This window comes from Ornithorhynchus anatinus, chromosome 11 (assembly GCF_004115215.2).
Source record: "Ornithorhynchus anatinus isolate Pmale09 chromosome 11, mOrnAna1.pri.v4, whole genome shotgun sequence".
NCBI classification, from domain to species: domain Eukaryota; kingdom Metazoa; phylum Chordata; class Mammalia; order Monotremata; family Ornithorhynchidae; genus Ornithorhynchus; species Ornithorhynchus anatinus.
Genome location: NC_041738.1, coordinates 2,162,224 through 2,226,462, shown reverse-complemented (window position 1 = coordinate 2,226,462; position 64,239 = coordinate 2,162,224). Strand labels below are relative to the sequence as shown.

The 64,239-nt window shown below is 60.0% G+C and overlaps 5 protein-coding genes across 10 annotated transcripts; 3 read left to right on the top strand and 2 right to left on the bottom strand.

Annotated features, from left to right (window-relative positions):
- The first annotated feature begins 1,783 nt into the window (after positions 1 to 1,783).
- On the top strand, positions 1,784 to 11,334 carry POLD2 (DNA polymerase delta 2, accessory subunit). The gene is made up of 11 exons (XM_029075345.2): positions 1,784 to 1,855; positions 3,357 to 3,611; positions 8,140 to 8,261; positions 8,423 to 8,546; positions 9,070 to 9,184; positions 9,462 to 9,660; positions 9,748 to 9,828; positions 9,924 to 10,081; positions 10,254 to 10,381; positions 10,588 to 10,689; positions 11,033 to 11,334. Exons 2-11 carry the CDS (start codon positions 3,392 to 3,394, stop codon positions 11,197 to 11,199), a joined length of 1,416 nt encoding a protein of 471 aa, XP_028931178.1. The 5' UTR covers positions 1,784 to 1,855; positions 3,357 to 3,391; the 3' UTR covers positions 11,200 to 11,334.
- Positions 11,335 to 11,760: 426 nt separating this feature from the next.
- On the bottom strand, positions 11,761 to 24,322 carry AEBP1 (AE binding protein 1). The gene is given in 21 exon segments (XM_029075344.2): positions 11,761 to 12,411; positions 12,413 to 12,740; positions 12,896 to 12,995; positions 13,331 to 13,470; positions 14,261 to 14,618; positions 14,794 to 14,973; positions 15,096 to 15,292; positions 15,456 to 15,579; positions 15,775 to 15,860; positions 16,745 to 16,889; positions 16,994 to 17,078; positions 17,326 to 17,465; positions 17,668 to 17,777; positions 18,100 to 18,150; positions 18,255 to 18,341; positions 18,479 to 18,556; positions 18,760 to 18,846; positions 18,990 to 19,106; positions 19,385 to 19,456; positions 20,114 to 20,476; positions 23,445 to 24,322. Coding segments are annotated over 21 exon segments (3,456 nt in total). The 5' UTR covers positions 23,767 to 24,322; the 3' UTR covers positions 11,761 to 12,125.
- Positions 24,323 to 37,552: 13,230 nt separating this feature from the next.
- On the top strand, positions 37,553 to 43,188 carry POLM (DNA polymerase mu). Of its 5 annotated transcripts, none has more exons than XM_029074437.2 (11): positions 37,553 to 37,864; positions 38,288 to 38,459; positions 38,587 to 38,682; positions 38,765 to 38,935; positions 39,030 to 39,101; positions 40,393 to 40,513; positions 40,845 to 40,977; positions 41,152 to 41,254; positions 41,914 to 42,162; positions 42,266 to 42,349; positions 42,829 to 43,188. In XM_029074437.2, exons 1-11 carry the CDS (start codon positions 37,668 to 37,670, stop codon positions 42,886 to 42,888), a joined length of 1,458 nt encoding a protein of 485 aa, XP_028930270.1. In that variant the 5' UTR covers positions 37,553 to 37,667; the 3' UTR covers positions 42,889 to 43,188. The 5 variants fall into 5 exon arrangements, with proteins under 5 accessions (XP_028930270.1, XP_028930269.1, XP_028930268.1 ...); XM_029074436.2 differs by having other exon boundaries at positions 42,826 to 43,188; XM_029074435.2 differs by having other exon boundaries at positions 42,657 to 43,188.
- Positions 43,189 to 44,154: 966 nt separating this feature from the next.
- PGAM2 (phosphoglycerate mutase 2) lies at positions 44,155 to 47,142 on the top strand. The gene is made up of 3 exons (XM_001516029.5): positions 44,155 to 44,661; positions 44,969 to 45,149; positions 46,939 to 47,142. The coding sequence occupies exons 1-3, from the start codon at positions 44,248 to 44,250 to the stop codon at positions 47,106 to 47,108; spliced, it is 765 nt and encodes a 254-aa protein (XP_001516079.1). The 5' UTR covers positions 44,155 to 44,247; the 3' UTR covers positions 47,109 to 47,142.
- A 1,101-nt stretch (positions 47,143 to 48,243) lies between these two features.
- On the bottom strand, positions 48,244 to 63,916 carry DBNL (drebrin like). Of its 2 annotated transcripts, XM_029075962.2 has the most exons (13): positions 63,774 to 63,916; positions 58,506 to 58,561; positions 55,086 to 55,198; positions 53,711 to 53,785; positions 53,011 to 53,157; positions 52,418 to 52,495; positions 51,867 to 52,018; positions 51,683 to 51,725; positions 51,427 to 51,520; positions 50,465 to 50,563; positions 50,208 to 50,320; positions 49,892 to 49,997; positions 48,244 to 49,355 (listed from the first exon to the last, which is right to left on the bottom strand). In XM_029075962.2, exons 1-13 carry the CDS (start codon positions 63,854 to 63,856, stop codon positions 49,216 to 49,218), a joined length of 1,299 nt encoding a protein of 432 aa, XP_028931795.1. In that variant the 5' UTR covers positions 63,857 to 63,916; the 3' UTR covers positions 48,244 to 49,215. The 2 variants fall into 2 exon arrangements, with proteins under 2 accessions (XP_028931795.1, XP_028931797.1); XM_029075964.2 differs by lacking the exon at positions 58,506 to 58,561 and having other exon boundaries at positions 63,774 to 63,853.
- Positions 63,917 to 64,239: the final 323 nt, after the last annotated feature.

The following is a 64,239-nucleotide window of genomic DNA, read 5'->3' as shown; positions in this document are numbered from 1 at the left end:
CTATGTAAAATGGGCATTAATACCCATTTAGGTCATGGGCCGTGTCCAACCTCTTTAGCTTAGTGCTCAGTACATTGCCTGGCACAAAGTAAATGCTTAACAAATACCATAAAAGCAAATAAAAATACAGCAGCAGGAGTAGGCCCTGTGCCCTCAGCATTTTCATTAGCGTGGCACTCTGACTGGATTGGGAGAGATTTTTTGCAAAAGCCAAGGGGTAAGGAAAGACAAATCCCTAAAACTGTCCTCTATATGGGAAAATGATGAATAAATCAATCAATGGCATTTATTGAGTGCTTACCATGTACAGAACACTGTACTAAATGATTGGGAGAGTACAACAGAATTAGCAGACGCATTCCCTGCCCTAAACCAACAAGGCATGCATACATATATTGTTCACACACTAACATACACACCCTTATAGAAACATTCCCACAGACTGTGAGCTGTGGGCAGGGATTGTCACTGTTCACTGTTGCATTGTACTTTCCCGAGCGCTTAATACAGTGCTCTGCACCCAGTAAGCACTCAGCGTGGCTTAGTGGAAAGATCCCGGGCTTGGGAGTCAGAGGTTGTGGGTTCTATTCCTGGCTCCGCCACCCATCAGCTGTGTGTCTTTGGGCAAGTCACTTCACTTCTCTGGGCCTCAGTTCCCTCATCTGTAAAATGGGGATGAAGAATGTGAGCCCCACATGGGAACACCTGATGACCTTGCATCTCCCCCGCTGCTTAGAACAGTGCTTGGCACATAGTAAGCGCTTAACAAATACCGTCATTATTATTATTATTCACGTCTCTGGGCCTCATTTCTCTCATCTGTAAAAAGAAGATGAAGACCTTGAGCCCTACGTGGGACCACCTGATGACCTTGTATCTCCCCTGGTGCTTAGAACAGTGCTTGGCACATAGTAAGTGCTTAACAAATACCGTCATTATTATTATTTAAAAATATGATTGAATGAATGAATACATGCACAGTTCTTCATTATTATTAATAAAAAATACGATTGAATGAATGACTGGATGGATGAATAATAATAATAATGTTGGCATTTGTTAAGCGCTCGCTTATTATGCACAGAGGACAGTTCTAAGCCCTGGGGGAGATCCAGGGTCATCAGATTGTCCCACGTGAGGCTCACAGTCTTCATCCCCATGTGCCAGATGAGGTCACTGAGGCCCAGAGAAGCAGCGTGGCTCAGTGGAAAGAGCCTGGGCCGCGGAGTCAGAGGTCATGGGTGCGACTCCCGGCTCTGCCACTTGTCAGCCGGGTGACTGTGGGCAAGTCACTTCACTTCTCTGGGCCTCAGTGACCTCATCTGTCAAATGGGGATTAACTGTGAGCCTCACGGGGGACAACCTAATGACCGTATATTTACCCCAGCGCTGAGAACAGTGCTCTGCACATAGGAAGCGCTTAACCAATACCAAAATGGTAAGTGGCAGAGTGGGGATTCGAACCTATGATCTCTGACTCCCAAGCCCGGGCTCTTTGCACTGAGCCACGCTGAACGAACGAACGAACGAACGAACGAACGAACGAACGAACGAACGAACGAACGAACGAACGAACGAACGAACGAATGAATGAATGAATGAATGAATGAATGAATGAATGAATGAATGAATGAATAGCTGCACAGTCCCCCCCGCCCCCAAACAGCGCATGGGCGGCTCGGGCTCCGCTAAGGAGGAGAGGGGGGTGGGGGCGGGGCCTCCTCTTCAGTCCCCGCCCCTTCCCTCCCCTCTCAGCCAATGGCTGGGCGGCGCGCGCCGGATGGGCGTGGCCAGGGCGCTCGCGACTCCGGCTTCCGGGGTGGGGCGAGCCGTCGGCGGCGCGCGCGTGCTTGGGGTGAGTTTTTTCCCGCGCTGAGGCGGGATGGGGGGGGGGCGGGGGAGAGGGGGAAGAAGGCCCCGGGCCTGAGGGGAGACCCCCGGCGCCATTTTGAAAAGCTGGGGCCCTGCCCAGACCCTTGTCTTAACAACCGTCAGGTGTGTCAGGCCCTCGCCCGGCACCATTCATTCGATAGGATTTATGGAGCGCTTACCATGCGCAGAGCACTGTGCTAAGCGCTTGGAATGGACAATTGGGCAACAGACACCAGCCCAGGACCGGCTCATGGTCTAATCAGGAAAGCCGCGCGGCCTTGTGGGTAGAACCGGGGCCTGCCAGTCAGGGGGACCTGGGTTCTAATCTGCGTTAATGAAGCAGCCTGGTTCAGTGGAAAGAGCCCGGGCTGGGGACTCAGAGGTCATGGGTTCGAATTCAGCTTTGCCACTTGGCAGCTGTGGGACTGTGGGCAAGTCACTTCTCTGGGCCTCAGTGACCTCATCTGTCCAATGGGGATTAACTGACAACCTGATGACCCTGTATCTCCCCCAGCACGTAGAACAGTGCTCTGCACGTAGTAAACGCTTAATAAATACCAACATCATTATTGTTATTAATCCCACCTCTGCCACGTGACTCCGGCCAACTCACTTCAGCGGGCCTCAGTTGCCTCATCTGGAAAATGGGGATTGAGACTGTTGAGCCCCTTGGGACAAGGTGTCCAACCTCAATAGCCTTTGTCAACCCCCGCACCCAGAATTCTACTTGACATGTAATAAAAGCATAGCAAGTACCATCATTATTATTATTGTTACCCAGCACTGTGCTAAGCGTTGGGGAAGACACCAGCTAAATCGAACACAGCCCCTGGCCCAGCCAAGTATTGATTCCCCCTTGAATAGATGAGAAAATAGGCCCAGAGACTCAATCAGTCGTATTTGTTGAGTGCTTATTGGGTGCAGAGCACTGCACTAAGCTCTTGGAAGAGTAAAAGGCAACAGAGTTGTAGACTTGTTCCCTACCCCTTCCCCTTAGAGAAGCAGCGTGGCTCAGTGGAAAGAGCCCGGGCTTGGGAGTCAGAGGTCATGGGTTCGAGTCCCGGCTCTGCCACCTGTCAGCTGTGTAACTGTGGGCAAGTCACTTCACTTCTCTGGGCCTCAGTGACCTCATCTGTAAAATGGGGATTGAGACTGTGAGCCTCATGTGGGGCCACCTGATGACCCTGTATCTCCCCCGGCGCTTAGAACAGTGCTCTGCACATAGTAAGCGCTTAACAAATACCAACGTTATTATCATTAAGCCATGGTGGTGTCCTGACTCCAGCCTTGTGCCCGTTCCTGTCCTGCCCCTCCATTTCCCAGGCCTGGCAGGGCAGAGTGCCTTCTCAAGTTAGACTTTGTGCTAGAGGTTGGGGACCACCTAGGGAGAGGGGGCCCTGAGTGTCCGGAGCCAGTCGGGCTGGGGGGGACAATAAGTGGTTTCCTCTGAGGGTGACAGTAACTACCCTTTCCTTGCTCCACAGTTATAGGGCAGCACCGTCCAGCCGACCCTGGAGCCATGTTTTCAGAGCAGGCGGCCCAGAGGGCCGGCACGCTGTTGGCTCCGCCGTCGACCAAGTCATCCACCTTTGCCCGCGAGCCCGTCACCACCTACACCAACTCCTCCCAGCCTTTCCGGCTGGGGGAGCGCAGCTTCAGCCGGCAGTATGCCCACATCTATGCCACCCGCCTCATCCACATGACACCCCTGTTGGTGAACCGGGCGCGGCAGCGCTGGGGTGAGTGCCCGCCCAGGATGACCCGCCTTGCGTGTCCGGAATCAGTTTCCTCCCCGGCAGGCGCATCACATCTCCTCGGCAATTCCGCTCGCCGGGGAGATGCCTAAGCCGTGGACCAAGTTTTACCTTGGCTGAACCTCGTTCGGTCCCTGCCTTCTCATTCTGAATGGGGAAGGGGGTGGGAGTAGGAGGTGGATCGCCCTGTAGAATGAGTGGGTTCCGAAGATCGAATTCGGATCTTTGCAGAAACTCCGGTCCGGTCGGAGAGGGAGGCGATCGATCAATCAGTGGCGTTTATTGAGCCCTTACTGTGTCCTGAGCACTCTAGTCAGCGCTTGAGTGAGTCCGATCCAACAGAGTTGGTAGACGTGTCCCTTGCCCATAATAATAATGTTGGTATTTGTTAAGCGCTTACTATGTGCAGAGCACTTTTCTAAGCGCTGGAGTAGATACAGGGTAGTCAGGTTGTCCCACGTGAGGCTCACAGTCTTCATCCCCATTTTACAGATGAGGTCACTGAGGCACAGAGAAGTTAAGTGACTTGCCCACAGGCACACAGCTGACAAGTGGCAGAGCCGGAATTAGAACCCACGACCTCTTTCCACTGAGCCACGCTGCTTCCTGTAAGTTCCATAAGGAAATTACAGTCTACAGACATTACTATGATTTATGGATGTGGACATAAGAGCTGTGGGAGAGAAGGTGGGGCGACTATCAAGTGCTCAAAGGGGACAGATCCAAGTGCAGAGATGACACAGAAGGGAGAGGGAGTGGGGGAGATAAGACACCAAGTGGGAAAGCACTAGATGTCTTTTCTAGACTGTAAATTCATTGTGGGCAGAGAATGTGTCTGTTTATTATGGTGGTGTACTCTCCTGAGCGCTTAGTACCGTGCTCTGCACACAGTAAGCGCTCAGTAAATACGATTGAATCAACTACCTGTTCCCACAGCTGGAAACAGGGGCGAGGGGGGCAATTGTCATCTTCAATCAATCAGTACTATTCATTCAGTGTTCACTGGGGGCAAAGCACAGTATTCATTTATTCATTCAGTAGTATTTATTGAGCGCTCACTATGTGCAGAACACTGTACTAAGCGCTTGGAATGTACAATTCGGCAACAGATAGAGACAATCCCTGCCCATTGACGGGTTTACAGTCTAATCGGGGGAGACAGACGGACAAAAACAAGACAACTTAATCACGATAAATAAAATCAAGGATTAGGTACGTGGAGAGGGTACAGTCGGGATGATAGATGTGGTCTTGTCCTCAGGGAGTTTACAGTCTAAAACGTCATCCTGAATATGTCTCCCCACTCATCAAAAACCTCCAAATGTTGCCCATTTTTTTCTGCAACACACAATGACTTCGGCCCGCCATTGGCTGTCTCCCTTCTATTTATCCACTCCTTTTCCCCGTTACATTCCAGTTCTTACTTTTAGTTTCCCTCAAGCAGCATGGCCCAGTGGATAAAGTACAGGCCTGGGAGTCAGAGAACCTGGATTCTAATCCTGGCTCCACCATTTGTCTGCCGTGTGACCTTGGACAAATCACTTAACTTCTCTGGGCCTCAGTACCCTCATCTGTAAAATGGGGATTAAGACTACGAACTCCACGTGAGACATGGATTGAGTCCAACCTGATTAGCTCCAATCTACCCCAACATGTAGTACAGTGCCTGGCACATAGTAAGTGCTGAGCAAATACCATGTTTAAAAAATGACCAGGGCAGCAGAGAGATGTATGGGTTGAACAGCTGACAGTGTTTATCAAGTGCTTACTATTTGCAGAGTGAGAGAATGGGAGGCATGGAGACTGGGAAAGAGATTTTGACAAACACCTGCCCAGATTGTTGGCTGTTTGGATGGAGACCAAGGGGTGGGTTCTGGAGATGTGGAGGCAAAACTGACAGAGGTTGAGCAGCAGATTAAGTACGGCATTTGCGAGAGGAGACCAGGATTATGCTGTGGTTGCGGGCTTCGGAGACAGAGTGGGGTGGTGTCACTTAGGTGGAGGAAAGGATGTGGGAGGGAAGATGAATTCAGTCGTTGACATAATGAGCTTGCCTTGTCGGCAGGCTGGCCATGTCTTGGACGCCGGAGGAAATACAAGATAGTGGAGATGAGAGGTCAGATTGTCAAGGTTAATAGTAATAATACTAGTGGTATTTGTTAAGAGCTTGCTATGTGCCAAGAACTCTTCTAAGCGCTGCGGTAGATACAAGGGAATCAGGTGGGACAGAGTCCCTGTCCCACTTGGGGCTCACAGTCTTAATCCCCATTTTACAGATGAGGTAACTGAGGCCCAGAGAAATGAAGTGACTTGCCCAAGATCACACAGCAGACGTGGCAGAGCCGGAATTAGAATCCGTGTTCTCTGACTCCCAGGCCCACGCTCCTTCCACTAAGCCATCCTGACCTGGGGGTCACCCTCATAGAGGTGGTAGTTGCAAGTGAAGGAGCGGATGGACTCCCCAAGGAAGTGAGCTAGAAGTCGAGGCAGAGGAAGAGCCGGACAAGAGACCCAGAAGGAGTGGCCAGAGAGGAGGAGAAGAACAAACAAGGGAAAACTGGGTCAGAGAAACCAAGGTTGAACTGTGTCTCTGGGAGAAGGAGGTGGTCCAAGCCAGCTGACAGGTCGAAGAGGGTTTGGGTAGAGTACAATTTTGGTTGGCGGGGTTTATGGTATTTGTTAAGTGCTTACTTTGTGCAAGGCATTGTTCCCAGTGCTGGCTAGATACAGTGTCATTCATATGTTTTTATTGAGTGCTAACTGTGTGTAGAGCACTGTACTAAGCACTTGGGGGAATACAATATAACAATAAGCAGACATTCCCTGCCCACAGTGAGCTCACAGTCTAGAGAGGAAGACACACCGATATAAATAAATTACAGATATGTACATAAGTGCTGTGGGGCTGGGAGGGGTGATGAATAAAGGAAGCAATTCAGGGCAGCGCAGAAGGGAGTGGGAAAAGAGGAAAGGAGAGCTTAGTCAAGGAAGGTCTTTTGGAGGAGATGTGCCTTCAGTAAGGCTTTGAATGCGTGGGGGAGTCTGTCGGATTTGAGGAGGGAGGGTGTTCCTGGCCAAAGGGAGGATGTGGGTGAAGGGTCGGAGGTGAGATAGAGGAGATGGGGGTACAGTGAGAAGATTAGCTTTAGAGGAACGAAGTATGTGGGCAGAGTTGTAGTAGGAGAGTAGCGGGGCAAGGTGTTTGAGTGCTTTAAAGCCGATGGAAAGGTGTTTCAGTTTCTGTTTTTATGCTGAGATGGATGGTCAACCCTTGGAGTTCCTAGAGGAATGGGGAAATGAGTCCCCAAGTTAATCAGCTTGGGCTGTCCCACATGGAGCCAAGAATCTTAATCCCCATTTTACAGGTGAGGTAACTGAGGCTCTGAGAAGTGAAGCGACTTACCCAAGATCACACAGCAGACAAGAGGCAGAGCCAGAATTAAAACCCAGGCCCTTCTGACTCTCAGGCCCGCAGTCTATCCACTAGGCCACGCTGCTTCCCAGAGTTGGTAGAGTTGGTTGGATAAGGCAAGGAACTAGTGTCGTCGGTGACCTGGGAGAGAGATGTCTTAGTGGCATGAAGGGAGCGGAAGCTGGACTGTAGGGGGCCAAGGAAGGAGTTGGAGGAGAGGAGGTAGAGGCAGCCGGGCGATGTAGCCCGTTCCAGGAGCTTAGACAACTAGGAACAGGGAGTCTGGTCCTTCCTCTCCGGGGCATAGCATTCCTCGGTGCTGCTAGAGGGCTCCAGAGGCTGCGGTTTCTCTATTCCTTCCCCTTCTAATAATAATAATAATGTTGGTATTTGTTAAGCGCTTACTATGTGCCGAGCACTGTTCTAAGCGCTGGGGTAGACATAGGGGAATCAGGTTGTCCCACGTGGGGCTCACAGTCTTAATCCCCATTTTACAGATGAGGGAACTGAGGCACGGAGAAGTTAAGTGACTTGCCCACAGTCACACAGCCGACAAGTGGCAGAGCTGGGATTCGAACTCATGAGCCCTGACTCCAAAGCCCGTGCTCTTTCCACTGAGCCACGCTGCTTCTGCTGCCCCAAACAGCCCTGGGCCAGGTCCTTTCCTCCAAAACTCAACCTGGGCATAGTTGCCTTCCCCCTCACCCCCACCTTCCCCACCCCACCCCTTCTTCTCTTCCCCTGCTATGGGGTGACCAGTCATCTGGTTTTCAACTGGCCGATCACTGCCTGGCTCCAAGTCAATATTGGACACCCTCAGTCGAGGTGTTTTTATTTTTAGCATCCGCCCTCCCTTTGCCGTGGTTTGGACCCTGTGCCAGGCTTGCTCTGGGCCTGAGAGGGGCAGATGGGAGGGTCAGAGTCCCCCGGGGCAAACATTCCCGCCTCGAGCAGACTACCACAGAATGGTGCCCCGATGTCATCGCCGTGCTGCCGGAGTAGCGTGTGTGAGGTCCCAGCACCTCAGGGGCCGGTTTGTTGAGGAAGCGGTCTCCGTTTCCCCCCGGACCTCGAGCGTTGACCTGTCTATTGTCCCCATAGGCAGCGGCGTGAACGTGAGGAAGCTGTGCGAGCTGCAGCCGGGGGAGGAGTGCTGCGTGGTGGGGACCCTCTACAAGGCCATGCAGCTGCAGCCGTCCATCCTGCGGGAGATCAGCGAGGAGGTAGGGGCCCCACCCGAGCTGCCCACCCTCTGGCAAGGCAGGGGCGGAGACTTGCAGAGCCTGGCTGCTTGGTGGCGGGGGTCTCCTCGGAAGCCCGTCCCCCCGTCCCCCCGTCCCTGCTTGTCCCCTGAAGCCCTCTCCCCGCTCCTGTCTTGTTCCAGCACAACCTGTTGCCCCAGCCTACCCGGACCAAGTACTTGCACCCGGACGACGAGCTGATCCTGGAGGATGAGCTGCAGCGCATCAAGCTGGAGGGCACCATCGATGTGTCTCGGCTGGTGACAGGTACCTGGACGAGCCGCCGGGAGGTGCCCACCGGGGTAGGGGTGGACAGCGGACTGGCCTCTCCTGCCAGTGTCTCTGAGCCGGGGTCCACTGGGATCCTGGCTCCGTTGACTTGGCGGAGGTTGGCGACTGCCCCCAGGGTGTGCTGGCCCTAGGGAGATAATCATAATGATTATTATGATGCTTGTTTAGCGCTTACTATGTGCCAAACTCTGTTCTAAGCTCCGGAGTAGATACAAGCTAATCAGGTTGGACACAGTCCCTGTCCCACAGGGGGATCTCAGTCTTAATTCCCATTTTACAGGTGAGGTAACTGAAGCCCAGAGAAGTGAAGGGACTTGCCCAAGATCACACAGCCGATAAGCAGGATTAGAACCCCAGTCCTTCTGACTCCCGGACCCTTGCTCTATCCTCTAAGCCATACTGCTTCTCACTGGGGAGTCAGTCGCGGGGTGGGGTCACCGGTGACTGGGTCTCCAATCTTCCTGACCTGATGCACCCCGCTCCCCTCTCCGCTCCCCAGGGACCGTTCTGGCCGTGCGGGGCTCGGTGAAGGATGACGGGAAGTTCCTGGTGGAGGAGCACTGCTTCGCGGACCTGCCACCCCAGAAGCCCCTGGCCCCCCCCGACACAGACAGGTGAGGGCCCGGGGGTCCGGCAGACCCGGTGGGCATCACCATCCCGGTTCTGGGCAGGAGACCCTGCCTCGCCCTGACTTGAGCTGCCGGAGGGAGGGAAGCAGGGAAGGAAGGAGCCCCTCCTATTCCCCTCCCACCGCCCCGCCTCCAGCAGGGCTGCTGCCTGGGCTGCCTGCCAAGGGCCCACCAGCATCCTGGTGCTCCTTGGCTGGCAGAGCCACGTCCGACCCAGGCACGGCTCAGTCTCAGTGGGCCTCCGGGCGTCTCGTCCTTGCAGGTTTGTGCTGCTGGTGTCCGGGCTGGGCCTGGGTGGGGGCGGCGGCGAGAGCCTGCTGGGCACCCAGCTGCTGGTGGATGTGGTGACCGGGCAGCTGGGGGACGAAGGGGAGCAGAGCTGTGCCGCCCACATCTCCCGCGTCATCCTCGCGGGCAACCTGCTCAGCCAGATCACCCAGAACCGAGACTCCATCACCAAGGTAACGGTGACGGGGGCCCCGGGTCCGCGGCTCGACCGGAGGGGGCTTTGGCTTCGGGGGACCTGAGGGGGCCTTCTTTCCCCCCAGGCCAAGTACCTGACGAAGAAGGCCCAGGCAGCCAGTGTGGAAGCCATCAAGATGCTGGATGAGATCCTGCTGCAGCTGAGTGTGAGGGTCCTTGGCGGGGGCCGGGGCCGGAGGCACCCCGTGAGGATGGTTGGGGGAGGGGCCTTGGATTCATGCTTCTGTCCCGCCCTCGCTAGGCCTCGGTGCCCGTGGACGTCATGCCAGGCGAGTTCGACCCAACCAACTTCACCCTGCCCCAGCAGCCGCTGCACCCGTGCATGTTCCCGCTGGCCAGTGCCTACTCCACCCTGCAGCTGGTCACCAACCCCTACCAGGCCACCATTGATGGAGTCAGGTAGCCCTGGCTCCCCCACCCCCCTCGGGCCCCGGGACCCAAGTCTGGGGAGCCGGGCGAGGTTGAAATGGGCGGTGGGGTAGGCGGGGACCCCTGCAGCAGGTTGGGTCGGCGGTCCAGGGAGCGGTACCCCCGCTGCACGCTGGGACCCAGCACGCCTTCTGCCTTACAGCTTCCTAGGGACGTCGGGTCAGAACGTGAGCGACATTTTCCGCTACAGCAGCATGGAGGACCACCTGGAGATCCTGGAGTGGACTCTGCGCGTCGGCCACATCAGCCCCACGGCCCCCGACACCCTCGGTAACGGCCCCCGTGGTCAGGGCAGGGGCGGGTGGGGACTCGTTCCCCTCTGGCGTCTCACAACGGCCCAGGCCAACAGCCCCAACTGAGCCCGGGGCCTCTCCGGGGGCAGACATCCTCCGGGCAGCAGGGGCACTCCGGGGCGGTCTGGAGCCTCTCGCTCCTGCCTTATCTGTGTTGTCACTACCCGTTGCCCCTCTTCCCAGGCTGCTACCCGTTCTACAAGTCAGATCCGTTCATCATCCCCACGTGCCCCCACGTCTATTTCTGCGGCAACACGCCCACCTTCCGCTGCAAGGAGGTCCAAGGTCAGTATCCCGCTCGGGCTGCCGCTGCAGGCAGGTTCAGGCTGTGGTCGGGGAAAAGGTGACCACACACACGCGCTCAAACATGCACACTCACCCACCCGGTGGGCTTGGTTTCCCTGCTTGGGCAGCCAGCCCCGAGCACCCACCCCTTCCCTGGGGGTGCTGGGGAATTGGAGGAGAGCAGCCCACGGGAGGGCTCTGAGGAAGTGAGCGTTGGCGGGTCAGAGGGGCTGGGACTGGCGGGGGCAGGGGCTGGGCTGGGTCCCTGCCTCGTTGTACCTGTTCCGGGCTGGACCGGGGCCAGGTGTCGGACCCTCCCAGATCCCCGCTGTGGTTTCTCCAGGCCCCGAGGGTCAGCGAGTGCTGCTGGTGGCTGTGCCCGACTTCAGCGCTACCCAGACCGCCTGCCTGGTGAACCTGCGCACTCTCGACTGCCAGCCCATCAGCTTCTCTGGCTTTGGGGCCGAGGACGATGACGCTCCGGGAGGAGCCCGGGACCCGGGGTCCTGAGCCGACCGCCGAGCGGAGCCCAGGGAGATGGGGGCACGGACCCGGGGCCCGAGGGTCGCTAGCACAGCGACGCAAGGTTTCGAGGACTTACAGCCGCTGGCGACGCTGCGAATAAAGATTGGAGGCACAGTCTGACCCGACTCACCCTTCTTAGCAGAGAAGGGAGCGCTGCCGCAGGTGCCAACTACCAGCATCTCCTCGCTCTGCCCTCCCGCCCTCCGTCGGCGTAGCCAGGTCCCCAGCTGCCCGTGGCCGTGGGCATGGCCACCAGCTCTTCCCTTTTTTCCCCTCCTCACCCCTTGAATCCACTCTGTGAGAAGGTGCAGGGGCTGGCTGGAGCTACTACTCGGGGAGGGGTCAGAGGTCATACAAAGGCTCTTTTTGGGTCAGAGAAACTTTGGATTTAGAACCGAACCGCCACTGCCCTCCTTCCCCCCAAGTCCTGCCCAGGAGCCCCCTTTCCTAACTACTGTAGGCGCAGAGGTGCCGGCCTTGTCGGCTTCTCGCCTCTCCGGTTTGAGCGTAAGCCCCCCGAGGCAAAACGGGGTCCGGAACAGAGGCTGCCACCAGAGCTTGGTTTATTGATCAGAATCGGCTGCGGGGGGGAGGGGGGAGGGAATGGCTCCCGCGGCCGGCGCGCTCTGGTCCCGCCTCCCCCGTCCGGGCTGGCCGGCTCGCGGGGGAACGGCCCGGGGTCAGCGGGGCCGGGCCTCGCCCCGCAGGGCGGCCAGCCGAGGGCCTCGGAGAGCCCGCGGGTCTCAATCACATTCATTCCGGTCGGGGGTGGTGACGGGGGCCGGCGGGGGCCGGCCGGGGGCGCGGGGTTCTGCAGGAGGAGCGGCCGGGGGCTGGTGCCTTCTGCTCGCTGGAGGCTGCGGCCCCAGGCCCCTAGCTGCGAGGGGGTTCGGGCGGTGGGCCACCGACCCTCAGAAGTCCCCAAAGTTCACGGTGTAGGTCTCGGCCGTGGTGAAGGGAGGCACGGTGCCCAGGGCCGGCTCCTCGCCCTCCGGCTCCTCGCCCTCGGGCTCCGGCTCCTCGCCCTCCGGCTCCGGCTCCTCGCCCTCCGGCTCCGGCTCAAACACCGTCCCCAGTTCAGTCACCACCTCGGTATAGGTCTCCGTCTCCCAGGTGGCCGCCGTGGGCGGGAGGAAGCTCCGGGGCTCCGGGGTGCTGGTGTGGAAGGTGAGGGGCGTGGGGGGGCTGGCCGTCCGGGGGCGCCGGGCTGGCGGTGGCGTTGAGGCGGCGCAGGCGCATCTGTTCGCGCAGGCGCAGGCGGTGGAGCATGCGGCGGCGCTGCAGGAAGCGCTGGCGGGGGGTCATGGGGCGCGAGGGGTCGATGCGGGGGATGGGCCGGTTGCCGTTCAGGGCCAGGATCTCGCGGATGCGCTTCCAGTTGGAGCGGGCCAGGATGAAGTTGCACTGGGTGGCCCCGATGTCGTAGTCCACGTTGCAGGTCTTGGAGCTGGGGGTGTAGCCCTCGGCCCGCGCCGACACCCGGTACTCTCCCGGGTTCAGGATGCGCCAGTAATCGCCGCCGCTGGCTGCGGGCGAGCAGAAGCCGAGGGGGAGAGTCTGGCCGCCACCGGGCCCCGCCCCTCCCTCCGCCTACCTCGCCCTGAGAGGTTCAGGGAGGGTGGCCAGCAGCGACCCCCGCCCAACCGCCCCACTTCCCACGGGTCCCGGGTGAGAGCTGTACCTGTCTTCACGCCGTGTTTGATGCCACTCACAGAAATGGTGGCATTGGCGATGGGGATCCCCTGCTCGTCCGACACGATCCCCTTAATGCCACGGTGCACCTGCCGCGAGCCCAGGAAGTTGGATCCCCCATCCCCAGCCCTCCGCCCTCCTACCCGCACCGCCCTGCTGCTTGCTGGTCTCGCCTCTAAGGGAGTTTGCCACCCCGCCCCGGCCCCAAAGAGACAAGGCACGATCAGTCAATCCATCTATGGTATTTACTGAGCGCTTCTCCGGTGCCCAGCCCCATACTCGGCGCTTGGGACTGGGCCCGACCTGATTAACTTGTATCTGCCCCGGCGCTTAGAACAGTGCTCAGCACATAGCACGCGCTTTCCAAATACCCTAATGAATCATTACACTCTACTAGAGTCGCTGCCGTCCCGGGGGGCCTCACCTGCTCCATGAAGGACAGCAGCGACTCCTTGTTGTTCTCCCACTCGCGGGCCAGCTCGCTCTCGTGAGGAAACTTGTCACAGCCCAGGTAGACGGAGAGCTCCAGGCAGTTGGTGTGCAGGTAGCTGAAGTCGTTCATGCCTGGGGGGCGGGGGATGTGAAGCGGGGAGACGGTCACCCCCACGGGGCCTCCGAGCACCCGACCCCGCCGCCGGCATCGAACGCCGGGCGGCAGCTGTCCTGTTTGCCCGTGGCAGGGGTGGGATTGAGGGAGATCTGAGAATCTTCGTAGGACACAGAGAAATGGAGAAGTGAATGGGTGAGCATCGGCGCTGGATCACAGAGGAACAGTCAGGGGTGTTGGATAGTCCATGCTGGGTCACCGAAGATAGACTCGGGGGTGTGGGATGGGCCATCCTGGGTGATGATGATGATGGTATTAAGTGCTTACTATGTATCAAGCACTGAAACATTGGGGTAGATAGATGTTGGACAAAGTCCCTGTTCCACATGGGGCTCGCAATCTTAATCCCCATTCAACAGATGAGGTCACTGAGGCACAGAGAAGTGAAGTGACCTGCTCAAGGTCACAGAGCAGACAAGTGGTGGAACTGGGATTAGAACCCAAGTCCTTCTGACCAGTGCTCTATCCACTTAGGTCACGCTGCTTCCCGTGCTGGGTCACCGGGAGAGAGTCAGGGATGTTAAATGGCCAAGGCTGGGTCACTTTGGGGAGGATCAGAAAGAGTGTGGGTTGTCGGGTAATCCGTCCCTAGCCAGGAGGGCCAATAGCCCGGGGTCCCCAAGTGCCCCGCTGCTGCTGGCGGAGACAGTCCAGGGATGGGGTCGCCGATGAGCCTACCTCAGGTGGGATCGGGCGGAAGGGGGAGGTGTGCCGAGCCCTCCCCCCCACCCCCCCAGCCATACTCACTGCCTGCTCTGGGGTGCCACTTGGCTCCATTGACGATGCCCATGCCGTTGGTGTGATCCTGGGCTTGGCAGCCCCCCCGGGAGGGTTCGGTCATGGTAAGGTGTGCGGAGGCGTAGGCGATGGCGAGCCAGCGGAAGATGGCGTGGTCGGGGGTCTCCTGGTCCTCGGAGGCCCCCTCGTCGTCGTCCTCTTCTCCCCGGGCGGCCGCCAGGGCCGCTGCCAAGAGCTGCTCCTGGCTGGGGGTGCGTGCCATGTCATAGGGGTAGGACACCAGCCGCTCCCCGCCGTGCAGGTTGGCCCCCAGCACGAAGGGGTTCTTGTCCATCCAGGCGATGATGGCGCGGACCTCCACGGCCACCTGGGGAGCGGAGGGTTGGGCCTAGTGCGGGGCAGGGGCCAAACCCCGTGGCCACCCCTCTCCCCCCAAATCCAGGGGCAGCCCTAGAAAGGCAGGCTCTGGGGCCCCCCGCTCAAAGGCAGCCACCTCTCCCTCCTGCCCCCCACCCGCCAAGGAAGGGGGCCAGGCCCCTCACCGTGGAGTCGTTGGCGAGGTAGTGGTCGGGGAGCGGCAAGTTGTTGTTGGGGACACGGTGGGGCACCCACTTCCTCTCCTCGGCTCCCCACAGCACCGTGTTGAGGTCGGGGAAGTTCTCGAACAGGTCATAGCCCTCCTCGCTCCACAACCCCAGGGCCCAGTTTCCAAACTCCGAACCCTGCAAGGAGGCGGGCCCCCGCTCAGCCCGGAGCTGCGGCTCCGTCCTCCGGAGCTCCCTCTTCCCCCCCGACCCCCGGTGCTCCCAGCCCCCTTTCCCCCCTAATCTCCCAGAGCCCGCACCATCTGGCTGGCGATCTCGTAGCCGTCGGGGTTGAGGGAGGGCACGAGGTGGATGCGGGTGTCGTGCACCAGGCTGCGCACTCGAGGGTTGCCGTCCCGGTACTCCCGGCACAGGTACTGCATCAGCAGCAGCAGCAGCTCCCGGCCCAGGGCCTCGTTGCCGTGGATCCCGGCCGTGTAGCGGAATTCGGGCTCCCCTGGGGTGGGCAGCCGTCGGCGGGGTCACGGGGGTGTTCCCCCCCTCGGGCCTCCTCTGGGAGCGGGTCTGGGGGGGAGTGGGCAGGGGATCTGCCTGGCCCTTCCGGGCTGCAGCACCCGCCCTTCTGGGCGGTCCCGGGGACCCCTACCCCCTGCACTCACCCAGCTCGTGGTCGCCGGGGTTGTCGGAGATCTCCATGGCGTACAGCTTCAGCCCCCGCGAGCTCTTGCCCAAGCTGTAGGTGCGGGTGATGGTGGGGCACTCCTCGTTCACCACCTTCATCAACTGGCAGCGGGCCCGGGAGAGGGGTTGGCAGGGTCACCCCCGCCTCTGCTCCCTGGACCTCTGCCCGCACCAGGTCCCTCTACCCCGACCCGGGGAATGAGCCCACTGGGGTGGGGGACGGGGGCGGTGGCCGGACAAGGGAGTCCGCTGGCTTGCTGGCCGGTGGGAAGTGATAGGGGAAGGGAAGGGGCGCACCTGCCGCATGTCCTTGTAGCTGTGGTGGCGAAAGTCCAGGCTGTCGGTGGCGAGGACCTCGTTCTGGCTGTAGTAGCTGTGGACGGCTGTGGGGAGGCGTGGCCTGAGGCCCCTAAGGTCCTCCACCCCGACCCCCGCAGCCTCGATCGGTCAATCGGTGGTATTTATTGAGCGCTTACTCTGTGCGGGGCATTGTGCTAAGCCCTTGGGAGGGTTGGTAGATGCTTTCCCTGCCCACGATGAGCTTACAGACTAGAGGGGGGGACAGACATTAATATAAACGGAAATGTACGGTAAGTCCTGAGGGGTGAATAAAGGGTGTAAAACTTAGTGCAAGGCAACTTAGAAGGGAGTGGGAGAAGAGGTAACAAGGGGTTAGTCAGGGAAGGCCTCTTGGAGGAGATAGGCTTTTAATAAGGCTTTGAAGGTGGGGAGAGTGGTCGTCTGTTGGATATAAAGAGGAAAGAAGCTCCAGGCCGGAGTCGGGATGCGGGCGAGGGGTCGGTGGTCAGGTCGAAGTACGGTGAGGAGGTTGGCGTTAGAGGAGCAGGGTGAGCGTGCTGGATTATAGTAGGAAATGAGGGAGGTAAGGTAAACCGGGGGTGTTTTAAAGGTCATTGAGAGCTCTAAAGCCGACAAGGAGTTTCTGTTCGACGCAGAGGTGAGTAGGCAACCACAGGAGGTTCCTGAGGAGGGGGAAGATGGGGACTGAACGGTTTAGAAAGACGATCCAGGCACGAGAGTGAAGTGTGGACTGGAGTGGGGAGAGATGGGAGGCAGGGAGGTCAGCAAGGAGGTCATGCAGTAAACGGGAAGCATGGGATAAGCGCTTGGATTAACGTGGTAGCAGCTGGATGGAGAGAGAAGGGCAGGTTTTTGTGACGTTGTTGAATACGTTGGGGTTGAACGAGAGAGATGAGTCGAGGACAACGCCAAGTTTCCGGGCTTGTGAGGCAGCGCCCGCACTGACCTGACAAGGGGCAGCCCAGCACCTCCAGGCGCAGGCACAGGCTGCCATTCCACGTGAGGGGGAACACACGGATGAAGCGGGCCACCACCGGCTCCGGGAACTCGCTCAGCACCGGCGTGTCCTTGTCCACGTTCCCGTGGAAGGTCTGTGGGGGGACGGGGATGTCAGGCGGGGGTCCGGCTCACAGATGGGATAGATGGACGGTCCCAACCGCCCCCCCGAGGGGCCGGGGCGGGGAACCACACCCACCATCTCCTCATAGCCATTGGTGTACATGACCCAGTTCTGGCTGTCGTTGCTGAAGCCCACGAAGAAGGTGGTGATGAAATCATCGCTGTGGGACAGAGGACAGTCTAGCTCCAAGGCGGTCTCCTCCCTCTTTTACATCACTACACTCCCCCCCCCCCCGCCCACCATACACGCACCTCCCAGTCCCATCCGTGCCTTCGGCTATCTCGAAGGGAAGCCCCACACCACCACCCGTCAGGGGTGGGTTTCCCCCAGGCCCCTTAATCTCTATTTCCACCTGGGAGGGCGCTTGGGCTGGCTGGCACCCCGCTCCCGCGTGACCAGGCACCTACTGGATCAGGGAATCGCGGCCCTGGGTGATGACGCCCGTGAACTTGGTGTTCCGCCTCGTGTCCACCTCGATCCACTGCACCTGGCTGTCATCCTCCGCGCACCAGGCCCCGTCGTAGTAATCGTCCTCATTGGGCCCGGCCTTTGGCGGTGGGGCGAGGGGCTCAGCCTCGGGGAGGGGCAGCCCGGGACCACCCACACCACCCATCCGGGGCCGGAGGTTGGGGGGAAGCCAGGTTACGACCTGGGGAGTCCCGGGGTGAAGGAGCGAGGGCAAGGTTAGCAGAAGGCAGGAGAGGGTCCCCGGGGGATGGGGCGGGAGGAGGCTGCCCCCCAGAGCCCACCTGCATGTTGAGCCGCCCACGCTGGGCCCCCAATCCGTGCCGCAGCATGGAGGAGGCACGGATCTGGTTGTCCTCGATGCGATGAGACTCCAGTCCGATGGGGGGGCACTCTGGTGGCGGGGGGCACCCCTCAGCTGCCAGCCCCGGGCCCCCACGACCCCCCTGGGCAAGGACATGATGAACCGCAGGTGCCCGGGAGACCACGGGTGCCCGGAACACCCCAGGGCCCTGGCCGCCCAGCTGATCACATGGGGCCAAACTCAACTCCTCCCCAAATATGAGGAGCTCCCCCGTCCCCTCAGGAGATACCTTCTCGCCCTTGGCAGGTTCCGTCTACCAGGACTACAGTCTGGGCCCGGCCCTCCCTCCAGCGTTCTGCCCCCTGCCCATCTCCTCCACACACACTCACCCACCTCTGCCACCATCACTCACTTTCTTTCTGCACAGGACCCCATTCTTCTTCCCATGGCTTCTTGGGTTTGCCTGCAGAAGAGTCAGAGCCCAGGGAAGGTGAAGGACTCTGGACTTGGACTGCCCCATGACCCAGCCCCCGGCCCCAAGCCCTCAGCCCCCCCAATCCCCAGCACCTTTCCGGTCTTTGCCCTTTTCCTCTGGCCACTTCTCTTCATCTGGCTCCTCCTTGCTGCTTCCCCCACTCTCCTTCTTGGGTTTCTCTGGGTGGGAGGAGAGTGAGGAGATGGGCCAGGGTCAGGTCCAGTCACGTTGGATCTCGGGTCTGGGGAGGCTGCGGCGGAGTTGGGGGGAAAGGGGCAGAGCGAGGGGGAGCGGGGGCAAAATGGGGCTCACTCACTCAGCCTCTCCTTCTCCTCGTCCGGCTCCAGCTCTCTGTCCGGCTTCCTAGGCTTGGTGGGTCGGATATAGTAGTCCACTGGGGAGTGAGGAAGAAAGGGCTGAAGGGGCAGCTTGTGGCTCTTGGGGAGGGACGCTGGGGCCCGTGGACCAGCAGCCATCATCCCCACCCAGTGACCCAGTCCCAGGTCACCCATCCTGCCTTCAGCTTGCCCCAAACACCAGCACGGTGTGGGGATGGGGACGGAGGGAGGCACAGGAAGGGCTCGGGTCGGCACTCACGGTCCTCGTAGTTGGGAATCAGGTAGCCATCCTCGTAATCGGGGCCCGGATGAGGGGGCAGCGGGTGTGGAGGGTTCAGGGGCCTGTCTGGGGGGAATGTGGGGTCGGAACTGTGCTGGGACCAAATACACACCCGTCCCCAGGCCTCGGTTCTCCATCACCACTCGCTTTTGCCCCTTTCCTGTCTCCTTGCACCCTTAGCCCCAGGGGAGGGGCCACAGGTCCCCTACCTGGCTCGGAGGGCTCTGGGGGATGCCACTTCTCCTCCTCTGGCTCCGGGCGGGGTCGCTCAGTTTTCTTCCTGCTCGGTGGGGGCTTGGGTTTCTTCTGACGCCGCACGTACTCGACTGGGGGGAGGTGGGAATGGGGAGATTCTGGGTGGGAGCAGCCCCTGACAGAGGGCCCAGGAGAGACAAGTAACCCCAGGAGCAGAACTTAGGCTGCCAGAGGGGTTGGGGCTCAGGGAAGTGGTTGGGGGGGCAGCCTCCTCCCCGACTCCCCCCATCTGAAGTGGCAGGGTATCAGGACTCCCAGGTCCTGGCCCATTTCCCCTGGGCACTGTGTCGGGTTCCTCTCCCTGCTTGGGGGGAGTAACGGTGGAGGGGGCAGGGGCAGCCGCACTTACAGTCCTCATAGTCTTCCCTCTCAATCTGGTCGTTGTAATCCAAGGTAGGAGGCTCCGTCTCCTCCTCCCGCTCTGCGGAGGGAACCAGGTCACTCCTTGCTCTCGTACCTCCAATTCCAGGCATCACAGCCCAGACCCAGGCTCTCTGGCTCGACCCTCCCTGCTCTCGACCCTGAGACTGACTCCCCACTCCACCCAGCCCAGACCCAGAGATTCTTTCTCCCTGTGCCTGGCCCAGCTTGGACCTGGAGACTCTGGCTGGGCCCTCCCTACTCCTGGCCCAGCCCCGAGACTCCGACTCCCTGCACCTGGCTCAGCCTGGACCCAGAGACCGTGGGTTCCTGCTCTCCACCCAGCCTGACCCCAAGACTCGGGCTTCCTACTTCAGCCCAGCCCCGAGACTCTGGCTCCTTGCTTTCCGCCCGGTCCGATCCCGAGACTCTGGCTCCCTGTGCCAGGCCCAGCCCGGATCTGGAGAGTCTGGCTCCCTGCCCTCCCCCCAGCCTGACCCCAAAACGCTGGTCTCCCAGCTTAGCCTGGCCTCGACACTCGGGTTACGGACACCTCTCCCCCAGTTCCCTGACCCATCCAGGAGACTCTAGCTAGGACCATCCATCCCTCTATCCCTGGGGGCTGGCCACAGAATGGGTACTCAACATCCCCAAGATGGTCCAGAGCCCTGGGTAGGGGTTCTCGCCACTCTCAGGATCTTAGCCTCTATGCTCTTACCTCCTTCCCTGTCCTCATCGGGCCTGAGGTCCCCCCGCTGGGCGTCTTCTCCCTCCTCCCACCGCCGTCGTCCCGGGTAGGGGGCAGGGGGTGGGGGCAGGGGACTCTCCAAGTCCTCCTCCGGTGGGGGCTGTGGAGGAGGTCTTTTCCCAGCCGGGGGCTTCTTGGTGGCTTTGGGAGCCTTCTCCTTCGGCTTCTTGGTGGCCTTGGGCCGTTTCTCCTTGGGTCTCTTCGTGGGCTTGGGGGGCTTCTCCTTCCCCTTCTTGGGAGGCTTGGCGGTGCTCTCCAGAGGCTTCTTGGTGGCTTTGGGTGGCTTCTCCTTCTTCCCCTTCTTTGCCTTGTCCCGGGCCTTGTCCGGAGTCCCTGGCGGGGATGAGGGAGCGGGATGGAGTCCGGTCCAGCCCAGCAGGGCCCGGCCCACCGGGAGGCTCACACAGGAACACAAAGGCTGCGGCCACCAGGAGGCAGCACCAGACCCCTCCACGGTGAGCAGGCAGTTGGCAGGGTCGCTGGGGCTCCCTTTGGGGCACTTCACGGGCCCAACTGCCCCACACCCCCACCTCCCATCCCCGCCTGTGAAGCCCACACCCTCCCATCCGCAGCGACAACCCCCACCCACCCACCTCCCACCCCTGGCACGGAGATCACCAGAGAGATGCTGACACAGAACGGGGGCAGGCCCTGGGGTAGGGCGATGGCGTGGGGAGGGAGTAAGTGCCCGGGCACATGGTCGAGGTTTCCCTTTTCTAAGCTCTGAAGACTGGGTGGGCACGCTGCCCTCTGCCAGACCCTACTACCAGTCGTGAGTGCTGCTAGGGGCAAAGCCCGATCCCCCCCCCAGCTGTCCGGGCCCGGCTCCCCAGTCTCCCTCGTGCCGGGAATCTGACGAGACCCGGCAGCTTCCAGAGACTGTGGGGATGCAAATGGGGTCTCTCCGACCAGTTACCTCCTTGAAGCTGCTCCGCCACCTTTCTGCCCAGCCTCGTGGCCGCCACCGGCCTGTGGCCTCCAGAGTGCGACCAGCTGGGGCTCCGAAGGCCCGTTGCCCCTACCCGTACTGATCCAGGCCCATCCCTGGGCAGTGTTCCCTATCCACGGGACCCCGGTCCACTGGACTTGGGAGTGGGTGTAGCCTTTGGTAGCTCCCTGGGCCCAGTGCCCCAGCCTTAGGGAACAAGTCAGCCCTGGAGGGGTGCAGGGTACCCGCAATCAGGGGGCTCCGTATCGTGGGGGGAAGTGGGGCATCGTGACCTCCAAGCTGCCAATACCCGAAGTTGTTTTCCCATGGTCCCGGGAGAGCCACAAGGTAGCGAGGGCCGAGAAACAGGCTGGACACGGCCCAGGAAACTCCATCCAGGAAAATAGCAGCTAATCCTGGTTGCTTAAGAAAAATAACCAGAAACCCAGACAGCCGCCGGCGAGCCGCTGGAACACGGGGACCAGAGGGTGGCGAGGTGGGGGCGGCCCTGCGGGCAGCGAGAGCTGATGTGCCCCTGGGCTGCCCCTGGACATTTTGCCCAGCCCTGGAGCCCTGAGGCGTGAGGGAGGGAGCCCAGGAAAGAGCCCAGAGAGCCCAAAATAGTAATAATTGAGGTATTTGTTAAGCACTGACTATGTGCCAAGCACCGTACTAAGATCTGGGGTCTGCACAAGATGATCGGGTCAGACACAGCCTATGCCCCGCATTGGACTCCCCATCTCAGTGGGAGGGAAAAAGCAGGTATTTAATCCTCAGGGCCTTCTGTACTTCTGAGGCACAGAGAAATTACATTGAAACCGTATGGCTTAAGAGAGAGAGCATGGGTCTGGGAGTCAGAAGGACCTGGGTTCTAATCCTGGCTCTACCTCATGTCTGCTGGGTGACCTTGGGCAAGTCACTTAACTTCTCTCTTGCCTCAGTTACCTTATCTGTAAAATGGGGATCAAGAGTGTGAGCCCTATGCGCAACAGGGACCGTGTCCATCAGGATTAACTTGGATCCACCCCACTACTTAGAACAGTGCTTGGCGCATAGTAAGCGCTTAACGAGTACCATAATTATTATTATTATTATGAAGTAATCTGACCAAGGGCTCACAACAGGCCAGTGGCAGAAGTGGGATAAGAACCCAAATCCCCTGACTCGGAGGTCCACGCTCTTTCCACTAGACCATGCTGTTTCCCTAAAATGGGAGGAATGAAGCTAGGGAGGTTGAGTAAAGCCACAGATTGGAGGAAACAGACTGAGGAGAGGAACAGAAAGGAGGGGTTTCTCATGCCCAACGCCAGGCCAATCTGGGGAGAAGGGTTACTTTGGAGGAGATAAGAAGCTGGTGAAGGGTAGGGTGGCAAGTGGCTCAGGAAAAGCCAGCTTTCCCCCTCAACTTTCTGGACAGGACTTCCACTGTCAGATACTCCAAGTCTCCAACCAGCCTTGACCCGGAGTGCGTCCGAACGGGGTCGAAAGGGCTCGAGCTGGGCCTTTTCTATCCGTTAGCACTTCGAAGCCAGCTGCGACAGTGATCGCAAGAGACAGTGTGACCTCGGGGAATGAACCCTGACCTGAAAGTCAGAGGACCCGGATTCTAATCCCGCCTCCACCATTTGCCTGCTGTGTGATTTAGTCATGTCTCTTCACTTATCTGGGCCTCAGTTTCCTCATCTGGAAAATGGGGATTCAATACCTGTTCTCCCTTTCTCCTAGACTGCGAGCGCCATATGGAACGAGGACTACCTCCAATCTGCTTATCTCGCATCTACCCCAGCATTTAGTACAGGGCTTTGCACAGAGTAAGTGCTCAACAAATACCCCAATTATCATTACTACTAGGAGGGGCAGAGCAGGTGGTGGGCCCTGGAGTTCCAGGCAGGAGCAGGGGCACAGGTTGGGGATTTATTTATATTAGTGTCTGCCTCCCCGTCTAGACCGCCAGCTTGTTGCGGGCAGGGACTGGGTCTACCAACTCTGTCACACTGGACTCTCCCAAGTGCTTAGTACAGTGCCCTGCACACAGTAAGCGCTCAGTAAATACAGTGGGTTGATTGATCGATAGGGGCAGGAAGAGGAGCAGGGACAGGGGTCTCTCCCCACTCCCAGACCAAGGGAGCCCAAGGTCAGAGAGCAGTCGGGGGGTGGGCAGGGGATGGGCCTGGGGTTTGGATGGCAGAGTCACCCCTAGTCCTGGAGCTTTGCCCCAAAGGTCCCGTGCTGGGCAGAGGGATTGGGGTCGGGAGGACCCGTCGACCCCCCTTGTAGGGGGAGAAAAGGACCCCTGGAACAGCCTCGCTCCACCACCCACCCCTGCCGGGGCAGCCCCGATCAGGGCATCTCGGTGGGGGCAGTTTCTCTTACCTTCACGGCCTTCCACCGCCTTCTCCTTCTTCTTGCCTCCGGTTTTCCCCTTCCCTTTCTTGGGGCCCGGCGGGGGCTCCGGGGGCTCCGGCTCCTTGCCTTTCCCCTCCTTCTCCCCCTCTTCCTCCTCCGGGCCGCCCTCCTTCCTGGGCTCCAGCTCCTGGAGGAAGCCCTGCAGGAACTCCTCGATCTCGTCGTCGGTCAGCACGGTCTGGGGTCGGCCCCCGGGGCACAGGGCGAGCAGTGCCAGGAGGCAGCCCAGCAGGGGCAGAGACAGGGGCATGGGCAGGGGCAGGGCGGGCGCCCTCGGTTGGAGCCCCATGGCCCCCGGGGGCTGGGAGTGGGCTACGGCGGGGAGCCCAGGCGGGATGGCGAGGGCTCGGGGCTCTGACTCGCCCACCGACAGGCTCCTGCTTCGACTAGGGGTGAACGGTGCCCTCTTGCCCCATGCCCGGTGTGGCCCGGGGCTTAGACGGGGCGGGGGGGCAGGGGTGAGACTGCTGGGAGGACGGGGGCCGGCTCTCCGGGTGCCCTGACCTGCCCTCCGGGCCCCTCTGGCCGTGCCCCCCCGAGATGCCAAGGAGCCGCTCCGTCGCGGGGCAGAGCAGCGGTCCTGGCCGGCTCGGGCAGAGCTCGGGCTGCCGGAGGAGGAGGAGGAGGAGCCGGAGAAGGAGGAGAAGGAGGAGGAGGAGGCTGCGATGGGGAAACCAGCTCAGCCCAAGAATGTCCGCGGGGGGAGGGGGCCGCGGGGGTTGGGCCCGTTAATGCGGAGCAGACGGCGACGGGCCGAGGCCCTGAAAGCGCTGGGCCAGGCACTCTACTAAACGCTGGGGTGGATAAAAAGCAAATCGGGCTTTGGGGACACGTGGGCCCCAATCCCCATTTCACAGAGGAGGGAACTGAGGCCCAGAGAAGTGAAGTGACCTGCCCAAGTTCCTCCATCCAGCGGACAAGTGGCAGAGCCGCAGTTAGAATCCGGGTCCCTCTGCCTCCCAGGCTCGTGCTAATAATAGTAATGATGATGATACTTGTTAAGCACATAGTAAGTGCTCAAAAAATACTATTGAATGAATGAAGCGCTTAGTATGTGCCAAGCACCGTCTTAAGCGCTGGAGGAGATTACAAGGTAATCAGGTTGTCCCACGTCTTCATCCCCATTTTACAGATGAGGTCAGTGAGGCCCAGAGAAGTGAAGTGACTCACCCACAGTCGCACAGCTGCTAAGTGGCAGAGCCGGGATTGGAACCCACGTCCTCTGACTCCCAAGCCCGGGCTCTGTCCACCGAACCACGCTAGAATCTGCTGCCTCCGCCCTGAGCAGAGTGGACTCCACGATCTCCGAGCGGATTTGACCGCCACGGAGAGTTCCCCCGAATCCTTAGCTCTGCCTCAGTGGTCCCATGCTTGGTCAAGTCAGAATTGCCCTGCCGGTCTGAAACCCCCCGACCCCCCAGGAAGAAGGGTCTGCGGCAGATCTGACCGTCCGGTGTCCACCCTCCTCCCCGGGGCGCTGAGAATTTGGGCCCCACCCTGGCGGTCCCGAGCAAGGGGGGAGTCGACCCTGACCTCGGGGCGGGCCCATTTCAGAGCAAGGGGCTGGAGGAAGGTGCCACCCCAAGGGGCTTCAGGCCCGGGCCCCCGCCCGCGTCCCTAGGCCGCTGAGGGCCACCTGGACCCTGAGCTGAGCGCCCCTCCTGCAACCCCTGAGTCGGGGGGCGTTGGGGGAGGGACGGAGGGGTCAACCTGCAAACTCTGCTCCACCGCGGGGGCGGACTGGCCCCCGTGACCCGTCCCCGTCCTGCCAGGGTGACCGCGAGAAGTGGGAAGGCTCAGAGACCCGGCCGCGCTGCCCCTTCCGTGCCAGCTTTCGGAGACCAGTCAGGTGGAAACGGGCCCTTGGCGGAGGCGGAGAGGAGGGTGGCCCAGCAGCTGTTTGTCATTAACTCCCCTGGGCTTCTCAGCTGGGGGGGCGGGGAAGGGGCAGCAGCGGACCGTCCTCGTGCTGTGCTTGGAGCCTGGAGGAGCTGAGGTCAGGTTTCCGCCTCCCCGCTCCCAGCAAAGCATAAAATGTGACTTGGAGGTTTTAACCCTTCTGCAGGCTCTCCAGTTGAAATCCTTGCCTGGGGGTGTGTGTGAACCAGTCCCCCTCCCCCTCGCCGCCCCCCCCCCCCCTCCCGTGCAATCCCCCGGTACCCGGGTCACCCGTGTTCGGGCCACAGACGTCGAGTAGAACTCCTAGAGACACTGGGGGAAAGCCCCCTGAAGGTCAGTTGTGGCCTCTGGGATAGGACCAGGTCCCGTAGCTCTCCGCCAACTGGGACGCCACACTTCACAACAACACCGTGCTAAGCTCTGGGATACGAATGGGTTAATCGATCCATCGGGGGTATTTATTGAGCACCTACTATGCGCAGAACACCTCAGTCTCATCTGTCTCACTGCTGACTCCTTACCCGCATTCTCCTGTCCTGGAACCTTCTTCCCCTTCATATCCGACAGACCGTCACTCTCCCCACTTTCAAAACCCTCCTAAAATCACATCCCCATTTTACATTTTCATTCATTCAACAGTATTTATTGAGCGCTTACTATGTGCAGAGCACTATACTAAGCGCTTGGAATGAACAAGTCGGCAACAGATAGAGACGGTCCCTGCCGTTTGACGGGCTTACGGTCTGATCGGGGGAGACGGACAGACGAGAATAATGGCGATAGATAGAGTCAAGGGGAAGAACATCTCGTAAAAACAATGGCGACTAAATAGAATCAAGGCGATGTACATCTCATTAACAAAATAAATAGGGTAATGAAAATATATACAGTCGAGCAGACGAGTACAGTGCCGAGGGGATGGGAAGGGAGAGGGGGAGGAGCAGAGGGAGATGGGGGAAAAGAGGGTTAAGCTGCAGAGAGGTGAAGGGGGGGCGGTAGAGGGAGTAGAGGGAGAAGGGGAGCTCAGTCTGGGAAGGCCTCTCGGAGGAGGTGAGTTTTAAGTAGGGTTTTGAAGAGGGGAAGAGAATCAGTTTGGCGGAGGTGAGGAGGGAGGGCGTTCCAGGACCGCGGGAGGACGTGGCCCAGGGGTCGACGGCGGACATATGGGGAAAGAGAGGCCCAGAGAGTGTAAGTGACTTGCCCGAGGTCACTTAGCGGGGGTCTTTCTCATGCCATAATAATAATAGTAGTATCTGTTAAGCACTTACTTTGTGCCAGGCAATGTATAAACACTGGGGTAGATACAAGCAAATCAGGTTGGACACAGTCCTTGACCCATACGGGTCTCACAGTCTTAATCCCCATTTTACAGATGAGAGAATTGAGGCCCGGAGAAGTGAAGTGATTTGTGCAAAATCACCCAGCAGACAAATAGAGTCAGGATTAGAACCCAGGTCCATCTGGCTCCCAGCCTGGTGCTCTACCACTAAGTCCCGCTCCTTCTCTTGCCACTAGAATCTGCCTCCTCCCCCTTCAGCAGAGTGGTGTCCACAATCTACAAGCAGATTTGACTGCCACAGAAAGTTCCCCAAGATCTTTAGCTCTGCCTCAGTGGTATCACGGTTGATGGAGTCGGAATTGCCCTGCTGGTAACCTGCCCGACACTTCTCCTGTCCCTGTCAGAGTCAGGCAGGTTAGTGGGGCATATCCAGCCTCGTACCATCCAATCTTTGCCTTCACAATTTAGGATGTGATAGAAGTGAGAAACAGTGTGGCCTAATGGAATGTGAACAGGACTGGGGGTCAGAAGGACCCAGGTTCTACTCCTACTCCGCCTGTTGCGACTTGTTCATTCCAAGCGCTTAGTACAGTGCTCTGCACATAGTAAGCGCTCATTAAATACTATTGAATACTCCGCCACTGGTCTCCTGTGTGAGATCTTGGGCAAATCAAAAGTTTCTGTGCCTCAGTTTCCTCATCGGTAAAATGGGGATAGGATTTAATTCTACTCCTTCCTACTTAGACAGTGAGCCCTATGTGGGACAGGAACTGTGTCCAATCTATTTATCTTGTATCTAACCCAGTGCTTATTATAGTTTTTGGCACATAGTAAGCACTTAATGAATACCACTGGGTTGTCAGAGCTGGGGTATAAGGGATCAACAGGGGAAGACCACCTGGAGGAGGTGAGGGTTTGAAGGTGGGCAGGGCAGTGACCTGAGGATTTGACAGAGGAGGGAATCCAGGCTGGGGGAGCAATGTGAGCCAGGGATCAAGGTGGGAAGAGTCAAGCGTGAAGTACGGTTAGACGAGCTGTGAGGTGTGAAGAGTAGTGTGTGAAGAGGGCTGGTATGAAAATATAGGAATATTTAAAAAATAAAAAAAATAAAAATAGGAATGGCTGGTGGAAAGCCTCAAAGCCAGTGATCAGGAGTTTCTATGTGGTGCAGAGGGTAATGGGTAGCCACTGGAGGATCAGGAGGAGCGGAGCGGTGTGTGATGAGGACACCCAGGAATCCTTCCAGATAAACAGGCTCAGAGCAGCATCAGAGGTCTTTGACAGAGTCACTCTAGAGCTGCTCTGAGCTGATAGCTGGGTTCTGGAGGCACAGCTACCCTTACCCGAACAAACGCAAAGCTTAGTACTAACAGTATTGATTAAGCCCCCACTGGGTGCAGAGCACTCTTCTAATGTTTCGGTAAAGTATAACAGATGCCCGTCAAAACATAAAATATTACAAGTAATCAGAATCAATAATGGACCGTGCAGTTGATTCTACGTATGTCCACGACTGCCGAAGGGGGATAAAAATAAATATGCGATTGTGTAAAGATGGCTGATGGGAGTTAACTGGGGAAGGCATGTAGGAGGTGGGATTTTAGGAGGGTTTTGAACTTGGTGACGGCGGTGGTCTACTGGGCTTCGGCACACCTCCATGTGACTGGAGGAAACCAAGCCTTTAGACTGACCTCTATGGGCCCCCAAATTTAATGGTTCCCCTGGATTCCTCTACCTATGCAACCTCCTTTCTGACAATGCATGACTGACAGAGAAGTAGAAAACTGAATCAAGAAGACCCACGTGCCTCTTGGAGAGGCAGACAAACAGGATGCGGCAATCACAAGTCTTCTAGCCTCACATCAAACTAAAGTAAACTCACCGTGGGCAGGGAATGTGTTTGCTCTATTGTGTTGTACCGTCCCAATCGCTCTGTACGGGGCCCTGCACGCAGCGCTCAATAAGTACGATCGATCGATCGATGGATTAAAGACCTACAAGCCTGGAGCGGCATCCAACCTCCTTTATGGTTGAGAGGCCAGAGGGCCCAGCCAGCTTTTTAGGCAGTTTCATCCGTGTCCCCAAGAACCATCCTGGGCATGGGACAGCAGTACGGCATCGCGCTCAGTGAGATCCTGGAACGGCATCACTTCCACGTGTCCGAGCCAGCCGTGGTTGCAACAGAACCTGGCCTCCTCGGGCGGGGCCCTGGGTGAGGATGGACACAAGTGTGCTGCCAAGCAGCTTGAGGGTGTGAGCTGAGCTGAAGTGAAAAGAAGCACTTCCAAGCCCCAACAAAGCAGAGGTCCCGGGTGCCAAGGAGGTGATAGGGTTGACACTGAGGCACCAGCAGTTAAGAAGGCAGTACCATGGGGAGGCGGGGGAACGAAAGCTCGTTGTGGCAGGGAATGTGCCCGTTTATTGTTGTAAGGCACTGTCCCAAGCATTTAGTACAATGCTCTGCACATAGTAAATGCTCAATAAGTATAATTGACTAATAAATTCACAGCTGGACGAGGAGGCGGGAGGCTGCAACTAAACCATCCCAGCAGGCTGAGATGGAAAGCCAAAAGTGTTCAATCTCTGAGTAGATCGAGGTTCAGGGATGGCGTGTCAGGAGACCCGGGTTCTAGTCCCGGTTCTGCCACTGGCTGTGTGACTTCAGGCAAGTCGGTTAACCTGGAACTTGTTTTCTCCCCTGGAAAATGGAGATAAAATGCCTGTACTCCCTTCGACTGTGAGACCAGAGGGAAGAAGGACTGTGTCCCGTCTGATTATCTTGCATCAGGGCTTGGCACGGTGCTTAATAAATACTGTAATGAAGTTTTGAAGGGAGATTATGAAGAGGGAGGAGGGGCTAGATTGGCCCAAGCCATTGGCAGTCAATGGTATTAAGCATTTAACTGTGTGCAGAGTAATGTACTAAGCGCTTGGGTGAGTACAATACAAGAGTTGGCAGAGACCAGGCCACACGGGCACAGCATTCTCTGGACAGCCCTGGGCGGGCCCACTGCTCCTGATGGCAGCGGGTACCTGTAGCCCTGGAAACCGCCCCTTCTCCTTGTCTGACTTGGCCCGGCTCGGCCCAGCTTGGCCCTCTTCCCTGAACCCTCCCACCCCTCTGCAGACTGGACCGAGGGGCTCAACCAGTGTTTGAGGGAGGGATTCAATCAGTTGATCAATCAGTGGTGTTTATTAAGCCCTTGCTGTGTGCAGAGCACTGTACTAAGCACTTAGGCGAGTAGAATACGATAGAGTTGTTAGGCAACATCCACGCCCACAAGGAGCCTACAGTCTAGATGGGGAGGCAGAAATTGAAATAAATTACAGATGGAGGAAACAGAAACGTATAAGGATATGGCTTTAAAGCACTCAATTTTCTTGCCACTTCCTACCTTACCTCCCTGATTTCCTATTAGAGCTCACACCTTGTTCCTCTAATGCCAACTTACTCACTGTACCTCAGTCTCATCTATCTTGTTGTTAACCCCTCGCTCACGTCCTACTTCTGGCCTGGAATGCTCTCCCTCTTCAAATCTGACGACGATCACCCTCCCCACCTTCAAAGCCTTCTTAAAAACGCATCTCCTTCAAGAGACCTTCTCTAAGCCCTCATTTCCTCTTCTCCCACTCCCTTCTGGGTCACCCTTGAACTGGGTTTTGTGTACATCTGTAATTTAGTTATTTGTAATAATGTCTGTCTCCCCCATCCCGACCGTAAGCTCTCTACCGATACTATTAAGTTGTATTCTCTCAAGGGCTTAGCACAGTGCTCTGCTCACGATGAGTGCTCAATAAATTTGATTGATCGATTAGATATGAACATAAGTGCTGTGGGGCTGGGGTGGGGGGAGAATCAAAGTATCAGAGTGCTTAGGGGTGATGTGCGGCTGAGGCGGGGAGAGACTCGAAGTGCTTAAGGGGTTCAGACCCGAGAACATGGGTGACGCCGAAGGAAAGCGGATAGGGAAGGGAGATGAGAGGTTAGTCACGGAAGGCCTCTTGGAGTAGATGTGATTTTAGGACGGCTTCAAACGTGGTGGAGTGGTGGTCTGCCAGGTATGAAGGGGAAGGGAGCTCCAGGTCAGAGGGAGGACTTGGACCAGGGGTCGGCGGCGAGTTCGAGCTACAGTTGGTAGGTTGGCGTTAGAGGAGCGCAGTGTGCGGGCTGGACTTTAGTAGAAAATCAGGGAGGTAAGGTAGGAGGGGACGAACTCATTAAATGCTTTAAAGCTGATGGTAAGGAATTTCTGCTTGATGCGGAGGTGGATAAGCAACCACAGGAGATTGCTGAGGAGTGGGGAGACGTGGACTGAACTTTTTTTTAGAAAAATGAGTTCTGAGCAGAGCCCCGCTCACCCTCTCCTGCCCCACCCACAGTGTCCCCACAGTGGGGTAAACAAGGAAAATGAAACCCCAATCCAGAAAACGAGCAACCGGCCCGGCCTAGCCCGCCCCCCGGCCCAGCGAGCCGGGGGGGGGGAGAGGCGGGGCCAACGAGGGTTGGGGGGTGCTGGAGCTGAGCCTTTGCTGGGGGGGGGGCGCTGAGAGCAATGCCGGGAAGAGGAAGCAGATGGGGGTGGGGAGGGGCAGAGCCCAGGAGAGAGGGTAGTGGGACTGGAGTCCAGCCCAGGCGGCCGGCGGGAGTTATGGCATCACCCCCCTAGCTGGACCTCCGGGGTCACCGGCCCCATCGCCCCCACAGAGCAGATGCCCTCTATCATGAAAGGCCTCTCTGCCCCCACCAAACCCCCGCAGCTCTTGGCGGGGTTCACTAGCACAGAGTGGGGTCACCCCCTCCAACACCTCCGCCGAGCAGGCTCCCAAGGGAGCCCGAGGGGGCGGGCTTTGGTCTGTAGGAGCCGCCAGGCCCCTCGTCTGCATTGAGGCAGCCAAGTGTGAATGCAGGCTCGGGCGCCGCGGGGGGCTGACGGGGTCTGGCCGTTTGGGTCCGAGGGGCGGGGGGCGGGGATCTCGGCCGGCCCTGGCTGGCAGGAGACTGAGTCCGCACATTCCACCGCTGCCGCGGTGCCCCCCGCCCCCCGGGCCTCAGCCTGCTGAGCGAGCGGCTCGGCCCGAATTCCTTCCAACCCCCAGCTGGCGGCGGTGGCGGCAGGGGGGGGTTGGGGGCTGGGGTGGGGGGGAGAACGGGGACAGGGGCCCAGCCCGGAGCCCAGCCAGGAGGCGGGGCGGGGGCCAACCGGCCGGGCCGGGAGTGAGCTCACTGGAGGGGCTGGGAGTTGGCTGGCGTCCCTACTCCGGGCCCGGGACCAACCGAGTCTCTAGCAGCCACTGGAAGTAGACCAGTCCCACGTGCCCACAGAGACTCGGGGGATGCGATGTGGCAATTTTCTGTATTTCGAAACTTGAATGTTTTGGAGAAGCATCTTCGGCTTCATTGTCCATCTGACCGGCGGGCCCAGCCTCCCGGTGTCTTTCTGTCCGGAAGGTCCGACCGTCGTCCACTGGTCCTTCCCAGCCGGCCTCACCCGAGTCCCATTCCGCCTCACTGCCCGGTCCCGGGAGCGAAGAGGGTGACAGAAGTATTTCTCCAGGGGGCTGACTCCGCTTTAACCACCTCCGGCCTCCTCTCCGGCCCAACTCCGGCCTAGTCAGAGCCAAAGGCCGCCCGGAGTCCCTTCCTTGGGGTGGTGGGAGTTGGGGCAGAGAGGAGAAGGACCACATCTCTTCTGCCCTCTACACACAGTGGGTGTCCAGTTCAGTGCTCGCACCAGGAGGTACCCAGCTCAGTTCTCTGCACACAATACCGAGACCCTGCCCTGGATCCGTAGAGGCCACTCCCATCTGCTTGTGATTCCTCTCCCCGAGGTGGGGCGTGCAGGGGGCCTGGTGCACGGGAAGGGACGGTCCACGGCGAGCGGCCGCTGCTCCCGGAACCACCACCTTGGCTTCCTTCCCTCGTCTGTGGGGCAGCAGGGAGGTCTCGGCCAGAAAAACGTGGACCCGACTGATAGGTTCCCCGCTGGGTGCTAGCAGGGTCTGGGCAGATGTGCCTGCCGAGTTTAATCCTCCCCCGTGCTTGAGGAGCGCCGAGGGACGCCGGGCAGAGAGCTGTCGTCTCTGCTCCTCTTCATCTACCTCTCCATCCTGCCAACCTAAACCTCGCCAGATCCTGTCGGGATGACTCCGCTAATTCCCACTGGCCACCGTGGTTCCGACGGTCTTGCGGGAGAAATCACTTCACCCCCGCTGTGCAGGATGGGGTGGCTAGGAGAGACGGGACATGAGTCATCGACCAAACAGCATCGCCTCCGGTGTCGGTGTCCCCCCACGCTGATGGTCGGTGCAGAAAGTCAGAGGTCCGGGATGCTGGCGAAGGCGAGGTTGTACTAACTTGGCCGGGATCTGGGCGTCTGCCTGGTGACTCGGAAGCCTGGGCTGAGTGGCCCCACGACCCAGCTGGCCAAATTCCCTGCGGCCTTGACAGTAACCAAAGGTCCCTGGCTACATATATCCGGGCAGCCCCTCTTGGCCCTGTTCTCTCTGCCACTCAGACCCCTCCTCCCCCTCCAACCCGGCTCCCTGGGCCCCGATTCCAGTTCTCTCTCCAGTGTGCCCCCCTAGGACACGGCATCCATCTCCACGGATGGGGGAGGTTGGTTCTAGGGCTGCCGCCATCAGGGGGAACAGGGAGGAAGCTCAACAGCAACCGGTGAGATGGGGATCGTGTTCCTGGCGGACCCCCCCCACCCCACTGAACTGTCGCCCGCCCCACTCCCTGCAGTGGCACTGTGGCATCAGCAGCTAGGAGGGCCTGAGGGCCTGTGGGACTGGGTCAGGGTCTTGGAGGTTGAGGGGGCGGGATGGGCAGAAGGGGCTGTGTGTGTGACGGGGAAATTGCAGGAATGTCAGGGTGAATACCTGACCATCCACTGCCCCCACTCGAGGAGCCGGGGGCTCAGCGGAATGACGGTCGGGACGCCCCTGGAGGTCAGAGGTCAGTGACCGGATTCGGGCTCGGGTCCTGCCCCGGCCTAGGCCTGGATGGTAGGTGGCGAAGGACGGGATCTGGATCTGATTCTGAATTTGCTCTCCGTTTTTCTCAGCGTCCTTCTGGACCCCCCCCCCACTTCCCCCGGCTAACATGCCCCGGAACCCGGCATGGGGCAGGGGTGCGAGTGTGTGGGAGGGAGTTATAGGAACAAGGAGCCGTCTTGATGGCCAAGGGTTGGAGCCGGGTGGGCCTTCAGGCCCCCATGAAGCCGGGGGCGGCCCGGGGGGGGACCTGGCTCAGTGGACAGGAAACGGCACGGTGAGAATCAGCTCAGAAAAATGCAAACTCATCTCGGCCGCCGCCACCGGAGTAATCGGAAACTTTCGGGCCGTTGGGGGGGGGCGGCAGGAAAAACCACAATGTGTGGGAGGGTGTGCTGGGAGGATGGGGGATTCCCGGTCGTACCCCCTTTTGCCCCATGGCCTGTTGCGGGGGCGGGGGAAGGGCCCGGGTACCAAGAAGGGGTGGCCACGCGTGTCGGGAATCCGGTGGGCCGGATGGATCACCGCCCCCCGAGGGGGAGGGGTCGGAGGCTGCGGAAGCCGTGGGCGGGGAGGGGTCCGCCAGGGGCTCCGGGCGGGGACGGATGCGGCTTCGCCGCCGTTGGACATTCACTCATTCGATCGTATTTACGGAGCGCTTACTAGGTGCAGAGCACTGGACTAAGCGCTTGGAATGGACAATCGGGCAGCAGAGAGAGACCATCCCCGCCCAACGGCGGGCTCACAGTCTAAACGGGGGAGCCAGACGGACAAAAACAAGACAACACCATCACGATTTAGAATGGAGGGGACGGACACCTCATCAACAAGATAAATAGGGTAATAAAAATATAGACAAACGAGCAGAGTGCTGAGGGGAAGGAGCGGAGGAGTCTCCTGACTCCGGGGAGGGAGGGAAGGAGAGGAAAGATCCTGGAGCCCGCCGGGGTCCTCCCCACGGCCGGGCCAGCGGGTAGCGCCTAGAACAGTGCTGTGCACATAGTAAGCGCTTAATTTGCCACTTGTCAGCTGTGTGACTGTGGGCAAGTCACTTAACTTGTCCGTGCCTCAGTTCCCTCATCTGTAAAATGGGGATTAACCGTGGGCCTCACGGGGGACAACCTGATGACCCGGTATCTCCCCCAGCGCTTAGAACAGTGCTCTGCACATAGTAAGCGCTTAACTTGCCACTTGTCAGCTGTGTGACTGTGGGCAAGTCACTTAACTTGTCCGTGCCTCAGTTCCCTCATCTGTACAATGGGGATTAACCGTGAGCCTCACGGGGGACAACCTGATGACCCTGTATCTCCCCCAGCGCTTAGAACAGTGCTGTGCACATAGTAAGCGCTTAACAAATACCAACATTATTATTATTAACGAATACCAAATTATTATGAGAAGCAGCGTGGCTCAGTGGAAAGAGCACGGGCTTTGGAGTCAGGACTCATGAGTTCGAATCCCAGCTCTGCCACTTGTCGGCTGTGTGACTGTGGGCAAGTCACTTCCCTTCTCTGAGCCTCAGTTCCCTCATCTGTAAAATGGGGATTAAGACTGTGAGCCCCACGTGGGACAACCTGATTCCCCTATGTCTACCCCAGCGCTTAGAACAGTGCTCGGCACATAGTAAGCGCTTAACAAATACCAACATTATTATTATTATTATTATTATTAGACCAGCAGGCTGCAGCCGTTCTCGGGGCGAGGGCGGCCCCTGGTGGCGACTTGTCGGAACTGCAAGGTGTTTATTCGATCGACCCTTCGCATCCGCCGAGCGCACAGCACCGTAATCACACTCATTCATGCCTTCAAACCTATCTAATAATAATGTTGGTATTTGTTAAGCGCTTACTCTGTGCAGAGCACTGTTCTAAGCGCTGGGGGAGATACAGGGTCATCGGGTTGTCCCACGTGAGGCTCACAGTTAATCCCCATTTTACCGATGAGGTCACTGGGGCACAGAGAATAATAATAATGTTGGTATTTGTTAAGCGCTTACTATGTGCCAAGCACTGTTCTAAGCGCTGGGTAGATACAAGGTCAGCAGGTTGTCCCACGTAGGGCTCACAGTTAATCCCCATTTTACCGATGAGGTCACTGGGGCACAGAGAATAATAATAATTTGGTATTTGTTAAGCGCTTACTATGTGCCAAGCACTGTTCTAAGCGCTGGGTAGATACAAGGTCAGCAGGTTGTCCCACGTAGGGCTCACAGTTTTAATCCCCATTTTACAGATGAGGTAACTGAGGCACAGAAAAATGAAGTGACTCGCCCACAGTCACACAGCTAAGTGGCAGAGGCGGGATTCGAACCCCTGACCTCAGCCTCCCAAGCCCGGGCTCTTTCCACTGAGCCACGCTACTACTACTACTTCGACTCCCGGCTCTGCCACTTGTCAACTGTGTGACTGTGGGCAAGTCACTTCACTTCTCTGTGCCTTAGTTACCTCATCTGTAAAATGGGGATTAACTGTGAGCCTCACGTGGGACGACCTGATTACCCTGTATCCTCCCCAGCGCTTAGAACGGTGCTCTGCACATAGTAAACGCTTAACAAATACCAACATTATTATTATTACTACTACTACGAATAATGTTGGCATTTGTTAAGCGCTTACTATGTGCAGAGCACTGTTCTAAGCGCTGGGGAGGATCCAAGGTGATCAGGTTGTCCCATAAATGAATCCGGGCACAGTCCTTCACTATTATCACTATTAATAAAAAATACGATTGAATGAATGACTACGTGCACAGTCCTTATTATCATTATTATTAATAAAAAATACGATTGAATGAATGGATGAATAATAATAATAATAATGTTGGTATTTGTTAAGCGCTTACTATGTGCAGAGCACCGTTCTAAGCACTGGGGGAGATACAGGGTCATCAGGTGGTCCCACGTGGGGCTCCCGGTCTTCATCCCCATTTTGCAGATGAGGTCACTGAGGCCCAGGGAAGTGAAGTGACCGGCCCGAAATCACACAGCTGACACCCGGCTACTGAGCGCTTACTATGCGCAGGGCACCGGACTAAGCGCTTGGAATGGACAATCAGGCAACAGAGAGAGACCATTCCTGCCCAACGACGGGCTCACGGTCTAAACGGGGGAGAGTTAGTCACATGAAGACATTTTGTGAAGTAAAACGGTAAATAATGATGACCCACTTAGAAGACGAGATAAAGGAGGCACTTACAAATCCAAAGGGGAGAAGAAAAGTGCCAGGTGCTTCCCTTGAAAATCATCGGGAGTCAGCTCTTTGAACTCTCCATCGACCACAGCTGTACCTTTAAAATACGGGACACGCTGGGTGACTGCAGGAACGTAGTTGGAAGAGCCGGTGCTGAATGATAAAGATCGTGATATTTGTTAATAATCGTGGGATTCTGTTGAGCGCTTACTATGCGCCAGGCGCTGTACCGACCGCTGGGGTGGATGCAAGCAAATCGGATCGGGCACAGCCCCTGTCCCACGTGGGGCTCACGGGTCCAATCCCCATTTTGCAGCTGAAGTCACTGAGGCCCGGAGAAGTGAGGCGACCTGCTCAAGGTCACACGGCAGACAGGCGGCGGAGCCGGAATTCGAACCCATGACTTTCCTTTTCCCAGGCCCGGGCTCCCTCCACTCAATCCACTCCGTTCACAGTGAGGGGAAAAAGAGAGCAATTTAATCCCCACGGGGAAACTGAGGTTAAGAGATTGATCCAAGATGACAAAAGAGGTAGGCGGCTGGGGCAGAGTGCTCCGCGCATTGTGAGCGCTCGATAAATACGACTGAATGAAAGGGGGAAAGCGGGTAGAGCACTGGCCCTCCCTCCCCCTCCAACCGGGGGCCCGCGGAGGCGGGGCCGGAGGGGGCGGGGCTCCCGGATTGCCCTAAAATGGGGGGCGAGGCCTCCCCCTCGTCGTTGGGGAGGAGTCGGAAAGGGGTGAGTCGTTGCCGCGGGGCCAGTGGTTCCCTTTGCCCTTCCAGCACCGTCCCCCATCCCTCTGCGTTTCGCCTCCTCCCGCCGGGAGCCATGGCCTCGGGACCCCGGAGGCGGGGTCGGGGCGCGGGGGTCCAGGCGGGTCCCCCTCTTGCCCCCTGCACCCCATCTTCCTCCTCCCCCTCCGGGGTGACCCTGTACCTGGTGGAGCGGCGCATGGGCCGGAGCCGCCGGGCCTTCCTCACCGGGCTGGCCCGGGCCAAGGGTTTCCGGGTGGAGGAAGTCTACAGGTGCGAAGGGGTCGGGGCCGGGGTGGTGGGGGGCGCCTCCTCGGGGGCCCGGGGGCCGTGAAGCTTCCCGTGGGGCAGGGAACATTTGTGGCGGCGTGGTTCGCTGGCGAGAGCCCGGGCTGGGGAGTCGTGGGTTCGAATCCCGGCTCTGCCCCTTGTCGGCCGGGTGACCGTGGGCGAGTCACTTCACTTCCCTGGGCCTCAGTGACCTCATCTGGAAAATGGGGATTAACTGTGAACCTCACGTGGGACCACCTGATGACCCTGTATCTTCCCCCAGCACTTAGAACAGTGCTCGGCCCATAGTCAGCACTTAACCAATACCAACGTGATTATTATTATTCCCACCCGCCGTGGGCGAGGGTTGGGGGTTTTGGGGGGGGCCCTCCGACCCCCTCCCCACCCGGCATCTCCCCGGCCCAGCCCGGCGGTGACCCACGTGGTGCTGGAGCGCAACTCCGCTGCGGAGGCAGCCAGCTGGGCCGAGCGCGTGGTGGGGGGCGCGGGGGCCCCGCTCCTGCTGGACATCAGCTGGTTCACCGACTGCATGGCGGCCGGGCGGCCCGTCCCCGTGGAAGGACGACACCGGCTGGGGGTGAGCCCGAGGGGTCGGGCCGGGGATGGGGTGGGGGCTCGGGCCTGGGGGATGCGCTCTCCTAACCTCGGACCCAGGCGGGCATCGGGAAGCGGGTTTAGCGGAGTGGGGCACCTTTGCTCTCCAGGTGCCACCGCCCAGGGCGCAGATCGGCCCAGACCCCATGCCAGCCTACGCCTGCCAGCGCCGCACACCCCTCACCCACCACAACCCACGTCTCACGGTAAACGCGGCCCCTGGGGGCGGGGTGTCGACGGACCCCCATCCACGCCCCCCCCCCATCCCAACCCGCACGTGTCCCGCAGGAGGCTCTGGAGACGCTCGCCGAGGCCGCGGCCTTCGAGGGCAGCGAGGGTCGCGGCCTCGCCTTCCGCCGGGCGGCGTCCGTGCTCAAGGCCCTGTCGGGTCCCCTGACCCACCCGAGCCAGCTGGAGGGGCTGCCCTACTGCGGAGCCCATTCCTGCAGAGTCATCCAGGTAACCGGCCCGGGGAGGGGTGGGCGCTCAGCGGCACCACGTCTCCCACTCACCCCTTCGGCGCCCCCAACTCACCGTCTGTCCGGCGGGGCAGGAGGTGCTGGAGGACGGAGCGAGCCAGGAGGTGGAAGGAGTGCGGCGGTCCGAGAGGTTCCAGGCCATGAAGGTGCGTGCGGGCCGGCGGCCCCCGATCCCACCGGGTTCTGTCCAGTACCTCCCCGTGCCCACCTCGTTCGTTCGATCGTATTTATCGAGCACTTACTGTGTGCGGAGCACCGTACTAAACACTCAGAACGGTACAACACAACAATAAAAAAAACACATTCCTGCCCACATCGAGTTTGTATCTAGAGGGTGCAGAACCACTCTATCAGATGTGGGATCGAGTCAGGGGGTATAGGGGAAAAACTGGGGTGCAGGGAGGGAGGCAGATTCCCCTCTCATCATTCCCCAGGGGTCATCAGGAGTGGGACAAAGCATATTGTTTCAAAATAATTATTATTATAGTATTAAGCACTTACTACGTGCCCAACACTGGGGTAAATACAAGTTAACCCAGTCGGACACTCTCCCTGTCCTTCATGGGGTTCAGAGTCTTAATCCCCATTTTACAGATGAGGGAACCGAGGCACAAAGAAGCAAAGTGCCTTGCCCAAGGTCACACAGCAGACAAATGGTGGAAGTAGGATTAGAACCTATGCCCTCTGTCTCCCAGGCCCGTTCTCTTTCCATTAGGCCATACCGCTTCCCTACATTTAGATTATTGCTAGGTCGGGGTGGTCATGCTTCCTCCCCCAAGTCCCCTCGCCACCAGCCTGTTGTCCCAGCATCCCCACACCCGGCCCTCTTTTGTCACTTCTCCATTTCTCTTTGATGCTGCCTGGCCGTCACCCCTGCAACAGCCCCAGGTTTCATTACTTTAGGCTTTTGACCCCACTAGCCCCTTGCCCTTGTTCTGCTCCTGAGTTGTGATCGCAGTGCGGAGGTCGGAGGTTCTGCCCACCGCCTTGGGTGGAGTAACGGAAAGAGGGATCGTCCGAGGCCCTGGCCCCGGCGAGACTCCCCGCCTAGGGCGTCTGTCTCCCCGTGGGCACCGCTGAGCGGATGGGGCCGGATTTGCCCTTCCCTCCCTCTCTCAATTTGCTGCTGTCATACGGGATGGGGGCTGTGGTCAGGCTGGAACTGACCAGATGATGTGTCCAGACCAAGAGGAGAAAGGGGAAATCTGCTTGGAGGGGACATTCGTATTAACGTCTGTCTCCCCCCCCAAGCTGTAAACTCCTCATGGGCGGGGAATGTGCTTATTCTGTTGCATCGTACTCTCCCAAGCATTTAGTACAGTGCTCTGCACGTAGTAAGCACTCAATAAATACTACTGATTTGAGAGACCGGAGCCGGAGGGTTTCGGTCCGAATGGCCGAAGCCGACCCTGACGGCCCCTCCCCCTTCCACCCCAGCTTTTCACCCAGATCTTCGGTGTTGGGGTGAAGACTGCTGACGGGTGGTACCGCGAGGGGCTGCGGACCCTGGGGGATCTCCGGGAGCGGGGCAAGAGACTGACCCGGAGTCAGGAAGCAGGTGAGACGCTGGAGGAGGAGGGGGGAGCTGGGCTTGGGCCCTCAAGGCCCTCCGTTATTCCTCATCCCAATCCCGGTAGGTGCCCCAGCCACTTTCAATGGAGGAAATGAGAACACGAGTGCCGGAGAAACCTCTGGCCTCGGGGAAAAGCGGGACCCCGTGTCCGTTTTATAGATGAAGAAATTGAGGCCCTGAGAGAGGGCGGTGCTGCGCCCAAGGCCTTCAGCGAGGTGCCGGGGAGAGGGGCTCACTCCGCCGATACTTGGAACTGGGACTGCCGTCCGAGACCGGCCCCGGCCTAGAGGGCTGAAAGTGGGAGGGGGCTTCGCAGGACTCCAGCATTACGAGGACCTCAATACCCCGGTTGAGCTGAGTGACGTGGAAGCCGTGCGCCGCGTGGTGGAGGAGGCCGTGCGGCAGGTGCTCCCTGGAGCCGAGATCATCTTGACTGGGGGCTTCCGGAGGTAAAGGGAACCCTCCCCTTCCCCGTCCCCCCATCCCTTGCCCATTTGCGTCTGGCTCCCTGGCAGCCAGGGTCCTGAGTTCGGATTCTCTGTGGGGATGCTCCCCCGGGAGCAGCAGATGGTGGTGGTCCCTCGGGGAGTACTGACCGGAGGCTCCCTCCGCCCTTCCCTCAGGGGGAAGCAGCACGGCCACGACATCGACTTCCTGATCACACACCCTGAAGAGGGCCGGGAGGCGGGGGTACTGCCCGACGTGATGAGCCGCTTGGAGAGTCAGGTGTGGGGCAGGGTTGCCCGGGGAACCTAGGGATGAGGCGCTGAGCAATGCACCCCCCCATTCCACCCCAAACCCCCCAGTTGGTCCCAAGACCCGCTCTCTGATAGCGGCAGCAGAACCCTTGGAGGAAGCGTCTGTTAGCTGCCCGCCCCGGGATACCATCTCTCGTGGTTTGGGGTGGACACTCTCCCCTCTCCATCCCAGACTCTCCCTCTAGTGATCTAGCACAGACCACCCCACGTCCCTGACTCACTTTCCCCTCTCCATCCCCGATTCTCCCTCTGGTGACTTGCTCCCTGCCCCCCAAGCCGGGTTGAATGGAGGATTTTCTGGACCTCAGTAGGGTCTCTCTGCCTGACCCCCTACCCCCCCATTCATTCCTGGCTCTGGGGCTTCAGAGGGTCAGTCAGTTGTATTTATTGAGCGCTTACTGTGTGCAGAGCACTGTACTGAGCACTTGGAGGAGTACACTATAACAGATTCACTGCTCACAACGAGCTTACGGGCTAGAGGGAGAGCTGTGTCAATTGAAGCTGGGATATCCAGCTGTTGGGAGTGGCTAGTGCTTGGAGTGGTAGGTAGCCAGCCTCACTGGCTCTCTGTACACCCCCTCACTCCCCAAACCTCCCACCTCTCTCAATCTCTCCCCACTCCACCAGGGCCTGGTCTTGTACCAGCACTCACAGGAGAACCATTACCGCACCCCCAAGGCCATGGCCCGGCTGACCAGCCCGACCAACACCATGGATGCCTTCGAGCGATGCTTCTCCATCCTCCGGATCTCCCGGCCGCCCCCGGGGGCCGCAAGCCGTGGACACCCCCGGGACTGGAAGGCCGTGAGGGTGGACCTCGTGGTCACCCCCGCCAGCCAGTTCCCCTTCGCCCTGCTTGGCTGGACCGGCTCCCAGGTACCGGGACAGGAGTCCGGGGTTGGGTGGGGGTGGCAGGAGGGAGATCCCAGTTTAGCGATTGGGAACTAATGGGTGCTCGGGCCGGGGTCTGTGCCCACAGCACTTTGAGCGAGAGCTGCGCAGATTTAGCCGTCAGGAGCGGAAACTCACCTTGAATAGCCACGGCCTGTATGACCCGGAAAAGGTACGGATCTGAGGCAGAAGGGATGGAGTAGCTGGAAACTGACCCAAATCCTCACGCCCCAGATCACCTGCCTGTCTTCCCTGGGCAAAGGGGCAGAGCTGGCACGGGGCCCCTCCCTCCCTTCGAGATGAGTGGGTGGGCAGCCCCTAACAGCTGGGTCTTCCCGGCCCTGCGTCTCCCACTTGGCCCAGGGCCTCTCAGGTGGCCAGTTCAAAACTTTTGGGTGGGGAGGGGCTGTAGTCTGTGCCCCGGGACCTTTTCAAAGAAGTCCAGCCTCTAAAACGGGGGGCATTGTCTCTCCTAGAAGACATTCTTGCCCGCGGCTTCAGAGGAAGAGATCTTCCGACACCTGGGGCTCGAGTTCATCCCACCAGGAGAGAGAAATGCCTGACAGTCCAGCCAGGGGCTACAGGGGGAACACTCAGGTGGGGACAGGGTGGGACGCAGTCTGACGTGGGCCCTCTCCTCCTCTCCAGCAGGGATTGTTTTGGGCCCCTGCTGGGATCCTGGCCGACCCAGCACTGCCGGTCCACTCCTAGGTCACCTGCCTGTTCTCCGCTCCCCGGACCTGGTGACTTGGTAGGCATGGGGCCTGGGACAGCGGCCAGCCTGGGTTGCAGGGCCCAACCCCCCTCACCCTGCCTTCCTGGCACACGCATCCCCCAGGAGCAGAGACTTACAATGTGCTTCCCCAATCCATGACTGCCGGGGGCCCTCACGCTGGGGTCCTCAGAGGTTAGCCCCACCCTGGCCCAACTGCACTGACGCTTTGGTTCGTCTGGGACTGATGCCCACCAAGCTATGGTGAAGGAGAATAAAGAGTGGTCTATTTTCAGAGGGCATCGCTGCTGGCTGCTTGGCTCTCCAGGAGCACGTTCTGCCCCCGGGCCCTGCCTTACCCTGCCCTTTCCCTGGGACGCAGGGCTAGGAGCTGGGCGAAGGGAGGAGAAATGTGAGAGAAAGAGAGGGTGGGCCCTGAAGCTTGCACTCGTGCTCAGGAGGCAGGACAGGCACTGGTACTTTACGGCTATTAGCCAACGCGGCGGAGAAAACAGAGGAGGTAATTCTGCAGCCACAAGAGCCCCGGGTCTTGCCTGGCCCATGCACGAAAAAGAAGCCCACGGCAAGGGCTGGGCAGGGGGTTGGTCTGAGGGCTCAGGATGGGCAGGCTCAGCACGGGGAGAGGAGAGATCTCTCCATGAGGTGAATACAGGCAACAGCTGAAGAGAACGCTCAGCGCGGGGTTAGGGGGGCCCTAACACCATGATTGCTTCCCCTCTGGGAAAGGGGGCAAGGGGAGCCCATGAAGTTAGGCCTGGTCCCTGTCTGCTGTCCTCTGGGGGCCTCCAGTCTGTTCCCAAAGAGGTTTTCCCGTGGCTTGCTCCTCCTGCCCACCTAGTCCCCAGCTCCCCTCGCGCTCCACTGTCTGCCCCTTCCCAGTCTGACTCTAAAGGGGGGCTGGAGGACCATCGCACCCTATGCAGCGAGGTAACGGTATCCCTTTCCCACGCCTTTGCGAAAAAAGCTTTCTTCTCTCCACGTCCAACCCTCCCACCACCGCAATTCAGCACCTTGTCCCGTCTCCAGGGGAGGCGGGGGGCAGGGCCGGGAGGCAGGGAGCTAATTTTGGGCCTGTCATCGGTCACCGGCCACCCCGGCTGCTATTTCGAGGGCCGGCTCTCTTCTCCCGCCTCCTGGGCTGCCACTGGCCACCTGCTGCTGCCCATCCCCCAGGAAGAATGGCCATTAGCCGGTGGCTGGGTGGGGGGTGGGGCCGTGGAGGCTATAAAGTGGGGAGCCCGGGCCCGGCGGCCGTCCCCGCCTCCTTCAACTGGCCCAGCCCCACCAGAGTCCCGAACGGCCAGGTCTACCCTCCGCCCCCCAAGCCCGGCGCCGCCATGCCGACCCACCGCCTGGTGATCGTGCGCCACGGAGAGAGCACGTGGAACCAGGAGAACCGCTTCTGCGGCTGGTTCGACGCGGAGCTGAGCGAGAAGGGGGCGGAGGAGGCCCGGCGAGGGGCCCAGGCGGTCAAGGCCGCCGGCTACCAGTTCGACGTGTGCTACACCTCGGTGCTGAAGCGTGCCATCCGCACGCTCTGGACCATCCTGGACGGCGTGGACCAGATGTGGGTGCCCGTGGTACGCACCTGGCGCCTCAACGAGCGCCACTACGGAGGCCTCACCGGCCTCAACAAGGCGGAGACGGCAGCCAAGCACGGCGAGGAGCAGGTGAAGATCTGGCGCCGCTCCTTCGACATCCCCCCGCCCCCCATGGACGATCAGCACCCCTTCCACGCTGTCATCAGCAAGGTGAGTGTCGGCGGGCCCGGCTCGCCGATTTGGGATCCTGAATCTTAAGGTCTCAGTCCACCTGTGGCTCTGCCCCTGCAAGGGTTCTCGGAGGGGCAGGGCAGGGACTCCGAAACGAGCAAGCCCCAGGCTGACTCAAGGGCGAGCCTGGCGTGAGCGGGTGGAAGAAAGAGAAGTGGGGACAGGAGCCCCTTGGGGGTGTGGGTCCCTCGTCATCGTCCCCCACACGCAGTCCACTCTCTGGACTCTGTGGCGGTGGGTGGGATCGGCCCCTGCTTGGTGCCCCTTACTCCCTGCCATCCTCCAGGAGCGGAGATACGCAGGCCTGAAGCCAGGGGAGCTGCCTACCTGCGAGAGTCTGAAGGACACCATCGCCCGGGCTCTGCCCTTCTGGAACGATGAGATCGCCCCCCAAATCAAGGCAGGGAAGAACGTGCTCATCGCGGCCCACGGCAACAGCCTCCGAGGCATCGTCAAGCACCTGGAAGGTGAGGCCCTGCCCTTCTTGCCCACGGCTGACCCGCTTCTTCCGGGTGGTCCCTTCGGGCCTGGATCTTTACCTTTGGCTCCGGGATCTCTCCCTGCCCTAAGGAGGAAGTTAAGAGAGGCAAGAATAGCTCTCCTCTCCTATCAGTCCCTGGTGGGTCCACAGAGGGGAAGGCTGGGTGGGAGAGAATCCACCCCTCGCCATGAGAATGAAGGGCCGGGCTCGGGGGCGAACCATTCATAGCTTCAAGGGTTCTGGTGGCGCAGGGGGGGCTTGCCCGGGACAAGACTGGCCTTTCGTGTCCCCGCCGTTTGGGGGCTGGACAGCCTGAACCTGACTATCGCTTACCCTGACCTTTGGGGAGGCCCTGCGCCAGGCATGTAGCCCTCAGCGGCATGTGCCCTAGTGAGCTCCCTGGGAAACCAGAGATCCCAGAGCAAGGCCCTTCCTCTTTCCACGGGGGATCTGGGAGATTTCTCTCCCAGGCAGGGCCCCTGCCCCACCCTTAAATACCCTGGGTTAGCTGGGACAAGCTCTTTGAGGGCCTGTGGAAGGCGTGGTGCAGCGTGGCTTCTGCCCCGGTTCAGGACACCCTCGTTCACTCCGGTCCACCTTCCCCTCGGGCTGCCCGTTGGGGTGTCAAGGAGCGGGAAAGGGGGGCATTGCCTTCGGGTTTCCCCCCACCCTCCAAGAGGCCGATCCTGTTTCAGCCTCTCCCCAAGGGGGTGGGGAGGGGTCCCAGGTCGTCCCGAGACTCTCTGGGATTCAAGTCCTTGAGGCAGCCCAGGAAGAAGTGCCTGAATCTCCCCAGAATCCTCTGGGGTGGGGATCACTGAGTCAGAGCAGGACTTACAGCCCTGCAATGCCAGGGGCCTCCCTTACTTCAGAACCGGGCTGCGCTCCGACCAGCTTTGGGGGTGGGTGATGCTGCCCTCACCCTCTTCTTCAGGGGCATCAGCTCCTCCCAAGTGGTTTTGAATTGAGGTGAGGACTCTTCTTCTCCCCATTCCTTCCTCTCCCATCTTTGCCTGCTTCCATACTGGCTCCCCTCCCCCGTAAAAGGTTATTTTCTCCTTTCTTTGCCCCTTCCTCCTGGGCCCCGGGTTGGATCCGTGCCCTCGCTGCTCCTGACAGTCCCCCACTGTCCCTCACTGTCCCATGTACACAGACACGACCTGCATCTATGGCATCTGATGGAAAACTAGTGCTCAAGAGGTCCCAGGCAGGCCGGGCCTCTCCTCCTTCTCTGGAGGAGCCACGAGAGGGCTGGACTGCCCTGCCTCCATGGGTGCAGCTGGACAGCAGAGGGCTGGAGGTCACGTTGCTATTCTGGGCGGAGGGAATGGTGGACAGCCAGAGGGCTCAGGTTTCGCCCAGGCTCACCAGTTAAGGGGTGGGACTCAGTGACACCACGGCAGCACCCAGCCTCCTCTTACTCTTGAGGGGATGGAGCGGGGGGAAAGATCCTTTATCCCTGTTCCGTGAGGCAGGGTTGTTGTGTATATTACGTAGACACATATGGGATGGGCGGGGAGCAGCGGTGGCCCGGATCACCGCCCTCCTACCCGGAATGAGCCTTTTTTCTCAGAGGGGGTCCGAGCCAGAACTCTCCTCCCAATTTGGGGCTGACAGGTTGTTGGATTACAACCGGTTAACAGAGGACACCAACAGGCCTGAGAGTGCACCCGTGGGCCAACTCCTCGTGCGGCCACCTGGCCCCGCCCGCGTCAGCTCGGCTCACCCCTGCTTCTGTCTCTCCCCCTCCCTCAACCCCTTACCCCGGGTCTCAGGTCTGTCGGACGCGGCCATCATGGAGCTGAACCTTCCCACGGGCATCCCCATCGTCTACGAGCTAGACGACGCACTCAAGCCCACCAAGCCCATGCAGTTCCTCGGGGACGAGGAGACGGTGCGCAAGGCCATGGAGGCCGTGGCCGCCCAGGGCAAGGTCAAGAAGTGAGGCTGGCCAATAAAGCAGCTCAGCTCCAACCGCGCCTCTGCCTCGGAGCTCTGGCCACATTCACCTGGAAGGGCCGCAGGGACTGCAGGTCGAACGGCGGGGGCGGGGGGCTGTGGTCCGACCCGGGGGTCGGACGGTCTCTTTGCAGAGGAGGTTGGAACCACCCCGGCCGGAGCTCAGGTCCAAGGCGGGGTCCGGGCCCGGCCCCAGTTCAGGCCGGACACCCCAGGGTGTGCCGGGGGAGGCTCAGGTAATAATAATAATGATGTTGGTATTTGTTAAGCGCTTACTCTGTGCAGAGCACTGTTCTAAGCGCTGGGGTAGATACAGGGTGATCAGGTTGACCCAAGTGGGGCTCACAGTTTTAATCCCCGTTTTACAGATGAGGTCACTGAGGCACAGAGAAGTTAAGTGACTCGCCCACAGTCACACAGCTGACAAGTGGCAGAGCTGGGATTCGAACTCATGATCCCTGACTCCGAAGCCCGTGCTCTTTCCACTGAGCCACGCCGCTTCTCTAGGTCAGCTCGATTTCCCCACCCTGCATCCGTCAGGCAGTCTGGCGGGGAGGAGCGGCGGCAAGAGTGAGCAGTGGCTCTGGTGAGCGGAGCTGCTTCAGCCAGGCTCTGGACGAGGGACCTGGCCACAGGTGACACTGTGTCCCACCAAGGGATGGTCCCGAGTCTCTGGTGGAGGGGAGGGCGGCTTCATTCTCCGGGGCTAGGGCATCGCCGCGGCTCTGGGATTGGGCTCCAGCCCACTTATGCGGGCCCAGTGGCAGAGAAAGGGCACAACGGGGCAGGGCCACACCCAGTCCAGCCTCCGGTCGGGGCGGCGGCGACTACGCTATTACCGCACTGCTGTCCTCGGAGCAAGGGTGGACCCAGGGCGAATGTCTTTGCAGGTTCACCTGGACCTCAAGCGACCAGTGGGCCCGGCGCCATGGCCACACCCTCACTGCACGGGGCAAGGCAGGGGAGTGGGCCAGGACCCGATGACCCCCCCCCCCCCCCCAGCCGGCCCGAATGGGGCTTGGGTCGCTGGCGGGCCGCTTTCCAAGCCCCGGACCGGCCGTGCCGATTTGCCGGGGGAAGCGAGGCCGCGGAGGGGAACGCTCACTGACAGACGACACGGCTCGGTCCCAAACCAGTTGTTATTCCGAAGCATTATCGAGTTGGGGGCTGGAGGTAGAGAGAAAGGAAGGGGCGGCGGGAGGCCGGAACCCAACCGGCTCCTGCAGCGGCAGCAGGGAGGGAAGAGCAGAAGAGCGAACGGCAGCAGAGGCTCACACGGCGGGGGCGGGGGGTGACTCGGGAGGAGGGGGGTGGCAGGGTGGGCCGCACTTGCTCACCGTGCGACCCCAGGCCGGACCTCGCTGGCTCACGCCCACCCCGGGGGTCCACGGTACGCACAGGAGACCGGGACGGAGAGGGAGAAGGGGAGCTGAGCCACAGAGGCTCCCGCCCCCGATCGCGGTGATCCAGTCTTTGGTCAAGAACTCAGGTAAAAGCCCCCACGAGGCCCGAAAAGAGCAGCTGCCGTCCCCACCACCCACCAGAGGAACTCCTGCCTCGGCTCGGGGGTCGGAGCCGGGGGAGGGCCCAGGGCACCGTAGCAGGCCTCGGGGGGCGGTGGCTTGGTTCAGACTACGCCGAGGAGGCCGGGGACCAAAGCGGAGGGGACTCCGGTCTTCGGTTCTCGGCTCGAGGCACGGCTGAAGGCGGGTGTGTCCGGGAGTCGCTGGGTTATCGCTACGGCCGGGGCGGGGGAAGCCGCACGCCCCCCAGCAGGAGGGAATCTGGGACCGCCCCCCACCCGCGCTGGCAGCCCCGGTCCCACGAGCGGGCAGCTGCCAGCCGGGTCAATCCCTATCACCCCACCCCCGACCCTCGCACACAGCTGCGCGCGGCTACACGTGGCTACACCCCACCACCCGCGCGCACACGCGATCTTCCAGCCGTTGAACCGTTCCGCCTTGAAGTCCCCTGGGCCCGGACACCTGTCCCCGGCGTAGGGGCCGAGCCCCCCAAGAATGCCAGCCCCAAGGACGGCATTCAGATTCCGGCCCAGCCTCTACCCCGGGGCACCACCAGGCGACGGGCGGTCCTCAGTTGATCAGCTCCACGTAATTGGCGGGGAACATGCCAAAATGCCCGTCCGGGCCATAGCCGCGCCACCAGCCCTCGTCGATCACCTCGATGCCGGTGATGAGGTTGTCGGGGTCGAAGGAGATCTCGGTGTCGTCAGCTGGAGGGGAGACAGAGGGACGCGGAGGGTCGGGGAGGTGGCGCTAGGTTACAGGCCCAAGGCTAAACCGGGACCCTCGCCGGGGGGCCGGGGACCGCTGGGCCCAACCGGAGGCGACTAGCTCGGCTCCCACCATCAGACCCTGCTCTGGGCTCCAGCTCTGACTCTCCTTCACTCTAGCCCGGTGGCCTTCCTCTTGGGGCAGTCCTGTCCTGCTTGTACACTCTAACCACCACCCCCTTACCCACCCCCCCCCCAACCAAGACTCATTCCTGGGGGCTTTCTGTGGCCCAGCTCCCACCGGGAGTCCCCACGAGAGGTTCTACAGCTTCCTTTCCCCGTCCGACCCCTGGCCGGCTCCTCGGCGAACCCCAAGGGCCGTCCCCGCAAGCCCCCCTTCCCCTCCTCCCAGGACCTCTCCCCCTGCTGACCTCCCCTGGCCAGGCTGCCTTTGGAAGGAGATTTCATTCCAGCGGACCACCCGGCTGCGCCCCGGCCCCCGTGGGGCAGCCCCTCAAGGATGGCGGGGCCCTTACCAGCCTGGTAGTCGTAAAGGGCGCGGGCACACAGCCCCTTCCCCACCAGCTCGGGCTCCGGCTTGTAGTGCTCAGGGTAGTCGTAGCCGGCATCCTCCTGCTGCACCTGATCGGGGAGGAGAAGTGAGAGACGGCTCCTTCCCCGACTCCATCGTGTCTCCCTCCCCCGCGGCACTGGCTGGGGCGGGTTGCGGGGGAGAGGGGAGGAAGAGTCGGTTCCGGTTGCCCTCGTTTCCCAGCGACCTCCTTAAGGTCCTGGCTTCCCGGCCTGCTCCTGTGCCCGTGCCCAGTGCCCTCGGCCCCCTGAAAAGCCAACCTGAGGGGGCTCCTCGTAGAGATCCTCCACCTGTGGGGGCTCCTCATACACCGCTTCCTCTTCCTCCTGCGCCACCGAGGGTGGAAGGCTAGTGTCCGGCTCGGCCTGACGAGCTGGAGAGAAGAGACACGACCCCGACGTGACCGGGCCGCTCTCCGGCCCCCTCGGCTCCAGGTCCGTAGAAGAGCCGGCAAGAGGCTCTGTGAGGCGCCCTCCGGGCTGGTGACTCCCTACCCAGGGCCGATCGGGCCACCCACCTGGGCCCGGCGCCGGAAAGGAGACTGGACTCGGCTCTCGCCCAGGGGGCACCTCTGGTTGGTGGGGCTGCTTCTGCAGGAAGGGACTCCGCAGTTTTCCTGGAAGACGAGACCATTGGGAGAGAGGCACACCAATTGCAAAGTGAGAAGAGAACCGGACTGGCCCTCCGGGACCTCTCCTACGTCCAGGGCCGAGCGCCCGGAGCTCAAGGGGAAGCTGGGTGCCCGCGTCTCTCGGGGAGAGTCCAGTGCTGGCTCCCGCCCATATTCGGTAGAAGGATTTCAAGCCCCTTTTCCTCAGGCTTCCGAGCGTCTGCTCGGAAATTTCCCCAAACCGTCGGCTCCCCGAGCTACGACAAGCACCAGATCTCGGGGCGGGAGAGAAAGGGGAGCACAGAGCCGCCAAGGGAATTGGGGAACCAGTTTCCTGGCCCGGTGTCAGTTCAGCTCAAGTTGGTTCTGAGGCTTCAAGGGAGAGACGGCTCTGGTGGGGCGGGAGGGACTGGGCCCGCTCTCTTCTCATCACAGCCCGGCTCCGAGAGGAACCACGTTTCAACTGGCAGACCGGACCCCCGAATCCCACCTCCCGGCCCGGGGCCGCTGTCCCGGAGAAGAGGCCGAGGCAGCAGCCGGGCGCCCGGAGAAGCGACGGGCCCAACTCCCCGAGGCCCTTTGGGTTCTCTGCTTGGGGTCGAGGTGGGAGAATCCCTTCCATTACCTTGGGGCCGGCCCTGGAGCTCCCCGGGACATTGAGAGTCCCCAAGAGTCTTCTCTGTCCGCTCCGGCCCTGTTTCTCCCTCCACATGTGGGGCCGTCCCAGTATTCGCCCTCAGTGTCCACACTGCAGACTCTCCCCTTTGCCCACCCTCCTCACCCCTAGCCGGCAAGTCCGAGAGGAAACGGTCAGCCCCCATCCCTCCCTGGCCCTGGGGCTCGGACCGGCGGTCCCGGCACCCCCTCACCTGGTTGGGGGCTGGTGACCGCCGCGGGGGCTCCTGCCCTCTCCTTCTGCTTAAATATGTCCCGCGGGTTGGCTGGCTGCTGGGAAGCTTCACCCTGACAGCGTGAGAGGAGGAGACTGGGTCAGTAGGGGTGAGGACACCCAACCCCTCCTAGCCTCCTGTCCGGTGAGGAGCCCCCACATCTTGACCTCTTTCGGGGTCCGCAGCAGTCAGGGCCTTGCCATTCCTGGGTCCAGAACACCCCCGATAGCCTCACCTGTTGCTCTCTGACCTCCATTTCCTGGCTCTGCTGGAATTTCCTGTTGGGAGGAAAAGGGCCAAGTGACCTGGAGTCAGAGCAGAGCCCTCCCTCGCCCAAACCCAGTCCATTAAAAGGAAGAGGGAGCAGGAGAAAGAGGGACAGGACCAGGGACGGGGAGGGGCAGGGACCCCAGACCCACCTCTGACTGTCGATCTCGCTGGCTCGCTCCTGGAAGCGCCTCTCGCGGTTGGCGGCTTCCTGCAGCTCCCGCTCCCGCCGCTCTTCCTCTAGCCGCCGCCGCTCTTCTTCCAGCCGCCGCTTCTCCTCCAGCCGCCGCTTCTCCTCATCTTTCTGTGAGGGCAGCAGGCCCCGCCATCTGGAGTGAGGCCCCTCCTCTCCCTAGCTCTCACCCCATCCCTCTCCAGACTCTCCCCGACCTGTTTTCCCAGGTACACGACAGTAGCCGGGAGACCATCCGGCAGACCCCTGAGCCGACCTCCGCCTCGCCCAGCTCTGGCACACGGTTCGGCTGGGTCAACCGGCCTAGAGAGGCAGCCAGACCTCCCGTGGGCGGGCCGGATGGGGATGCCCAGGAAACGCCCAGCTCTTCTCACCTTATCCGTCACTCCTCAGATCGGCCCCGCCACAAACCCCTCCTGGGTCAACGCTTGGAATTGACTTTTGGCCCTTTGCCAGCTCACCCAAAAGCCCTCCTGCGGTCCCGGCCCTGGCCCAGTCGCAGCCCCTCACCTCAGCCTTGGCCCAGAAGCTGTCTTTGCCGACCCTTTTGATTTCCGACACGGCGTTGGTCTTCTGGTACACGGAGCCCTGCCAGAGAGAGCGGGCAGCTCAGAGCAGAGTCCTGGGGGGCCCCCAGCATTCTGAACAAGTCTGCTGCCAAACTGGTGCCCATGAGGGTCTCTGCAGCCCTGAGTCACCGGGGGACGGCGGTGTTTGCTGGGGGCAGGTATTCCGGATTGAGAGGTGTCAGGTCCCCCACCCGAAAGCTCCACGGGCAGCAGGACCCTGCAGTCCCCACTGGCCCCAACCCTCGAGGCCTTTCTTTCTGCTGTCCCTGTCGTCGAGGTGCACGGTGAGGGCACCCTGTCTCTGGACGCCCACATCCCTCCTGGACACTCTGGCCGGCCAAGAGTGACCCTTAGTAGGCAGCCCAGAAGTTGCGGGCAGCCCCACTGCCCAGGCCCGAAAGCAGGCGTTCCGTGGCCGGCAGCTGGCAGGACCCTCTCCCCCTGTGTCCTACCCGCCTGAGCTCTCCCCAGCCGGGGGCTGTCACCCCCCCGGCCCCCCGCCTCCCCGCGCCCCGGGGATCCACGGCCACTCACCACTGGTGCCTGTGGGCCCGAGTCCTGGAAGCGGCTGCTCTCCTTGTGGAAGTTGTAGTTGGCCCCCGAGGCCTTGGCGACCTTCTGCATGATGGAGTCCGGTTCCACGTCTTCCTCCGCCCGGGCGTTGATGGTCACGTGGGCCCCCTGCGGACACGAGGTGACACTTGGGGGGCAGGTGCCTGAAACGCCTCGGCTCCCCTCATGTTCACAGTGTGCCCCCCCTAAAATCCCACCTCCTCCAGGAAGATGTCCCCAGTCAACTCTACCACCCAGCCGCCAACTCCACCGCTTACACGTATTACGTATATTCACCTCCTTATTCTAATTTGCTCTGATTTTCCTCCTAGACACGGTTCTTCTACTCCCTATCGGATCCTTAATCTCCCTTCGGCTCCTGCTCTTTCTAAATACCTGCCTGCCTGTCATCCCCGTTAGAGTGGAAGCTTCTTGCGGGCAGAGCAGCGGGCCCAGCGGGCCCTCGGAAGGTGCCCGCCTCCCAGGGCCTTGGCCGATCGCCTGGAAGACTCCCAGCCGATTCCTCCGCGGGCCAGCATAGCGCTGTGGACCCGGAGGCAACTGCCCGAAGAGGCGGCACTTTGCCCCGCTACCCGGATTCAGCCCGACACTGCTTCTGCTCATTCATCTGCTTAGAACCTGGTTTCTTCAAGGTTCGGGGAGACTCGGGAGCTGCTCTCACCTTGAGGAAGTTGGCCATGGTACTGACGTGGTTGGCACAGGCTCCCTTCCGCACATCATTCACGCCTTCGCCCGTCTGCAACACACAACCCCGGGTTGGGGGGGGCTTGTTCCCTGAAGACAATCTGCCCCCAAGCGGCTTTTCTGCAGTCCCGCCGGCCAGCCCTGTCCAAACTCCAGAGTTGGGGAGGGGGACGCCGGGCCATCTGGGAACCCCCCCCACACTGTCATGGACGGCGATCTCTTCTCGGTGCAATCCCACGTGCTCTCCTGCTGAAACCGCTCTCCCTCCCCTCACCCCAACCCAGCAATTTGACTGCAATGGCCTTAGTTTGGATCCACCAGGGACAGAAAGTCCAGGCTCTCCCGCTCTGTCCCTCGGGGCCTCCCTAACCCCGCTACTCTATGGCAGATGGAGCCAGATCTTTGAGCACCTGGCTTCCTGTTGGCAATGGTGGGATTCTCAGGATGCTTTGCCCCGGGGCACTGTCTCCTTCAGCTGAACAAGTACAGTGGGATGAACGTGTTCCCCTGGAAGGAGGGAGGAGGGGCTCAGCCCCTTTCCCCGCCCCCAGTCCACGGCCAGCCTGCAGAGTCCAACTCTAGTGCCAACGGGGGGCCAAATTGACTAGGCAGGGAGGTCAGAAAGATGGTACACGGAACAAAGGAGTGTGTCTCTCGGCAGTAGAGAAGGTCAGTGAAAGTCGGAGAACAGACCAGGGATGGGGAAACAGAGAGTGAGGCAGCCCAGAGGGCTGTGAGGTGATCAGGGAAACAGATGGGCCTTCATGATCTTTCTAATCCAGCCAGGGGCTGGCTGCCAGTTGCTCTATACTGTCATGTCCTTTGGCTGGAAGCTCTAGACTGTAGACCCTTGACCCCAGGCTCATTGTGGGCAGGGAATTTTTTTTTTTTACCAACTCTGCTACGTTGTTCTTTCCCAAGGGCTTCGTACAGTGCTCTGCCCCCGGTGAGTGCTCAATAAATACAATTAATACAACTGATTGATTAGCAACTAGGTGAGGTAATAGGGCTTGAGGTCATCCTGTCCAGCCTCCCTACCTCTGAGCAGAACTTCCTACCCACTCCCCGGAGAAATGGGCCTCTCTCCCAGTTAATTCTGATATCCCTCCCTCGTCTGTTGCTCTGCTCCAGGTCTCTCACTGGGGCCCTGGCCACAGCCCTTCTCCTCGGCCCCGGGAGAAGAGGAGGAGACAGTCTGCCGATGACAAACTGAGGCCTGGAGAGAAAGGGATCAGTCCCAAGCCCCACACTGAGCCCCCGGGGCTCCTCGGGGCTGGCGGCTGGGCCAAGGCCCTCCTCCGGGTCCATCCCCAATCCCGCAGGCCCTCGAGACCTCTCCCGCCCCCACTCACCCAGTTGACGAGGACGAACTTGGGCAGGCCGGAGTTTGGGTCCTTCACCCTGCAGAAAGCATACATCACCTTCCCGCTGTTCAGCTCCTCCACCATCTCTTCCAGGCCCCCATCTGCAGCACGAGGGAATCAGAGGGCAGTTAGGGGCGGGCCCACAGCCGCACGGGCCGGGAGAGGGGAGCGGATGGGCCCGGGGGTCTGCTGGCCCCCCGAGAGTGAACGCATCCTGAGTCCCATTCGGGCTGTTGATCCCCACCCTCCTCGCTCACCCCCTTTGGCCTCTGGGACTCTGGGAAGAGATACTGGATGCGCATCCCTGACAAGCCTCTCTGCCCGACATGCCCTTCCGCGTCTGTGCCCCGTCCCCGGTGGCCAATGACAGGAGTCGCTGGGGGACGGGGACCCAGGTGGAAGGTGGAGTCGGGTGATGGGGATGAGACCCAGCAGCTAATCCCGCCGCTTCAAGTTGGCCAGAGTCTTCTCGGGTGCCTGCTTGCTCGGGCGGACCGGCGGCAAAGGAGGGCGCCGCGGCCAGGCACTCGGACCTCCCCGGGGACGTGAGAGCAGGATAGGGCCTTTACGAGACCCGGGGACAGTTGCACCACGGCCGTCTCTGCCTCGGCGTGGCTGCCGACCCGACCGGACCTCTCCCGCCGTCATTCCCCTTAGGGGTGCGGGAGGCCCGGCAAGCTGCAGCCCGGCCCCGCGGCGCTTGCCCCAGGCCCAGGGACACCATGTTCTTGCTCTGAGCAAAGACCTGGTTTCCGCTCCGGCCCCAACACTTCTCCTTTTCTTTACCTCATCCCCTCACCGCCCCGGACTTCAAGAGGAGGAAGGGCTAAGGGGTGGGGGAGGGAGAAGTCAAGTGGAAAGAGTGAGAGAGGGTGTGCGTGTGGGGGAGTGGGGCAAAGACCAGGTTCTATTCCTGTCCCTGCCCTCCAACCTCGTGACCAAAAGGGAGGTGTCGAAGGAGGGGCTGGCCAGGGCGAGACCATCACCACCAGAGGTGTCAGCTTTTCCTTTCGAGCGTATAAGTGGAAAGCGGGCAGGGATGAGGACTGGGAGGGGACGAGCTTTAAGAAGCAAACGGGCCAGAGGGTCGCCATCTGGGGCCTTTTCAACCCCAACTGGAAACCGTCAGCTCTTGTCAGGAACGCGGGTCGAGTGAAGCCGGGGCCCTGGCAGAGCGGGCACCAGGGTCAGCGGAGCCCTCTGACAGTGGGAGGTGTCTGAAATCCCTGCCGGCAGAACCGTCCAGTCGCTGGTCATGTGCAAATCCAGCCCGAATGGATTTGCACATCGGGCTGGTCTGTCCCACGGGTGGTCTCTCTACCGCCCAAGAGTCGCCAGGGAAAAGCCCGGATCTAAACGGCTTAAGCTTCCACCCGGGACACTGGATTCGTTCCTGCTTCGCGCTCTTCAACCCTTCCTTCCTGGGATGAGCAAGAACTCGGGAAAACTCCCACCTTGCCCTCCAATCCCAGGATCTATGGCGGTTAGAACAGCTTGGGAACTGCCAGCTGGCAGGGCCCGGCTGCTGGAAAGCGGGGCGAGGCCGGGGATCTTGTCTCTCTTTCCCAGCCGGGGGGAAAGCCCATTCCCCTGTCCTATCATTCTTTTTCCTACAGCGGTCTGCCCTCAAGAAGCACTCACTAAATGCCACTGATTCACTGATTTTTTGGACTTTGAGAAGAGGGTGGGCTTTAGGACAAACCGGACAGACCGGAACATTTTCTTTTCCAAATGGAGACTACTGGGGCGGCAGGGGAGATGCCTGCCTTGGGGATGGACCCCAGAGAGACGGGCGACGAGGCAGGGTGGCCCTGAGATTGTGAGTCCACCCCAGCCCGATCCCTAGCAAACAGAGGGGGTGAAAAGCACCTCAGAGCTGCCCGCCCGACAGCAACTCCAGAGACCGAGTCTGGATCGCGCGGGCATTGACACGGGTGCTCGGAGGCTGCGTAGTACTGATGACGATGGCGAGCGCTTACCAGATGCTAAGCGCCGAACCAACCCATCAGCTGTCGGGTTAAATGACTTGCCAAAAGTCACAAAGACAGCCAGTGTCAGAGCCGGGACCGGAGCCCGGCTCTCCTTCCCACCAGGCTTCCTGCTCGTTCCTGCTTCCTTCCCAGCTCGCCAGCTGGCCTTAGCCAATCGCATTCTGCCCGGACACTTCCCGGGGAGAGGAGTGTCATCGGGCAGCGGGAATGACAAAGTCCCTGAGGGTCCTGGCGGGTGGAAATTCTGAAGCTGGCCACGGCGGAGAGAGGGCTCCCTGTCCACTCCAACGGCTGGCCTTGCTCTCCGGTCACAAGACCAGCTGCTTCCCTGGGCCTGAGGGTGGGCGTGTCGGTGTGAGCAAGAGGGCTCAGGTGGGCTTGGCAGCGGCCGCTGTATCTCCCGGCCCTCCAGCAGCAGAGCGAGGCAGGTGCCCCGGCATAAATAATAATAATAATAATAATAATAATAATAATAATGTTGGTATTTGTTAAGCGCTTACTATGTGCAAAGCACTGTTCAAAGCGCCGGGGGTGGGTGATACAAGGTGATCAGGTTGTCCCACGTGGGGCTCCCGGTCTTCATCCCCATTTAACAGATGAGGGAACTGGGGAACAGAGAAGTTAAGCGACTTGCCCGAAGTCACACAGCCGACAAGCGGCGGAGCCGGGATTAGAACCCATGACCTCTGATCCCCAAGCCCGGGCTCTTTCCACTAAGCCAGGCTGCTGAGGGCGGAATCCTACCTAGGGAAGCGGCGTGGCTTAATGGATAGAGCACGGGCCCGGGAGTCATAAGGACCTGGATTCTAATCCCGACTCCACCACATGTCTGCCGGGCGACCTTGGGCAAGTCACTTAGCTTCTCTGTACCTCAGTTCCCTCATCTGTAAAATGGGGATAAAGAGCGTGAGCCCCATGTGGGACAGGGACTGTGTCCAACCTGATTCATCTGTATTGTATTCACCCCAGCACTTACAGTAGTGCTTGGCACCCAGTAAGCGCTTGACGAGTTCCATTATTATTATCATCATCACCCAGGCCAACCAGGGAACGGGTGAGGGGGTTGCTGGGGAAAGGCCCGGGGGGAGAGAAGTTTCCCAGAGGCCTTGCTCCCCTGGTAGGGGGATGTCCGGATGCCAGAGTCAGTCGGGGTCACGTTCCTTGCCTTCCTTCCTCCCCTCCGCAGCCGCGGGGGGTGGGGTGAGGGCCTGGGCTCAGGGAGGGATTGCCTTCCGGCCACCCACAGCCTTTCACAATTAACGACGACGGATGCTCTGACTCTGGGACGCGCCGACCTCTGGGCGTCCGGCCACCACCCAGGACCCTCCCTCTCCCCGTTCGGAGCCTCCCGAGGGAAGCGTCGGATCGGACGGAGCCCCGGACCGCGGCCCGGCGGGAAGGCTCGCCCGGGACTCACCTCCAGTGCCGGCCACCCGGATGTCGTTGCTGTTGCCTTCGTAGGTAAACAGAGCCCTGCGACAAAGCACAGGCACAAAGGTCTGAGAGCCAGCCAGCCGCACCCCCGGCGACCCCCGGCCGCCCCGGCCGCTCCGGTTTCTGGGGGCCCAGAAACCCAACACCGAGGAGAACTGGAAACAATACAGCAACGTCCCGAGGCCCCGGGGAGCCTCCTCGAGTGACCCGGAGAGTCCCAGAACGGGGAAAGGAGATCATTTTAGCTGTTTACCGACTGAAAAGAATCACAGGGCGGAAATACCAAACCCACTGGAGCCCTCAGGATCCGCTGACACGCACCTGACCCCGAAACAACCCAAAAACTGGTGGTGGGCGGGGAGGGGAAGCGTACAGCAGAGGAATCGGCCCAATTTAGTAATCGTAGGGAAGAAGAGAAGTGTCCTCGTGCAACTCTTCTGTGAAATTGTTGGGGGCTGAGTTTGAGAACCAGATCTCTCACGCAGGATGTTTGGAAGGCAAAAAAGGACCGTGGCTTTTTCCGGCTGGAACGGGGCGAGAGCTGAAGGAACGGCAACTGATCAAACCAAACTCGGCGGTGCTGCCCCGACCTTGGAATCCAGCTCCCGACACTAGGCAGCTCCTGCTTGCGCGTCAACTCCGGGCCTGGGGCGGACCGCCCCCTTCTACCGCACCTTGATTTACCTTCAGGAAATGCTGGGTGGGGTGACCAAAACCACAAAACTGGCCTGCCTGCATTTCCACTTCTTCCGGTTCTATCCTGTCAGCTCCTTGTGGGCAGGGATCACGTCTTTCAACTCTGTCATGCTGTCCTCTCCCAAGCGTTCAGTTGAGTGCTCTGTACCCAGTAAGCGCTCAGTAAATATCATGGAATGCTTGCCTCCTGCTCCCGCCGTGTGTCAGTGATTTCTGCCTATCTGTCTCCCCTACTAGCTCCTCACAGGCGGGGAATGTGTCCCCTCGCTTCTGTTGGCCTCTCCCCAAGTGCTTAGCACAGTGCTGCACACCCAGCAGGTGCTCAGAGATCACCACGAATGGGGAGGATGAGCCGCTAAGCCAAGGCGAAAGGAAATCACTCGATCAATGGTATTTACTGAATGCTTACTGTGTGCAGAGCACCGTTCTAAGCGTGTGGGAGAGTACAATACGACATCGTCGGTAGGCATGTTCCCTGCCCACAAGGAGCTTCCAGTCTGGGAGAAATGCAACTGATCCTTGGAAAAACTACCCGGTGACATGGAGCTTGTGGAACTTCGCCTCCCGGGAGCCGGATCCCACGGCCCCGGCTGTTCCGGAGCAGGGTTCCACATCTGGGGTCCCAGACCGGGGAAACGACGTTTCCCCGGCCAGCAGGGCGACTCTTCCTCCTCATCTTGGTCCCCGCCCAAAGAGCCCCACCGGGGCCCCTGCTGTATCACCCCGCCCGAGGCAAGTGGAGGGTTGGAGATGGGCGCCCCGAAGAAACGTGGGTTCCCCTCCGAAGAAACGAGTCCAGAGGAAGGAAGGCGGGAAGGGGAGGGAGGAGGCCCGAGAGCCCACAGAGACGGCACCACCTTGGGATCCAAGAGCTGTGATCGAGAAAGACCGGAAGCAGCCAGAGGGGAGCAAACGTGAGCCGACCCCACTGAGGGTCAGCGCGGATGAGGAAGAGCTGCAAATGACTGGGATGGGGAAACCAGGCTCCATCGGCTGCAGCGGATGGGGCTAGAAGGGAAACTGTGGCCAGTGGGCCGAGGGAATGCTGACAAGGAGTGAAAGAGAAACCTCAGTTGAGCCAGAGAACCAACCCTCTCCTAGGCAAGGGACGGGCTGACAGTTTGACCGTAGATGGTTTTGTGACCTCTCCGATCGCCCCACAGTCACGCTCAAGTTGTGGGCTGGAGATTGTCCTGGGACTCAATTTTCCCATCTGCAACAGGGGGGAATCCGTTCCCACCTTGAGTGTGGCTTTGTGACCCGGCCAGTCCCAAATCCTCCCCAGGCGAAGGAGGGTTCCCCTCCGGCAGTTGTTACCGACCCGGCCTGGGGATTCAATCAATCAATCAATCAATCAATCAATCAATCAGTCAGTCAGTCAATCCTTCAGGGGTATTTACTGTGTGCGGAGAAGTGTTCTAAATACTTATTTTTCTGGATTTATGGCTGGCCTTGGACTCTGGGAGCCCCGAAAGCTTTCTTCCCTGCCTAGAGGCTAGAAGGCCGGGCTGCGGATCACTGGCCGGGGGCCCTGCCAGTAAGACCTCTCCACTTCGAGGAACAATGAGGCCCAGGGCCAACCACACGGTCAGGTCCTCGGGGCCAACTGGCGAGCCCAGCAGCAGGGCGGCGGCTGAGGGACACCGAGAGAAACAGAGAAGCCAGCCGGCGCACGTGGGCAGGAGATTAACCGACAGACTGAAGCGGAAAGCAACCGACGGCGGTCAATCTTTACCGGCCGGTGAACAAAGAACCCACCACCGAGCTCTCTTTAGGCCCAGTGGCAACTCGGCTCAAGCAGTGGGGCCACCCCAGCTTCCGGCCAGAGGTGGTGACGTGGCTAACCTCTCTACCCTCCCCGTGCCAGCTGGCCACTGGGTCCCCGGTCGTCCATCCCACGACTCCCCAGACCCTTCCACGTCTGCTCTGCTGCCCCTCGGCGACCCTCCGGCGCCGGTCGAGACCTAATCAGTCCAGGAGGGAGGGTCCGGCACTGGGATCCAGACATCAGGATGCTCAAGACGCTTGTCTGGACCTGTTTCTTCCCATGGACTTTCAACCTGCCTCATAATAATCGTTGGATGAGGAGGAGTGATAATGATAATAATAATAACGATGATGATAATAATACGGCACCTCGAATTAGCACACACTTTTCCAAAGCACTTTCGCATGAACTATCTCCTCTTTTCCCCTCTCAACATCCCTGGGAAGAAGAGAGAGACAGATGAGGAAACTTAGGCCCAGGGCAGGTAAGTGATTTGCCCAAGGACACACAGAGAACTGGGGGTAAAGCTGGTTTCCTGGTTTGGGGGTAAAGCCGGTTTCTTGGTTTTCTGCCTCTTCAACCCACGTGCTTTCCATTCCCCAATATCACTGGAGAACTCCCGTCGCTGAATAGGAGAGAGAACTGTCTGTGGGCCTGACTGAAGGTAAGGGGGATGGACCACATCATTTCTCCAAGTCCCCTCCAACCCGAGGAACAAGGGACCCGCTTTCTGAGTTTAGGGTGAAAGAGGAAGAATGATCCTCCTTCTACACGGGTCTGTTTTCAAAGACGTCCCCTGGTAGAGAGTTAATGGTAGAAGGAAACTGCACAACAGGGCAGCCAAGAGATTGAAGGGAGATGAGGGGTGCAAACAATCTGCGTTTGCAGCGTGGCCAGGTGCGGGGCCCTTCCCACGGAAACCTCCATCCCAGATCAGCCCGGATTAGGCCAGATGCTACAGAACTTAGCTCAGATCCCGGTGAGCGGTACTCCCTGCCCTACGATGTATGGGAAGGACCCCACTACAGACCGCCCTGAAGGGTCTCTAAAATCTGCCCCATTCCTCCTGGTTCCACTCTCGGCCAATTAACTCCCAAGACCAATTCCCCCCCCTCCGAAGGTGGACACGCTGGCCCAGTAGAATTAGTTCGGGGTGACTACCAGGCCCCCGGTGGTATAATCGATCGACGGTATTCATCGAGGATCTGCTGAGAAGACTGTAACTTCCTTGGGGGCAGGAATCTTGTCTACTGATTTTAGCTCGGTAGTGCTCCGCACAAAGTAGAGGCTCAATAAATACCAGTAGCTGATTGATCGCTAGGCCCCGCGCTAAGGGGTGGGGAGAGTACAACAGGGAAGAGCTGAGAAAAGAGCAATGAGAAGGGCTGGAATGCCTGAGAGCTCCTTCTTCAGACACCTAAGGAAGCTGGCTCTGCGTCTGAAATGCATCCACGTTACCAAGGTGACGATTCCATCTTGGGCGCATAAAAAATGATCGGGATGTACACCCTGATTTTCGAACTTCTAAATATCGCAAGTCACTGGGGACGTACGTCTTCCTACTGTCGCACCCTCCCAAGGACCGAGTGTCGTGCCGAGGACTCGGCGGGACACCGGTCCATCGTTCATCCCCCGCGAGTGCATACGATTCAGAGACGCAAGCGGGTTCGATTCTCCACATCCCCAAAGGGGAAGATGGGCCTAAGAGTCCGGGAGAGAATCCTCCGGGCCGGAGGATGGTGTTACCGGGAGGAAGACCTGCACGGGGGGCTGCAGAGCGATGTCTCTCGGTCTCCCCGGAGGAGCCGTCTGCCTCAGAGCGGGGTAGGCGAGGTCCGGTGGCTCCTCACACATTCTCAGAGAAGGGAGAGAGCAAGAGTGATCCGGCTCACCTACGCCAGGATCGGTGACACCGAGGCACCTCATCTGAAACCGGGAAGTCGACAGACGAACCGGGTCCACGGAAGCCCCGTCTCCGGGGGTCAGACCCACAGGCCCGACTCCCCCGCTCCATCCCTGCCATCCTAAGAGGTTCCTGGACCCCCTCCTCCTCCTCCTCCTCCTCCTCGAACACAAGGCCTCTTAGCAAAGCAGAGTTCCCAAGCCGGAAGCATAAAGGGTGTGGGGAGGAGGGGGAAGGAGGGGATCTTTCGTTCTGGAGACTGGACGTGGGGCTCCCGGCTAGTGGCCGGCTGGAAGACCAGGACCCGGGGGGTACAGGGAGTGGGGCTGTCGGAGCGGGATGGGGAAGAGCGGGGCAAACCTGGAAGTCCCTACGGCACCTGGGTTTTCGGGCCCCCTTTAGCAGTTGCACAGCCTGGCCGGTCTGGGCTGAGGCCCCGTGGTGGCCGCGACGCCGGACCTCCGACCTGTAAGCTCGCGGTGGACAGGGAGTGTCACCTATATGGTCAAATCGGACTCTCCCAAGGGCTTAGTACGGTGCTCCGCTTTAGTGAGGGCTCAATAAATACGACTGACCGTCCTCCGTGATGAGGGAGGAGGGGGGGACAAGCTCCCGCAAGGTCCAGATGCTGGGAATTCCCTCTCTTTAGCAGATCCCCCCCCCCCTCGACTGACCGCCCCCTAAAGCCCCCCGCCCCCTTTGCACCCAGTGAGCGCTCAATAGATACCACGGGGGTCTCCCGGCCACCTGCCTGCCGGGTGACCTCGGCTAAGTGACTCCCCCGGGCCTCAGTTTCCCCATTTGCGCTGTGCGGCGGGGAGGGGGCGGCCGGTAAGGGCGGTGTGGCGGGTGCCCAGGGATGGAGGGTGGTCCCCGCCGCTCACCAGTCCGTCGGCGACTTCTCGGCCACCACCCGGCCGTAGGCCTCCTGCAGCGCCGGCCCGTTGCGGCTGAGGTTGGCCGCCATGGTGCCGGTCCTGATCCCCGCCGGGCCCGGGCCCGTCCTCGCTCCCGCTTCCGGGCCCCCAACCACGCGCGCTCCCGCCGCGCGCGTCCCCGCCGCGCGCGCGTCCCCGCCACCCCCCCGCGGCAGCGCCCCCTCGCGGCCGGAAGGGGCAGCGGCGCGGCCCCCCGTCCCTCCCCCCCCCCCCACCGCTTCAATGATAACCTTCATAATAATCATGTTGGTATCTGTTAAGCGCTCACTCTGTGCAGAGCGCCGTTCTAAGCGCTGGGGGAGATCCGGGGTCATCAGGTGGTCCCAAGGGAGGCTGTGTGACTGTGGGCAAGTCACTTAACTTCTCTGTGCCTCAGTGACCTCATCTGTAAAATGGGGATTAACTGTGAGCC

Excerpts from the sequence above, each read along its gene's own strand:
- POLD2 (XM_029075345.2), top strand. The coding sequence starts at position 3,392 with ATGTTTTCAGAGCAGGCGGCCCAGAGGGCCGGCACGCTGTTGGCTCCG. Across the intron at positions 9,185-9,461 it reads GCCCCCCCCGACACAGACAG|GTTTGTGCTGCTGGTGTCCG; the intron begins GTGAGGGCCCGG and ends TCGTCCTTGCAG. Across the intron at positions 9,661-9,747 it reads ACCGAGACTCCATCACCAAG|GCCAAGTACCTGACGAAGAA; the intron begins GTAACGGTGACG and ends CTTTCCCCCCAG.
- POLM (XM_029074434.2), top strand. The coding sequence starts at position 37,668 with ATGGCCTCGGGACCCCGGAGGCGGGGTCGGGGCGCGGGGGTCCAGGCG. Across the intron at positions 38,936-39,029 it reads ATTCCTGCAGAGTCATCCAG|GAGGTGCTGGAGGACGGAGC; the intron begins GTAACCGGCCCG and ends CCGGCGGGGCAG. Across the intron at positions 40,978-41,151 it reads TTGACTGGGGGCTTCCGGAG|GGGGAAGCAGCACGGCCACG; the intron begins GTAAAGGGAACC and ends CCCTTCCCTCAG.
- PGAM2 (XM_001516029.5), top strand. The coding sequence starts at position 44,248 with ATGCCGACCCACCGCCTGGTGATCGTGCGCCACGGAGAGAGCACGTGG. Across the intron at positions 44,662-44,968 it reads TCCACGCTGTCATCAGCAAG|GAGCGGAGATACGCAGGCCT; the intron begins GTGAGTGTCGGC and ends GCCATCCTCCAG. Across the intron at positions 45,150-46,938 it reads CATCGTCAAGCACCTGGAAG|GTCTGTCGGACGCGGCCATC; the intron begins GTGAGGCCCTGC and ends CCCGGGTCTCAG.
- DBNL (XM_029075962.2), bottom strand. The coding sequence starts at position 63,856 with ATGGCGGCCAACCTCAGCCGCAACGGGCCGGCGCTGCAGGAGGCCTAC. Across the intron at positions 58,562-63,773 it reads GAGAAGTCGCCGACGGACTG|GGCTCTGTTTACCTACGAAG; the intron begins GTGAGCGGCGGG and ends GCTTTGTCGCAG. Across the intron at positions 53,158-53,710 it reads CCATGGCCAACTTCCTCAAG|GGGGCCCACGTGACCATCAA; the intron begins GTGAGAGCAGCT and ends TCGTGTCCGCAG.